Source organism: Astatotilapia calliptera, chromosome 4 (genome assembly GCF_900246225.1).
Source record: "Astatotilapia calliptera chromosome 4, fAstCal1.2, whole genome shotgun sequence".
Lineage (NCBI taxonomy): Eukaryota > Metazoa > Chordata > Actinopteri > Cichliformes > Cichlidae > Astatotilapia > Astatotilapia calliptera.
Genome location: NC_039305.1, coordinates 26787590 through 26858365, shown reverse-complemented (window position 1 = coordinate 26858365; position 70776 = coordinate 26787590). Strand labels below are relative to the sequence as shown.

The 70776-nt window shown below is 41.2% G+C and overlaps 4 protein-coding genes across 10 annotated transcripts; 2 read left to right on the top strand and 2 right to left on the bottom strand.

Annotated features, from left to right (window-relative positions):
- Positions 1–10578: 10578 nt before the first annotated feature.
- wizb (WIZ zinc finger b) lies at positions 10579–44094 on the bottom strand. Of its 5 annotated transcripts, none has more exons than XM_026165847.1 (18): positions 43269–44094; positions 42552–42738; positions 42195–42396; positions 41860–41935; positions 34985–35133; positions 33272–34885; positions 32639–33076; positions 30693–31103; positions 28601–28750; positions 27473–28000; positions 26937–27392; positions 26342–26845; positions 23947–24522; positions 23633–23844; positions 15973–16273; positions 15463–15628; positions 14646–15017; positions 10579–14559 (listed from the first exon to the last, which is right to left on the bottom strand). In XM_026165847.1, the coding sequence occupies exons 2-18, from the start codon at positions 42657–42659 to the stop codon at positions 14550–14552; spliced, it is 6273 nt and encodes a 2090-aa protein (XP_026021632.1). In that variant the 5' UTR covers positions 42660–42738; positions 43269–44094; the 3' UTR covers positions 10579–14549. The 5 variants fall into 5 exon arrangements, with proteins under 5 accessions (XP_026021632.1, XP_026021636.1, XP_026021635.1 ...); XM_026165851.1 differs by having other exon boundaries at positions 15973–16216; XM_026165850.1 differs by having other exon boundaries at positions 42552–42735.
- Positions 44095–47832: 3738 nt separating this feature from the next.
- Positions 47833–60555, bottom strand: LOC113021276 (N-acetylmuramoyl-L-alanine amidase-like). 2 transcript variants are annotated; one of them, XM_026165844.1, is made up of 5 exons: positions 59742–60555; positions 50733–51560; positions 50381–50591; positions 50011–50305; positions 47833–48786 (listed from the first exon to the last, which is right to left on the bottom strand). In XM_026165844.1, exons 1-5 carry the CDS (start codon positions 59839–59841, stop codon positions 48772–48774), a joined length of 1449 nt encoding a protein of 482 aa, XP_026021629.1. In that variant the 5' UTR covers positions 59842–60555; the 3' UTR covers positions 47833–48771. The 2 variants fall into 2 exon arrangements, with proteins under 2 accessions (XP_026021629.1, XP_026021628.1); XM_026165843.1 differs by lacking the exons at positions 47833–48786; positions 59742–60555 and adding an exon at positions 52539–53534 and having other exon boundaries at positions 48797–50305.
- Positions 53656–56061, top strand: LOC113021277 (trafficking protein particle complex subunit 5-like). 2 transcript variants are annotated; one of them, XM_026165845.1, is made up of 3 exons: positions 53656–53732; positions 54494–54766; positions 54840–56061. In XM_026165845.1, exons 2-3 carry the CDS (start codon positions 54497–54499, stop codon positions 55134–55136), a joined length of 567 nt encoding a protein of 188 aa, XP_026021630.1. In that variant the 5' UTR covers positions 53656–53732; positions 54494–54496; the 3' UTR covers positions 55137–56061. The 2 variants fall into 2 exon arrangements, with proteins under 2 accessions (XP_026021630.1, XP_026021631.1); XM_026165846.1 differs by lacking the exon at positions 53656–53732 and adding an exon at positions 53755–54010.
- Positions 58202–70189, top strand: mcoln1b (mucolipin TRP cation channel 1b). Its single transcript, XM_026165842.1, has 13 exons — positions 58202–58878; positions 60562–60809; positions 60977–61138; positions 62782–62938; positions 63353–63434; positions 63543–63639; positions 63749–63848; positions 63945–64051; positions 67359–67508; positions 67645–67746; positions 67860–67982; positions 68504–68710; positions 69044–70189. The coding sequence occupies exons 1-13, from the start codon at positions 58836–58838 to the stop codon at positions 69176–69178; spliced, it is 1713 nt and encodes a 570-aa protein (XP_026021627.1). The 5' UTR covers positions 58202–58835; the 3' UTR covers positions 69179–70189.
- The last annotated feature ends 587 nt before the right edge of the window (positions 70190–70776 follow it).

The window sequence follows — 70776 nt, the reverse complement described above, 5'->3', positions numbered from 1 at the left end:
ACAATTTCCATAAACACACTTATGGACCTTATGGAAAGAAAGGTTTAAGCTGCCATGGGTGCAAAGGGTGGGGCAACATTACATTAAGGCCTATGCATTAAGATTGGCTGTCATTCAGGTTCATATGTGTGTGAAGTCGGGCAGACAAATGCATTTGTCAGTATTGTGCAGCTGCGGTTTTGGACTCTGCATTTTGAAGCATAAACAGTATTTTGGCCGTTGCCTTATTTGCAATGTTGGTCAAGTTACTTGAAAATAGTATTTAGTTAATATCATAGTAATTACTGATTACTTATCCAAGAAAGTAATCATGTTACTTTATTACTTAGTTACTTTCTAAAAACATGATATATAACCTGAATACGTTATAAAGCAATAGACCTTTCAGCCCAATTCTATTTTTTCTGTATAATCATATAAAATTGAATCAAATGAAAAAGTCTCTTTTTAAAACTTGCACATCAAGCAAAAATGAAATTATATACGGCTGCCTTTGACTGGAAGAAATGTGTTTACACTCACTTTTCAAATAGATGCAAGTAAAACACAGCAAAAAATAAATAAAATCAAAGAGTCAGCGGCATTAAGTCCTGTTGCTCTTAAATCTATTTTTACCTGTTCAGCAGGAGTGGAGCAGGCGGAGGTTTGCCCGGTGCAGCAGCAGTCTTGTCAGTGGGGGATTCAGGGTTTCTCTGTGAATTTCCCAGCCCCATGGCAGCGTGCTCGGTGCTTGCTCAGATTTGAAGTTTAATTTTTCGCTGTAGAAAAAAGGTTTTCTTCCCACAGAGTGTACAGCAGACGCTCATGTTTTTGTCACTTTGTACAGAATCAAACTCAAAGTAATGTCGGTACTTCCAAGCTTCAGACGCTGCATGGTCGTACTCGCTACACTCCATATTATCCATTGTTGATCTACACACGTGTGTTGCTGCCACGAACGTCGCACATGCTTACGTCATCAGAGACACTCTCACAAACAAAATCCCGGTTTAGTAACGCAGTAACACAGCGTCACTGACATTTCAAATAGTACTTAAATAAAGAGTTTTAAGTCTTGAATTAAGCCAACAAGTGCTGCGTTTGTGTAGTAAAATATATTCTAATCATTGATATGAAACCATGTGGCATTCCAGGCTGCTTTGCATGGCTCATAATCAAAATCCCTGTGTAAAATATGAAGACAGTTTCTACTTCTGGATCCTCTCTGTTGATCTCTTTGGTGCTAAATAACAAACTAATTAAAAACATGAAAAATCAAAACTGAAACTGTCCCTTACGCTCACAGCAGACCAATCTTTTTTTTCCTGTTTTACGATGCCAACATCATTTTCAGTGCTGTTTAGTTGGCATTTTCATAAACAGCGCATTCTCAGTGACTCGTAGCTCCTTTGTTGTCATGACGTAGGCTTTCCCTGCTTTATTCACAGTTATGCAATGAGATTTATTCAGAGTGTTCTTGAATGCAACAGTTCTTTTAGTACCGATGCATTTCTTCTTTCTCTTCCTTTGTTTACATCTCTTTGTATTGTTAGAGTTTGGTAGATCTTTCCTTTCCCAGATTTCCTTTGTTTCATTCCTTTCTTCTTAATTACTGAGTTTCCTTCGTCATTTCCAAGTCAAACTGGAACTGCTATTTCCTTTGGTAATAATCATTTTGCTTACAAAACTCTGATGAGTTCTGAGTGCTGGTTTCCATGCAAACTGTCTGTTTTAAGAGCTTTTCCGGTCTGACCTCTTCAAGGTAATAGCTTTCTAATCAGGAAGATGAGTGCAATGACTGTTTATCTTCCTCCGAGTCACACTGAACCACTGCTCACAACAGCTGCATCAGTTTCTTCCATCTACCAATAACTTGGTAGGTGCTAAAATTAAAAGAGCCTCTTCACTGGTGGGCCTCATAGCATCAGCTTCTCAGCATAAATCTTGCATTTATTTTTAAAGTTCATGCAATAAGACTTGAAAGCCCCACTTATATGTTGACTTTTGTTTTCCTGTATTCTGCAGCACGTGTAAAGTATTTTTCCCTTTCAGAATGGCTCCACTGTCTGCATATAGCACAGGTTTAATGGATGATTAAGCGCTGCAGCACTAAAGGGCTTTTTGCACTCTCAAAGGGGCAATGGTTCTCTTTCTCAAAATCCAAACTCCAAATTTCCTGTACATTCAGGTCCACAATCCAATCATAAAGAAATTTGCTTGATTTTTAGCTTTTTAGAAGTCAGATATCTAATACTGACTTTGCACATGCAAAGTAAAAAGAATGATAATCCCTGTTTCCTGTCTGATGTGCGATAAAGGAATTAGAACAGAGGCAGCGACTTGTTAAATGTGGCGACTCTTGCCAAGGGCACAAAGCTGGAGTTCATCAAAAGATCATCACTTTGGTTTTACCAACAGAGCATCTTCTGATAAAAACTTCAAGGACCTCTGCTGCTTTCATCTGAACCCCTGTTTTGGTTCGAGTTTCTTTCTTTCTGTTTTTTCCATAACAAAATGACCGCAGTCAACTGCGATGACCTCGCTGAATTAAGGCCGCAGAGATTTCGCTCCAAAAAAGATTTGCGCTGCTGCTCAGGGATCGAGTTGTTTATGCGTTAGCTTGGTGCTATTTCTAAATGTTTACAGTACAGTCAGATACCGAAAGATAAATGCTTTTTTAACAGAAACGGATTTTCACATTCCTTTTTAGACACATCACGGTTGAAATTATGACGTGTGCTCTTAATGAACTGAATCCAAAGGGAGTTATTTACAATATAGAAAAGTCATCTGTAACAATTACCATCTGTGCCTCGGTGACAAAGCGCCAGAGTTTATTTAGTGTTGTGTAACTTTTCTTACATGGCAGTCTTGTTTTTTATTTGGATTCAGACCACAGTGTCTCATGTGCGCAAGGTGTTTGTGTACTGGCCGGCAGTCAGAGAGTAACATTTGCATCTGCACTAGTCATGGTGAAATATTTCTCTTTGTAGATCCAATCCAACACATAATTACTGTCAATTGAGCCTCTTTTTTTTATTCAAACATAAATAAAACTGTTACCAATATTTGTTCTTAAAGAACTTGATCCTTTCTTTTCTCTGATGGAATTTACTCTGGACAGCTCTAGGAAAAGTTGATGCAAACATCAGGCTGTGAAAGCTTTTTATGAAAACATACAGCGCTGGGAAAGAATCGCGAGCCATTTCATTTTGTTTTTGTGCTAGGAAAATGTGAAATAGGATCAGTGATTCTCTGAAATGCGCAAGCATTCATGGAAATACAGCATATAAGCCACAAAAACAATGCTAACAACCTTGAAAGTCAATATTTGGTGTGACCACCTTTATTCTTCATCACAGTCTGAACTGATGCTGATGGAGGTGGGTTGCTAAACAGCTTGCAGGGTCAGCAGTTACTGTATTGATGTGAAAGCAGTCATCAGCTGATGTAGACTAGCACTGAGATCAACTGCTAGAACTTACTTAATTATGTCGATTAAGAGAGAGAAGCTGAAGAGAGAGAAAAAATTCTGGGAACATGCAGGCAGGAAAAGTAATCATAACCAGTAATCACAACTTAATCAGAGTAATTACTTCCATCAGTTAGATAGGTAGAATTCAACAATATATCAAAGCTATCAATTTTTCCTGGCCTTCCAGGAAAAGCAGTTAACTGCAAATGTATTTATAGCGCCCTTTAATCAAAAACTCAAAAGCCAACTGTAATTTAACAGTGGGCGAGTATATTTATTATATGGAGAATAACCCTGCTCTCACGCTGCTTAAAATCAAAACATTCTCCAAATATCAGGCAATACTCCCCCATCTTCCCAACATACGTGGCACAATCCCCCAGGAAGCAGACCATAAAAGGAGTCCAAAGGGGCTGGGACCAGTTTGGCAGTTCCTGAATCCAAACCGCAGACAGGTTAAGTGCAGTTTGGAGGAGAGGTGAGAAACACATAAATTCATCAGTGACCTTTGGATTTTGTTATTAAAACTCTATCAAATTACCTTAGACAGTTTGCAACCGCAACCTGCTGTGTGGCCTCTTGGAGTCGTCTCATCTCACAGTGAATTTCCCATCACTGAAGAGAATAAAAACAATGTGATCCACACACAGATGTTCACAGGAACGTCACAGGACACTTTGGTCCTCTTGGATGGATGTGGGAGCAGCTTTTCCAAATAAAACAGAGGGGGGGGGGGGGAAGCACTTCTGGTCCCAGGATATTTTCATTCACCGGAATCATCTGCCCACGCTGTAAAATCTATACAAACCTGCTTTGACAAAGTGTGTGTGTATAAATGCGGTACACTTGTGTTACATAAGTTTAAAACAATAAATAAATGAATAATAAAAGAGATTTGAGTTTACTGCTTGTCTCTTCATGTAATGCAAGTGAGAGCAAACTCATCAACCTCATCACTGATCAGAATAATTGCTTTTGCTTGAAGACGTGGATCCAGGAGAAGATGTCCTGGGTGTCCGGTCACAAAACGGTTCATTAATGTCTGTCACTCAAGTTCATTTACTTCTTCACTGAGAGAAAAGGGTCACAGTTCATGAATACAGTTACTCTGAGTCCTGTTATTCTGTGATGAAACATTTCTATCTTGATGGAAATGATCTCCTCCAGGATGACCGTGTCTCCATTCAGAGGGTCACTGCGTGTTTTGAGGAGTATGAAAATGATGTGAATCATCTGGTATCTACCCCGGTGAAGACTGAGGAAGAGTTTTGTCACCCATCTATACACAACCTGTTCAAACACCCCCTCCCCAAAAAAACGACAAATCCTTCACAGGATACTTTTTCAGATGCCTGGATCATTAGGAGAGTGCTGCGTATTTGTACTCCTACAACATGTGCTCAGCAGCTAGCTGCTGATTTATTCTGCTGTTGCTTGAGATATTGGGTCATGTGTTTGTTAAAATCCCTGTGAAGACATCCATTGTGTGCTGATCAAGTCAGAAAGTGGAAAAATATAACATGTATGAGATCATTCTGGAGTACTCATCATTAATTAACATCATTGATTTCACTTCAAGACATGAATGTGGCTAACAAACATCGATCCAGGAAGCACAAAACATTTAACATCTATCCTGCAGGGTCATTTGTCTCCTCCTGGAGCTTATTGGCAAACATTCGTAGCCCCTCCTCCTTTTACTCTTACATCTTATCCATACTCTGTTGATGCATTTGGCAACCTTTGTGGACAAAAATGAACACGCATAAAATCTCATAAAATCCTCATACATTTTGTTCGGCTTTTTTTTCATAAACCACTTAATCAACTCAAGCCCTTATCAAAATGATCAAAAATTATATCATTTTCACAATTTTAACTCTTTAAATGCCAGTTTAAACATTGAATTTTGAATTATTAAAAAAAAAAACTACAAAGAACGAATTCTTTCCCATATAATAAATAGTACAGAGATGGAGCATTGGCGGTGATTAGAGTCTTGGACATATCAAAGATTAGCAACCAAACTGATTTGATTGGAATTTTTTTTGTGTAGTATCAGATACTCTCGACACCTTCATGGCCAAAAACACCCCTTTCACTTCCAAGGAACATTTTTTAATCTCTGCCTTTGCAGTATGAAACTATTCTGTATAGTCAGTATTTCATTTTGAAGAAAACTAGTGATATCTGACATTTCTTCTGTTTTCCATCAGATTAAACCTTGTTCACATTGTAGGTCAATAAATGAAATTATTGTATTTTTGCCTGTTATATTATGGAGCCCTGTGACCATCAGAGGCTCCAACAGTGATTGAAAGACACACAAATACGAAGCAATCTGAGCACTCTTAAAAGTATTTTACAAATGCGTACATCCAAACTTGAATAAATACTCACCATTTACGCACAATTTATTATAAGTTCAACTCACAACTCATTTTACCTTTCTGTGCATACAAATGTTTAAAACTCCATGTCACTTCTCTGACTTCTCGCTCGCTCACAAAACCTATACGTGTGGACGAACCGCCTGATACGCACAGATCATGTCGCATGGCTACGTGAGGTTTTGAGACCTGCTTCACACAGAGCCACAAATTTAAGCTGCTTTCAAGTTCCAGAATAAAACTGGCACATCTGGACTTCTTTTTCTAAAAAAGAAAAAGAAAAAAAAACGTCATTTACCAATTACGGACACTATCGGTAACCTATAAAGGTTAATACATGTTTTAAATAATCTGCTCGGCTGCAGATAGAGAGAACAACATGGGTGCACTGTGGCTCATCCTCTGGAGTCAGAATTTGCTAAATAATCTCTGTATTTTTTGAATGTTTGTTTTTGAGGACAGCAGAGGCAGAAGCACCTCTTCAAACTCATCCCTACAAGATGACTTTTTCAACTATCAAAATGTTTACAAACTCACACACTCTCTCTCACTCACACACACACACACACACACATAGAAAAATACAAAAAATACAAGCATTTCATGCATTAGCCTGCAATGTGAGCAAGGTTTCAATCTGTTGGAAAACAGTAGAAATGTCAGATATCACTAGTTTTCTTCGAAATGAAATACTGACTTACAGAATACATAGTTTTAAACTGCAAAGGCAAAGAGATTTAAAAAGTGGTTTCATTGGAAAATAAAGGGACGTGGACTGTGGACTATGAGAGGAAGCAGTACCTGGAGAGATACTGGCATTTAAAGAGTTAAAATTGTGAAAATGATATAATTTTTGATCATTTTGATAAGGGCTTGAGTTGATTAAGTGGTTTATGAAAAAAAAAAGCCAAAAAAAAAATTCTTGTATGAGGATTTTATGACAGATTTTATGCGTGTACATTTTTGAACACAAAGGTTGCCAAATACATCATCAGAGTATGGATAACATTTTGCTAAAAAGGTTCCCTCAAAACGTCATGCCACCAGCTGTAGTACAGCCAAAACGATCACCAAATTTAAAATAAAATGCACAAAAACACCAGAGGAGGGTGTTTTTGTACATTTCTTGTACATTTTTGGTACATTTTCAAGGGCTACGAATGTTTGCCAATAAGCTCCAGGAGGAGACAAATGACCCTGCAGGACAGATGTTAAATGTTTTGTGCTTCCTGGATCAATGTTTGTTAGCCACATTCATGTCTTGAAGTGAAATCAATGATGTTAATTAATGATGAGTACTCCAGAATGATCTCATACATGTTATATTTTTCCACTTTCTGACTTGATCAGCACACAATGGATGTCTTCACAGGGATTTTAACAAACACATGACCCAATATCGCAAGCAACAGCAGGATAAATCAGCAGCTAGCTGCTGAGCACATGTTGTAGGAGTACAAATACGCAGCACTCTCCTAATGATCCAGGCATCTGAAAAAGTATCCTGTGAAGGATTTGTCGTTTTTTTGGGGAGGGGGTGTTTGAACAGGTTGTGTATAGATGGGTGACAAAACTCTTCCTCAGTCTTCACCGGGGTAGATACCAGATGATTCACATCATTTTCATACTCCTCAAAACACGCAGTGACCCTCTGAATGGAGACACGGTCATCCTGGAGGAGATCATTTCCATCAAGATAGAAATGTTTCATCACAGAATAACAGGACTCAGAGTAACTGTATTCATGAACTGTGACCGTTTTCTCTCAGTGAAGAAGTAAATGAACTTGAGTGACAGACATTAATGAACCGTCTTGTGACCGGACACCCAGGACATCTTCTCCTGGATCCACGTCTTCAAGCAACAGTTTTGTCTTAAGCTTGGATTGCATTTTTACTTGTATTTGAAAGGCATTGCTTCTACTGACAAACACAGGAAGAATTGTTACTCAGTTCTCTACTTCCCATCAACTCCAGTATAGATTTTTAGAGTCTCTTTTGAGTCACTCTCACTGTTCTCAATGTCTTGTTTTACCTGCAGCAGGAAGCTATTATTTGTAAAATTGCTCTATTTACTGCTACTTCTTCAGCATCAAACCACAGACTGACTGAGTCAGCCGCTAGAGTTTGGTGTAGCTGAAAGGATAAACTGTTTCTCTCACACTGGTGAAGACCCAAAACAGGGTTTTCAAAAAAAGAGTGAAAGAAATAAATGTTAGCTGCTATGTCAAAAATAAACAAGCATTAACAGGGCTGTATTTAGACTCCTAGATCAACTCACCATGTACATGGAAAACCCGATCTGCAAAGCTCTCTGATGTGGCTATGTATTTGGGAGACGGATGCTTGACGTTCATTTAGAGGCATGTTTATCACTTGGGAAATAAAAGTCCAATATTCTCTCTCCTTTAGCTGCTGAGTGCTCTGCTTTGTTCAACAGCTCGTTGCTACATTGTTTTTGTTGCTACTGGATAAAAGATGCTAACGTGCTATTAAGTGCTCCGCAGAGCTACGGGAACTGTGAAGCTGAGTGCAGGTAAACCTTTTCACACAGCACACAGTCAGAGTGCCACCTCTATCAGTTCTAAGATTGTAAGTATCAGGACATAAAAACAATCTGGTCCTTAGCAGGTCTAAAATGAGTTAGGTGCAACCTCGGTGAACAACAACACGACATATTACACTGTGTCATCGTCAGTGTTGGTTAAGTTATTTGAAAAAAGTAATCAGGAACTAATTACTGATTACTTCCCAAAAAAAATAATCCCGTTACTTTACTGATTACTTATTTTCAAAAGTATTTAGTTACTTAGTTACTTTTTAAAAACACGATTTACAACCTGAATAGGTGATAGCGATAGATCTTTCAGTCCAATTCTTCTTTTTCTGCATAATCCATCATACAAAATGTAATCAAATGGAAAAGTCTCTTTTTAAAACTTGTTTTATTAGTTTTAATCTTTTAACTTTATGCATCAAGCAAAAATTTAATTATATGCAACATTCTCTGACTGGAAGAAATTTGTTTAACATTTAAACCTATTTTCTGCACATTCCAGCACATAAAATAAAATATTTTTTTGTGTTTATACTCAGTCTTTCAAATAAATGCAAGTGAAACACAGCAGAAAATAAATAAAATCAAAGACTCAGCGGTCCTGTTGCTCTATTTTAACCTGTATAGCAGGCGGATGTTTGCCCTGGTGCAGGTGTGCCACATCTCTGGTCATCGTTTATTTAACAAAAACAAAGCCATAATGCAGAAGCAGAGTGTGACAAACTAAATGCACCTTTACTGCTTCCACGGGAATTAAGAGCAGTCAGCAGTCAGAGCTGCCGGTCAAATGCACTTGATCAATTGATCATTAGCAGTTGATCAATTAATCACCTCGGCAGCGACCTTAGAAAAACAATTGTAGCTGCTCGTCAGTCTGGAAAGGGTTCTGAGCCCATTTCCAAATAATTTCAAGTCAATCATTCAATAGTAAGGAAGATAATTTACAAGTGGAAAAGATTTGGGACACTTTCCAATCTTCCCTGAAGAATTCCCTGTGAATTCACCCCGAGGTCATACCATGCAATGCCTAGAGAATCTGCAAATAACCCAAGACCTACATCTCAGACTCTGCAGGCCTTAGTTAGCATGTTAAAAGTTCATGAGAGTAAAAAGAAAAGAAAAACACTGAAAAAGGATGACTTGTCTGGAAGGGATACCAGTAGAAAGTCTCTTCTTCCTAAAAAGAACATGGTTTAGGTTGGCAAAGCAGCATCTGAACAAACACAAAGGGTGTGAAGGGGTGATGAGTCCAGCATGAACTTCTTGCTACACCAAAGTAATCTGGAGTCAAATAACAGCTAAAACAGGGCTGAAACAAAGTCATGGAACAGGAAACTGATCCTGAGCACAGCGGCAAATCTACAATAAAGTGGCTGAAAAAGAAAAGAAGCTTAGTGCTGCAATGGTCCAGTCAAAGTCGACCTGAGCGGGATCTTAAGACAGCTATCAATAAATGAATTCCTGCAAACCCGTAAAGAAAATTCCTTCACTGTGATGTGAGAGACTCATAAAGTCATACAGAAACCAACTACTTCAAGTTCTCACTGCTAAAGCTGATTGTACAGGCAGCTGGATCAGGAGCTTTTTACACGCTGCTTTTGCATTTTGGTTTAGTTTTTTTTTTGAGGAATAACACACGTCGTATGTCATGTGTTGACATTAATCTGAAGAAGTGGATAGTTTTCATTATATTGTGTTATAGCGTTTTTCTTTTTATTAACATCGGTCCCATGTATTAGAGCATGCACAAATGTGTCCGCTTCCCCTTTTCACTTTACTCGATTTCCCTTCTGGAAGCTGTCATGATCAAAACCCCCAGAGCAGCTCAGTGTTCAGTTTTAGTTCTTTTCCAGGGGTAAGAATGAAAATTGAAGGCTGTGTATCGACGCCTGCTGAAGCCGTGGCATTTTGATCCTGATCACCGTTCTCAAGTAACTTTGCTGTTTTATTATTTACACTCTGTGATTTAGACAGAGATCATTTAAACACTGCTAACTAATATTCCCCCCTGCCACCTACAGCTGGGGTGCATCCCAAACCTGCTTGAAATGAATGCAAACTGGAGCTTGTATTCTAGCTCCCCCTAGCGGTTTGATAAAACAATTAACCAAAGGCTTTTGACACAGCCGTCAAACATCACCGCCGTGTGACGCAACAACATAACAATAAAGACAAAGATTCAGTGTCTGAAACTGAAATCACATTTATTGTTTGTTCTGGAGTTGATTTACTTAAAACTTAACCCTTCGTGTACAGTACAGTTCTTTTCTTGACTGCATCTTTTTCTTCTCAGTTAACATCGTCATCTATCTTTTTTTATTAACACTCACACACACACACTCTCACACACACACGCACACATGCGCACACACAAAACAGCCAGTTACACCAGCTGAGGCTTAATCGGGTGATCTTAAAAGGGAACTAATAATGCACCGGTCTCCAATTCACACCTCACGCAGCAGTGCAGCCACAAACCTGCAGGAGGCAACAGTGTCTATTACTCTGTGAATGCAGACAGGAAGAATTATATCTCACCTTGCAAAATGGTCCCCTTTAAGGCCCGCTTATTAGAGTCCTTTTGATACCAGGACGTGACAATCATATTAAAAGGTCTTCCTCGCGTTCAGTCACTCAACCAGCTCCCGACCTACAACGCACTCGCCAGCACCAAAAGTTTCAGCTTGGAGAGACTAACAGATAAAATAAAAAATACTCTAAGATTCACCTTGCAGGACTGCAAATACAGAAATGCACAGAGCAATAAAAAATACATAGCATCAAATGTTGAAATCAAATCACAATAGAGGAATTAAGATCACTTAATTTTTAAACTACCTCGCTAATAGAACTGCAGACGGCTCTACTAGCATCAACAGTTTCTTAAGTACATGTAGTTACTGTATATAGTATGCATCTATACTCCATAAAAGGGTTAAGGGTATCGTTTGGATCAAGCAGTCACGTTTCAAGCATGGGCAACACTGGAACAAACTCTAAAAGGTTGCCCGCCTACATGGACCCTTTGAGTTACTGCTTCGGTTCAAGGTTGATATGAGAGAGACTACAGACCTCCGATCCTCAGGAGGCCGAGGTTGACTGCGTTTCTGCATTTGGACTGAGGGCTGACGGTTCTCCAGAGCCCTGCTTTGTAATCAAGTTTGGCTTGTGTTCACGTTTAATTGGAAAAATCTAACCCCCACGGAAACGAGAAGCCGCTTCAGCAGCCCGAGTCTTTAAAACTGGGGGATCCACCGTTGGTTCAGTCCATTGTTCTGCGTGGGGGGCCCTGGGGGAACCCGGTAGCTGTGCAGAGTTTCCTCCACTATCAGGTCCAATGTAAACAGCTTTTACAGAGGCAAGACAGGGAAGTAAACAGGCTCTTTGGCACATCCTAACAAGACGATGGATGCATGTAAGTCCAGACAGGCTCCCACATTTAGTTCGTTTTGACCTTAATGAGGTGTCTTTGTATCGAGCGCGTTTACGTCTGTCTCTCTCTCTCTCTCTTTTAAAATGGGGAAACAAATGCACATTTGCTCTGTATGTACACCGACATACAAACGAACACGCTGGCATAAAAGCGCACCGCCGGCCTATTTTCAAAAACATTCCTAAGTTATACTCTAGCTTTTAAATGACCTAGCTTACCACATTCAGAAGCAACATAATAAATAAATAATTTGGGTTACATTGAAAAAGGCAGGTAGAAAATGGCAACACTGTGAATGGAGATGTGTAACCTTGAATACTGTGGCCTCACGTCTCCAAGATTAAAAAGCAACTGCAGCCCTATCTGTTGAAAACAGCAGGCTGTGGAGTGGTAACATCGTGAAAGATAAAACTGTTACCTGATTTGTAGTACAGGGCCTGTGTTTGATTTGAGTATGAATGTGTGCGTTTAAGGTTTTGACAGGTGCTTTAAGCTACATTCAAGCGAAACATATATTTTGGGGAGAGTATTACTTCATAGAGTAAGGAGTTTCCCTTTTTGGGTGTGCTTCCACTTTTTGTTCCTTCAGTCAGTCGGAATGTGTCTTTGTCAATCCGCATTAGGGATGCACTGACTCCGGGACCTTACAGGTAACAATTTATCTAATTTTGTTTATGTTTTTGTTGTTCTTGGACAGGGGTTGCAAACCTGTGGTTCTTTTGCTCACTTCCTATGACACATTTTTTAAATTTGACGCATGAACAATACAGGATTCTTAAGACTGACACCGGTACTGATATTTGGTGCTTTAAAAACTCGAATATTTTTGTGCTTTCAGACGCACGAAACATACGCAGATTTGTCTAACATTTGTTATGTGCAATTATTTCTTTGCCCTGCCCGACTCATCGCATCAGCTGGTTGTTGTTTTTGTGGCATTCTATACATTGTAGCCAACAGTGAAGTTGCAGAGTGCCCTCTGGTGGCCAAACTGTGCAACACTCATAACATTCATAACATGAAGGGTGTTTCTCCCACCTCATCGTTAGTTTAATTTTCATTTACTGGTTGTTCTAAAAGACAATATAGATAGGCTCAACTGGCTGATATCAGTGAGCTCAAGTTTAAATTTTGTATTTATTAGCGGATATCAATGTGATTGTTTGTAGATCAGATGGTTGATTGTAGCTGAAGGGGGGAAAAAGGAGCACTGCCTCCTACTAAACTAAATTTTAGTCAACATTAAATTTAAAATGGGGATTTTTACTTGTACTAATTTTAAAGCTGTTTGGTTGATGTTACTTTATTATCAAAAAGGTTTCTAATGCGATTCATTTGCAAAAACGCTAGCAGTGGCCTGTATAGCTTTATGTCTAATTTCAAGTAAACACATGCTAATTGAATTTTTTTCCAGTGCTTAATAATTATTTCATTTTGTTGGCAATCCAAAACGATAGTAATCAATTTTCACTGTAGTTCTAAAATTTTTATAAATGTTGCAACACAAGGAATTACTGTAGTGCAAAGTTAAAGTAAGGATGATCACCGGTACCTCACACGTGATAAAGATTTTAATTATTTACCCTACTAGTAAGGTTGATATGCTAATTTATACTTCACTCGTGTCTTTCATTTTTAATTTAGGTTTCATTAAAATCCTCAAATAGGTTTGAACAAAAATTGCTCAAAGCCGTCTCTCTTGACAGTAATGGCTGCAGACCCCCGTTCTAGGAGAACAAAGAAATATTTATTAATTGACTTTTCAATATTTCCAATATTTGTTACCTTAACTTTACTGTCTGGAATATTTATTCAAACTATGCCTAAAAATTTAGTTTATTGAACATTTTCTGATGGATAAACTGAAAATAAATTGCACTTGGGGGAAAACCCCACAGCTGAGCCAGTCAACCAGAAAAAGTTGCCTCCTAGGTGATGCTGGCAATGTTTTCCATCTTTTACCTGTGGTCAATTCAAACCACAATATTTCAAAGATCAGGCACAGTTTGAATTTTTAATTTAAAAATTTTGTGACTTTAGTCTGGATTTCCCATGCTGTGTCCCTTTAATCACAACAGGCCACCGATTCCTGTAAGTCCCATCTTATTTGCCAATGAGCAGATATCGTTCAACGAGGCCAACATCGACCAATATCAGTGTTAGGCCCATATATCGGTGCATCCCTATATCATATTAATCTATTCAAATTGTATCATTAAGTGCTGAGTGTCCACATTAAAAGTGCCTTTATTAACACTAAGTGTTATCACATGTTTAAAGTCTGAACCGCAAGACTAGCATGATTAGAACTGTCGCTTAATCTCAGTCAGTCAAAGCTACCAACATCCTGGTAGCAATGGTCAAAATCTCACAGGTCTTTTAATGCGCTGTTCATAAGTAGAAGATTGGAGGGAAGGTTGTAGTAGACAAGGTGTTAAAGTTTAATAAAGGGTTATATTAAACCCTAAATCGCCCAGTGAATGAGAGAGGTACAGTAACGATCCACATCTGAACATTCAATATAAACAAGGCAAACACAAACATTAGTCCATCTCTCCTTATAACCTTGGACATTTCCCGTAATCACCCATCCCTGGTGTGCAGATAAGCCAGTGGAGCTTCGTTCTCATGGCAACGGGACTTAGTAACAGTCTAGAAAGCTGCTTCAAAAGGTGCTTGGGGCTCAGAGGGCTCTTTGGGAGGGAGAATGCTCCTCCTAAACACCACTTTGTGAAGGCCAAAGGACAGAAACGGGTGAACAAGTAGAAACTGGAAGAAATAAAATGAGTACAGGTGATGAATGTGAGCTTACGCTGTCTGGGTGGGGAGAGGAATAGGAGTTGGAGTTAGGGTTGGCTGCTCCTCTGAGACTTGAACTATCTCTGTGGCAGTGATGGCAGGAGCGCACTCGTCCACGGGCGAGGGGGAGAGGCTCTTGGGAGTCGTGTTGCTGTTTGAGGTGGAAGTGAGAGCCGGTGCGGTAGAGGTGGTTCTGGAGGTAGAGGTGGAGGCTGGGACAGAGGCCTGGACCAGCACAGGATCGTCAGCTAGGGCAGGTGGTTCGGTGGCTGTTGCTTTGGCAGCAGCGGGCTTGTTGTAGTTCATCTTGAGAATGTGCTGCTGGAGGTGTCTGATCCAGTCCTCCTGCACCGACAGTGGACCGTGGAACTCGACCTCACAGAATCTGATGAACAAAAACACACTTTTTAGGCTGGAAATGATCACTTACGGCGTTACCAATAGCCAGTAAAATGAATGCAACTACTTATGCTCTAACACAAAGAGATAAAACACAATCCGATGCCGCTAAGCCAGATTCTCTGTCTCTCAGGGGCGGCCCATTCTGCCACTTGTGCTGCAGCTATATCAGAACTTAAGCACTCATTCATGTTCCCTGAAAATCCCAAATGGTTCGCTCTTCTCAATATAGTGCATTAGCAACTAAAAGTGGAGTACTGCTCGACAGGGCGTGGGAACAGGGATTGCTGCTTGGGGGATTAACAGACTATTTAAAACATAGGCAGACAGTCCTATTAATGCTACAGTCTCCAAATTTCTAATGCTAAGAGCCCTGAACAGTTTTTCCTGGGTCCTGGAAAGCTATATCCCAAGACACAAGTTTCATATACCGGCACTTCAGGGTGTAGAACTTGCCCACCACTTTGACCAGCGGGTAGGAGGGTGGTTTGGGCACCAGGGCGGGGACGGTGCCTGTGCGCGGGGGCTTAGGAGGGCCGCTATCCCTCTCTGTCCCGTCCGGGCAAGATGGGTGCTTCAACGGCCGACGCTCAAAACCTGAGCAAGAGGAGGAGGTAACAAAGGAGGTTGGTGCAAAGTAGAGCTGCACCAAAATGCTTCAATGTCAGTATAGCTTAGAGGCAATTCAGTCATTTAAAGTCAAAAGGGGTTCAGTTTTCTGCCTAAACCTAAAAGATGTATAACATTGTAATATTTCCTTAACAATATAATGTAAAATGGTTAAACACTGACTGAAAAAAGGGAAAAATTAGGGTAATTTCGCCTGTCAAGGGCTTGTTAATGCCAGTATTAACAACTGATTTTTTGAGAATATATAATACATTGTATATGTATGCACCTATGTGATTGAGAGCCAAGACATATGCTCTATCCTCACGTACCTCTAGGCAGGCGGACATTGAGCTCACTGCGCGCCACCTGTGCTTGAAGCGTGTGGCCGCTGCCGAGCCGCGAGAGACTGGGACTGCTGCGACCAGCCCTGATGGGAGCACCCTGGAAGTTGGTACCAGTTTCTTCCTCTGCAGTCTTGGAAGAGCCCTGGCTGACTTCGTGGCTCAGTGGACGCACCAGGCTGACAGCCAAAGAAGAAGACCACTGAGAGGAGGAGGAGGAAGAGGAAGCCTTCTGCGATGAGATGGGGAGGATATGATCAGAATCCGCAGTGAGCGGTGAGCTGCTCTTCTGGAACATGGAAAGAATGAGTGATCCTATCAGCAGTAAATTACAAAAAGACTGGCGAGTCCTGGTGTACTTGTTACCATGTAAACAGAAACACTGGCACATTAACAAAAGTAAATAAGAACCCAGATAAGACTTTGAATTTCTTCCTATATACCAATAAGGCATATGAACAGAGTAAATATGTAACTTGGAAGCAAGAGTTAGCTTAGTTTCAAGCAAAAAAGTAGACGGTTAGCTAGGCTGGCTCTATCCAAAGGTAACAAAATCTACCACCAGTTCCTCTAAAGCTCATTACTTACTAATTAAAAAGTTATGTGACTTTTTTTGAAGTCATTTTGGGGAGGAGATCTGCCAACAATTTCCTGGCCTGGTGCTGGGACTGACATGCTAATTTAAGCTAGCCAGGAACTAGCATTAGCCTCCTATTTAGTGCAGAGACAGTATTTAAACTACTATATTTTTTGTTGTTTTATCTTCACTTTCTTTAATTTAAGTGGGTTTATATCATCATCATCTGTCTATCTTTTTTCAGTAGATTAAGCTTATATTGCTATAAGGAGAACTGTGCTGTAATTTGCCCCTTTCAAGTACACAGCACCCATATTAGTGGGGTTCATAAGTACCTGGACACAAATTGTTCTCAGCAGCTGTTAATCAGCACAAAGTTAGTTAAAAGATGATCACCTGTGTCTGAGAGGTATGAGGTGACGTTTAGATTGATACTGACTTTGTCTCTTCATAATCTGACAAGTCCTGTGCTCGATTTTGTCCAGTTCTGACACTTTCCACTTTACAGTATTGTAGGGTGGCTCAAACTCTATTTGTACTTTTCTGCATTTATAATTACATCAATTCTAACAAGATTCCCAGAACCACTGGCTGATCCACCTCTCAGTGTCAGGTCTTTGTTGGATTTCTTAAGGACTTCAGCTATAGGTTGTTTTTAAGGCCCACTACATTTGTCCTCCAGTTGTCCAGTTTAATCAATTTAAGAACACACCATTTTAGCCTAATTATTTGGGGGGTTCACCTTGTTGGTACAAAAATACTATTTTATGTCTCTCAAACTGTGTAATCTTTGACATTTTTAATAGATTCAGTTAAATAATGGGGAAATTTTTGTTTTTTGCAACAGGCTAGTTGGCTCTTTGCTAAGTTGTCCGTTATCTGTAGACACAACAAAGAAATGTTCAAAGACCTTCAGAAAGCCTGGAGAACTACTGGACTCCTTGGAAGCAAGATATATAGAAATGAGGGGGTGGCTCAAGACTTTTGTACAGAATGTTTAAGCCCTTAAAATCTGAGCACTACATGTTAAAAGGGTTTTATCTCCCACCTAGTTCTTTCAGCACGTATGCAAAAAATGTGTAATCATGCACATAATTACAATAATTACAGTCTGGACAGTGCATCTAACTACAACCAATCTAGCTGTGTTAATGAATTAGGCAGCTGTAACAGAAAAGATTCTCTCTACTTATTTTAAAATTACCGTATTACACACTATATATCCAGCTGTCCCAGCTGACCTTTCTCTCACACCTGTCATGTATAAAGCACTAATTAGAAGTCTGATTACAATAAAAGCACTTAGAAATTAACAGACCCTCCAATGAGCTTTACAAAACAAATGGATGAAAAAAATGTGATTAATAAGGAAGGCAAAAGATCTGCAGACATATGGGGACCTAATTTGGGCTTCTACTGACACCAATGCATCAAATAACGGGGACCTATAGCTGAGCTGAGCATCAGACTCGTTCTATTAACATGGATAACTGCAGATATTGGCAACACTTAAAACTCACTGATGGAGTTTCAACCATCAGTGAAAACCACAACCCTAGCCATTGTTGTTTTGGAGACCAGCAAAAAGGTTAACACTTTATAACACAACGCATGACTAAGGGTGTAATTCCCCTGCAATAAAATTTTATTTCAGTGTATTTTATTTGAAAGTACAATATAACAATATTTACCAACAAATTCCTTAAAGGCAGGAATGGCAGAATAAGGTGGTAACAAGTCAGGTTTTTACAGGAAGAAATTAAACAATCATACCAGTAAGTACATTTCAGCACTACGTATGCAATTATAGGTAGTACATGAGTAATTTTAAGCATAGCATAACCTAAGGTATTTTACAGAAAAGAAAAGAAATTGTAATGTAATGTAATTACATTTAAGTACTGCATAAGTAATTTAAAGTGGTGTGCAAATTTATTGCAATTTTGGAGAAACAATATTTCCCTATCTTGATGCATGCTCAATCATCCAGGTAAGTAGATCTCCAAAAGTTGACTCTGTTCATCTGGCCGTAGCGTTTTGAGGGAGAAACATTTCATCACTCATCCAAGTGACTTCTTCAGTCTCAACTGACTGCAGGTTTCCCCAATCTTATAAACAGTACATTTGCATAATGACTGAAACCAGCACCACTGAAGGAACAATGGGCTGGCAGGTCAGTTCCTTAATCTTAATTATGCAAATTCTCATGACCATTGAGCAACAACCACTGACCAAAACCCACTGATCAAAGCTGACATGTACCGTAAACCTACACATACGGATCAGTATTTAAGGTTTGACTCTCATCATCCACTGGAGCACAACCTGGGTGTCATCAGGGCGCTACAACACAGAGCGAACACCATCCCCACAGACACAGCGGCCAGGGAGGCAGAAAAACAGCACATCAAGAAGGCCCTGAGTAAATGTGGTTATCCCAGCTGGACTTTTGTCAAAGCTGGGAAGGTGCCAAAAGAAAGCTCCAGCTAATCCAGGAGAGAAGGACAACCGCTGCCCAAGCGAAAACCTGTAGTGATCCCATATGTGTCAGGAGTATCGGAGCAGTTGAGACGCATTTTTTCTAAACACCGGGTCTCTGTGGCTTTTAAACCCCAAAACACGCTGCGCCAAAAATTGGTCCACCCCAAGGATCAGGTCCCCCGACACAAACAGAGTAACATAGTGTACGCTGTTAAGTGCCAGGAGGATTGCCAGGATTTATACATCGGGGAAACCAAACAACCTTTGGCGAAGCAGATGGCACAACACAGAAGAGCTACCTCGTCAGGCCAGGACTCTGCAGTCTATTTACACCTACAGGCCAGTGGACACTCTTTCAATGATGAGGATGTTCACATCTTTTGACAGGGAGGAACGCTGGTTTGAGCGCAGAGTCAAGGAGGCCATTTACGTGAAAAGGGAAAGACCATCTCTGAATTGAGGAGGGGGCCTAAGGGTACATCTTTTGCCATCTTACAATGCTGTGATTGCAGCCATTCCCCAACTCTCTGTGAATGGTACTCATGGTTGTTGATCAATGGTCATGAGAATTTGCATAATTCTGATTAAGGAACTGACCTCCCAGCCCATTGTTCCTTCGGTTGGCTGGTTTCAGTCATTGTGCAAATGTACTGTTTATAAGATTGGGGAAACCTGCAGTCAGCTGAGACTGAAGAAGTCACCTGAATGAGTGACGAAACGTTTCTCCCACAAAACGCTACGTCCAGATGAACAGAATCAACTTTTGGAGGAATATTTCCCAAACTTACATCGTACATAAGCTGTGTATTTCGGGGTGAGGGTCATGTTATGGGTGAATTAAACCACTGTTAAAACATAGCTTTTAAAGAAAAGGAGTGTCTCTTTTCCTGTAAAATACCTGGAAGTTAGGCAATGCCAAGACTCTCCATAATATCACCCGGATGTTAAAAAGCACAGCATTCGATGCAAGATGGCGAAATATTATGTTTTTCTGCAAACCTACCAAGACATTCTGCAGTTATTAAAACTACTTACAGAATTATTTGTCTTCTTTCCTGTAAAATACCTTAAGTTATGAAATACTTTAAATTACTCATGTACTACCTAAAGCTATTTCCGCAGTACTTAAATTTACTTAGAGTATACTAATTTGTTTGTTTCCTGTAAAAACCTGGCTAAAAAAAACTTATTCCAGTGCACTTACCTTTAAATGTTTATAGGTAAATATAATTAAAACAAATAATAATGTGATTCCATTTAATGTGCTAAGTATGTGCTGCAATTGTGTCTATGTGTTTGTGTGGCAGGTACTAGCCATGACCCCAGTGAAGCTAACTAGCTTTTAGCTAAATATACTGAAGAGACACGGCCTCTGGGTCTGAAAAGTCAAGCAAATGAGAAAGTACCTTAAACCTGCATTTTGAATAGGCACTGAAGGAATGTGCGGCTGCATAATGATTGTAAGTCAGAATGTATAAAAGTCTATTGAGAAAATGACCCTTGATCTATAAGCTCATTAAATGCTTTTCTAATGAGTTTACCACCTAAATTGCTAGTTTCAGGTTCTGATTCATATACCTCACTGTTCTTGTTGGGAAGTATGCTCCCATTTACAGTAAAACAGACAATAAAGCTGGATATGTGCACATCCACTCTTCACTTGTGTCATCTAGTCTCAAAGAATACACACTGTTTGCTATAGTGTACAGATACAAAGTTTTTGTAAATAAATACAACCTCAGAAAATACATTTTAATGATGTCAAACTTCCTCTTTTAGAAGAGTAGTCTACCCAACATTTACCTAAGAAAACAGCACATATACTATGAAGAAAATCTAAGAATCATTCCCCCAAATATCAACAAATCTCCAGCTTTAAATGTCACACAGCTGAGACACTGAAACTAAAGAGGCGACTTTTGCGACAGCACAGTTGGCCCAAGCAGACCTTAAAATCCACGATGATGTACTTGAAGAAACACTAAAGGCTTTGATGGGGCTCTTATGGTCCCCTGACTTAAATCATTGGAAACCTGTCATGCTGTGTATGCAACTAAGCCGAAAAGATCTCCAAGGACGAGCGACTGATCTCTCAATCAAGGACAGACAGGTTTAGCTCGCTACAGAAAGTGTTAGAAAGGCCTCTTTATCGCCCAAAGGGCAATACTGCCAACTGACTAGTGGCAAAACGTTTTGCCAAAACAGCTCCAATTAGATCAATTATCCCAAATAGTGCCTGGATCAGCAAACTTACTTATATAAGTTATATTGGCCTTACTGACTGGTCAGAATGTGTTGGTCTACATGTCTATAAAAAAGAGCTATCATCACAAAAGTTGTCTGAATGTGGGTGTTCAAAACGTGTGCTAATGCGGTATTTCTTCATCCAAGGCAGTCCAGGCTCACTGGGTTGATGACACCAATATTGTTTTGCGGTTTTTTCCTGTGATATTGGTTAGAATCATTCCAACATATCATACCAGTAAAGTGTAGAACCAGACAAACACTGAATTTCTGGAGCCAGTGTTAACAGAAGCATCAGGGGCGGTGACCCCCATTACAGCCAGCGGCAATGATCACAAAGAGAGAGACGGAACAAAAGATGAAACAGACAAATAAGACACAGGCCATACCTTTCCAATATGAAGTCTATACCTGCTTACAAATAGCCATATTTACTCCACTTTAAGACTTTAAGGAAAGTCTGAGTGCTGTGGTTCATGCATTTAATGTCTACCTACAGTGGTGTGTGTCTTGAGCCACCGCTCATTTCTTTATGTTTTGTTTTTAAGGAGCCAGACCTTCTTGCAATTTTGTAAAGTGGTCTTGTCGTGGTGTGCAATGAGGCATTTTTTTTAAAAGTAGAGCAGATGAAGAGTATCTCAAAGTCGTGTGAAACAGAAAAATCCAGCAAAGGGATGACACACGACTTGAAAGATGCATCTGGACTTTTAATTGATCCATCTACTGTTCACTGACGGCTCATCAGAAATGCTCTCAGTGGAAGGGTGGCTGTCAAGAAGCCATTCTTAAGGAAGGGAAATGGAAAAAAGCTGATGTTATGCCAAATTACACAAGAATCTGAACAAAAATCAGTCTGATACGACTGATGAATCTTTTTTTTTTTGTTCAAATTAACATTAATATATATGGATGAAGTAGTGGAGGCTTCATTTTGCTATGCCACAGTCATACTAAGTATACCCGGAAAATCCAAAACAGAACACCATCAGTCATGGATTGGCCTCCCCAGAGCCCGGACCTCAACATTACTGAAGGAGTGTGGGATCATTTTGACAGAGAACAGAAGGAAAGGCAGCAACATCCAAAGAAGAGCTTTGAATATCCTTCAAGAAGCCTGGAGAATTATTCCTGAAGACTACTTAACAAGAAAGCTGCCTAAATATTACTTAAATATTTACACTGATGCTTGTTAGAATTGTACAAATTCTGATTTTGCCTCATGAATGTTTGCATGTTTCAATACATCACTGCATCTATTTTCCGTTTTCATTTTTCGTATTCTTTGTGTTGTTAAAGCATTGAACCCATTTATGACTGTAAACTTAATGTAGTATATAAAGACGTGTTTTTACTAGTCACTATTAGCTTCAAGCTAACATTAATGGGGTGTTTTTCCCTGTGGATTTTTATAAGTGGATAAAATCTCCCCCTAATTCAAAGATGTCACGGTATAATAAACTGTTCTTTATGTCAAACATATTAAGCAATAGGAAATAAAAGCGACACGTCCTTTCCACTGAAAAGGTCAAATAGTTGCCCAGGTTTATTAGCTCACTAATAATATTAATGGTATTTATATTATTACACCCTTTTTAACCATGACATCAGTCATTACTTAGGCCAATCAAATCCTACAGCGAGGTTGGTTTGACTACGTCTGTATGAAAAAATAATATGATTACAAGGACATTTAAAAGGTAATTCATTTTGTATGTGTGTCACATCACCACTCAGGGAAAAGGTGTGACAGTGACGCAAATGCACCAGAAACTAATTCAGGCGGGGAGGGAAAAAAAGGGGAAAAAAACATAAATTTTCTTCTATCAACAGCATGCCATAATTTATCTGAAGATGAAACATAAGCTGCCAGGCACCCTGGTTACTATGGCAACTATCAAGTCAATAGCTGAGTTGTTCTGGCATCTGTCCCCACAGTGATTTTTGCTTGGTGTAAAAGACACAGGATCTACAGTAAGGCTCAAAGCTGCGAGACTACACGTCTGAGGCTTTCCGTGACACAAAATGTCTGTCGTGCCACCAGCTGGGGCTCGTTAGATCTCCGAGCATGACGCCTATTCAAAGACACTGAGAGGAAAGTGAGCGTGTCAGGAAAGTAGCACAGTGGGTTATGATCTCTCGCTGCATAGCTGTGACACTTTTGTCTGAGGCGCGGGCTCCTCCGCTTACAACTCCCAGTTTTTTTGTTTTAAAATCAAATGTTCACAGCAGTCACAACGGGCTTTGAAGTATCACAGGCCTAAAATAAGACCAAGCGGCTCAGCTTGCTGCACTGATCTGAGTTATTCAGCTGAAATGCGTTACCAAAGACTGACTGCCACTCCTCACCTTCTTTAGGGTGGTGCGGTTACCCTGCATGTAGCTGCGGTGCATCTCCAACACCTTTTGCGGCCTGCTACGCATCCAAGCGCTAAGCGTCTCGATAGGGGATCCATTTACACACCACTCGGTCACGCCAAACTGCCTCAGGTGGGCTCGCGCGTGGCTGGCTAAAGCCTTACGGTTCTCAAAGAAGAAGCCGCACAGCTCACAACTGGGATCTGAAAAATACAGGGGAGGAGTAAAGAGAAGACCTTTTCTTAGTGGATAATGATCGGTATCAGATGAAGTTCAGGGCAAGTGGAGAAAAAACTGCATCTTACCCTGGTGTGCATGCTTGTCTGGGGAAGGTTTTCTTTTGAAGGAGAAATCATGTGGAAGGGATGAGAAAGTCTTAAGCTGATGTGGAGATGAGTGCGCAGCCTCCACTGACTGGGCCTCCTCAGACAGAGGCCTTTTCCCCAGTGGGGACATCCTGAAAAACTTCCCTGCAGATGGGGTAGCAGATGGGCCCACAGACCCCACACCCTGCTTATGGAGCCTTGACCCTGACTGCTGCAAGCTGAGAGGAGATTTACGGAATTTGGAGGACTGGTAACCCGAAGCGCCCAAACCCTCGGAGCCGCTGGCGCCCCCTGTGCTCTCCCAGGAGGGACTGTTCGCTCCTTGGCTGGACTCTTTCTTCACTCCTTGGTCTGACTGCGAGGAGCCACCCACCCCTCTCTTGTGCATAACCTCCCTCAGGGTGTCGATGGGCGAACCATTGACGGACCACTCTGTGATGCCCATCTGTCGCAGGTGGGAGCGGGCGTGGCTAGAAAGGCCTTTGCGATTCTCAAAATATTCCCCGCAGAACTCACAACGGATATCCCTCGTAGGCTCCACCTCATGGGCCATGGCTAAAGAGATACCAGGTGAAAATGTGCACACGATTATCACATACAGTGGATCACACACGACTACCGAATACAGTTATTTTTACCAGGAATACACTACATTTACATGCATTGTTTGTTTAGCGTTACATGAGATACACGAGAAGACCTGTCCTACTCTAATCTGTAAGACAGGCTGTATGTAAAAGGTGGAAGTAACGGCCAGATGTCTTAAACTTGTAATTTTTCTAATGACCAGTAGGGGGACATTAGGTTATATGGAAGCCTATGGGCATGACCCACGGCTCACTTTAACTATGACCTCAGCAAACACTTTCCTGATGCGTTTATGGGCAAAAGTGACTAGTAGTGCAGTTTTAGTGACTAAAACATGATGTTAATTTTGTAAACCATCGCCTAAAAGGACAATACAGTGGTCCCTCACTATAACGCGGTTCACTTTTTGCGGCCTCGCTGTTTCGCGGATTTACTTTGTGCAATTTTGCATGCTTTTTCTTTTTTTTTTTTTCTACAGCGCATTTTGTTTTGCGTCCTGATTGGCTGTAGACCACTGTCAGTCAATCTCCTCCGTACCGTGTCTCATGTACAGTACCGAATGCGTTCAGTCAAATTTACATCAATCTTCGATCGCTAGCAGTGTGACTCTGAAGTGCTGTACTGTATGTTTGTAAGTTTTCTCCCCAACAAACACAACAATGTCGACGAAACTTTTTGCACCGTCAAAGGCACCTGCGGTAGCATCCGAAAGGCAGAGGAAAATGCTAACCATCGCACAAAAAGTTGGACTTCTGGACATGCTAAAGGAAGGTAGAAGTTACCGTATTTTTTGGACCATAAGGCACATTGCATTATGAGGCGCATTAAGCGAAACCAAACAGTCAGATAAGTCAAACTTTACTCAACTCATTCTTCTTATTTCCTCTACTTCCATACCATTGATTCATAAATGTTGAATTCTCTCGTAGCTGCTCTATTCCCATGTTCTGGACCTGAAAGCAGGGTTTGATCTTTGGTTTCATTCTATAATACTGGACTTATTTTTTTACGAAGGTTTGAACTTCGAGAGTGTTTAAACAAGAGAGAAAAGTGTGGAAATGTTCATGCCTGTCTGAGAAAACTGTCTAAAGTGTGTAGTGAGGGGTTTTACAGCCTTAAAACATCTATAATAATTGTAAAAAATAAAGTTGGCTACTTCGCGGATTTCACTTATCGCGGGTTATTTTTAGAACGTAACTCCTGCGATAAACGAGGGACCACTGCAAATCAAGATTTGCTATAAAATTTGACTGAAAAGTGGTTAGCCCATGAGCAACCAGTGCCATCACACATATTTGCCATCACACAAAGATGCTGAAGTTGAGGCTTCAAAAAAGGACATTGCCAAATAATGGGTCGTAGCACAGTAGCTAAGACCATCTTTTATATACAGTCTATGCTTTGTAAAACTTACCACATATTCTCAAAAAGGGGGAAAACAGCCTGCATGCCTTAGTCCAAAAGTTAATCATAATTTCCCTGCTTTTAAAATGTTTGTTTTTTTAAAAATAATTTGATCAAAGAACTAAAATCAGAAAAAACAGTTTGTGGTTTTATGCTATTATTTACAGAGATGTTGCTTGGCTTGCACCAAGTAGCCGCTGATTGTCTTAAAAAATGCTCCTGTCTAAACTGAGGTTAATTCAGTCGGTGAAGCAAACAATAATAAATGATTAATGAATACAAACTAGACATGCCAGTACGTTTGAAAGTGATTTCCCTTATCTATAAATTATTCCTTAACAATTGTTAAATAAGCACTGAAGACAAAACAGGATTCAAATACCTAAGTTGAGAGGAAACGCACTGTCAGAGCTCCTCCAGCTAGAGTTGAGAGACTCAGCTGAAAACCCTCCAGATCTCCCCACAGCTCCAGGCGTGGTGACCTCTACCTGCACCGGCTCCGGCTTCAGCTTGAGAATCAGCCCGCTAGAAGGCGTTGATGGAGCCGAGCTCGACTTGGACATGGCGGGCTGAGGACTGGAGGGGCGGGCGAAGGCGAACGGCAGGCGACTGAGGAGAGTAGCTGAAGGAGAAGAGGACACCGAAAGGGGGGAACGAGGCGGTCCTGGAGAAGATGGCGGTGGGGTTTTGAGAGGTTTTAGCGGGAGGGCGCAAGGCAGGCCCCGTCTCGTGATGATCTCCCTCAGGGTGTCGATCGGAGAGCCGTTGACGGACCACTCGGTAATGCCCATCTGACGCAGGTGAGAGCGAGCGTGGCTAGACAGCCCTTTGCGATTCTCAAAATATTCCCCACAGAATTCACAGCCTATCTCCTTTGGAGGTTCACCTTAGGGACGAGAAGGTTTGACCTTGCGTTAAACAGAGAAAGCATTATGCTTCTATAAATTGTCTAATTTCATGGATACTACAACACTCACTGTGTGGAAGGGCCATGAGTTCCCCACTACTGAGGCGGAAGACCTGCATGGAAGAGGACTTGAGACGCTTGGCAGGTGGGCCAAGTATAGATGAGGCAGAGGAAGAGGTAGCTTTGGATGTTGATCCACTCCCGGTCGTAGTCACCTTGTATAGGAGTGATGAAGAGGAAGAGGAGGAGAGTGTCAGCAAGGATGGCTTTGAGGAGGAGAGCGTAGTGGGGGCGAGGCTCCGTGGCTCTGTGTGGTTGTCGAGCTGCAATGCACTGGCTTTGTGCTTAAAGTCATCCGTGTCGATGAGCCGGTTCAGGAGGCTGATGGGAGACCCCTTGGATTCCGAGTACTCCACCCCAAAGTGCCGCAGGTGAGCTCGAGCATGGCTGGATAAGCCTTTCCGGGTTTCAAACCAGGCGCCGCACAGCTGACAAACAATGTCTTTGTTGGGGTCAACCTCCAGTGCTATGAACAGAAGAAAGAAATGACTAAACATGAAGCAATGAAAAGATAAAACAATCATCAGCTAGGACAGCGACACTTACTGAGGTTAAGAGGAGCATCATTCTCCTCTGGCGCCCAGAGGGGTTTGGCTGTTGTTGAGCCGGAGAGGTTAGAGGTCAAGTTTTTCATGCCCCCTGCCTTGTGCTCAGGAGAGCGCAAGGGGGAAGACACAGGTAGTAGAGAGGAAATGGGGGCTTTCTTCACTACCGAGGAAGGGGAGCCAGAGTGAGCCGGAGCTGGAGAGGCGCCCGGAGAAGGTGTGGAGGAGGACGAGAGCGGCACTGCTTTCGCTGCTTTGGCCAAGAGGGACAGAGGGATGGGTTTCTCGTCTAAGTCCATGTCCTCATCTTTTGGGGCAACGGACGGGGAGGGGCTCTCAGCTATGAGTGGCTCCTGAAGAGACGAGCTTATTTTGCGCTCCTTGGCAATCCGGCGGAGGAGCTCAATGGAGGTCCCGCTGCCGTCTGAAACGGTGATGCCCAGCTGGCGCAAGTGAGAGCGGGCGTGGATGGAGAGGCCGCGCTTGGTCTCAAACTGAGCTTCACACACCTCACACTTCAAGTTGTTGTCTGCACAAGTGTGAAAGACGGCATAAGACTGGGTAATAAGCTGTGTCTTACAAATGTTATAAATGTTTCAAACCGCTACAGATGACATCTGTTTTTAGGCAGCTTGAGCACTTACATGGTGTTTTTCTACTCTGCATACAAAGCATCTATGCTACGAGCCTTATTCACACACACATTCATCATAATCTAACATTCACACTCTGATGAACCAGGTCCTAGGGTTCAGTATCTTCCCCAAGGATACTTTGGTATGCAGACTGGAGCAGTCAGGGATTGAACCACCAACCTTCAGATTAGCAGACAGCCTGCTCTACTTCCTGAGCGACAGCCACCCCAGTTTTAAAACCAGCAGCAGGTGGCTCGGGTTATTCTAGAGACCACAGATATCCCAGAATACACTTACACAGTACTAGGGGTGCTCTAATTACCCCCTAAAAGATTTGTCTTCCTCTCAGGATTTCCCTTGTGATAACCCCCTCTCTTGTAGCATCTCTGTTACCACTACAGTTTTCCCACTGACAGCTATGATGAGGCTTGGCTGTAGCAAATCCAATCCCCTGTAAACACTCTGAGGTCAGCATTCCCACATTCCTGCCTCACCCGCGGTGTCTGCATCCTCCCCAGGAGAGAGGCTGTCCGTGTTCACGCCGCGCGGACCCGTTTTCCCGGGGCTTGAGCTCAAACCGTCCAGGGCTGAAAGCTGCTGCAGCTCCTCCTCATCTTCTTCCTCTGCTCCCTCCTCGTCATCGCCTAAAAACACAACCGTATCCGTGTTAAGTGCAGAAAATCCACAGTAATTAGGCTAAGTGATGAATGTCATGACAAATCACATTAAATAGCAGTCTGAGGGATGCATCTCAAAGCTAATTATACATTGGGGGAAATAAATAAATAAACTTCATCAAACGCATATGCACGCATTAAATGCATGTATATGTGGATAAAAGAAGAAAAGAATCAGGCTGTGAGCTGAAAAATCAGCTCAGTCCTGTGAGCTCAATGCCCTGTTATTTTCTCCCTCCTTGTTACAGCAGCGCGTTGTAATGCATTCTGTGGGGGAAATATGCATAAAAACAATTCAAGTAATGAATCCCTGTCAAAAAAAAAAAAAAAGCCAAAGAACAAAACAAAAAAAGTAATAACTGCACTACAGTATGAAACAAACGCGGCAGTCTTGGTTCCCCGCAGTCAGACATTCCTGGGACAAAAGTGCCATTTTCTGCGACAAATCGGTAAATCAAAAGAGACGTGGAGACAGACAATGCTTTTTGTCTGGTGGGCGGCTCTGCGCTTGTCAGTTCATCTCTTGACTGTAAAAGAGCAGCGATGTGACACCCCGGAACGCAGCGTTATAACACCGTTTATTATGCTAAAGACAACGCCAAATAATCACAGGGCTAATTTCTAAGATCGGAGGCAAAGTGGCAAACGCTAACTTTGTGCCCGTTCGGGCGGAGAGAGAGTGAGCAACCCGACACTTCCAAGTAAAAGTGATACTTCCATTATACTTGGTTGATCCGGATAAGTTGCAATAAGATTACCAGTTACTAACTGCTGCTACTTTGGGTCAACAAAGTTACCACGTTTCCCGACTATTCTCGCGGTCAGTTTATTGTAGGGGGAGAAAAAAAGAGACATGCACAAAAGCATGCACTTGAAGGCACAGCGTGTCCTCTATCAAAAATCAAAGCAAAGTAAAATGGCGAGGATTGGGCAACTGTAGGTAATTTTAGAGATCCTGCAGCATTGGAAATACTGGACGTCATTCGATACGTGTATAATAGAGGGGGGAAAGCACACAGACATACACACTCACATAAATATGTATTGAAAAGAAAAAACAAACTGCAACAATAGTATCACAACAGCCAAAATGCACACAATCTATCCCCGCGTGCAAAATCAGGAAACCCGAAACAATAACAATGACCCGCTTTATGAGCTTCTGACATGCGTGTCACAGGCTACCTGCACGCGACACTCATTTTTTTTACCCGGTCTCCAACGTGATAAAGAGTTTTTCTTTCTTTCTCTCTTTCTTTCTTTTTAATGGCTGTTATCTGGCTACATTGTGACAGAAGATGCGGCGCCAGACGTGCAGTGCGAAGAAGCCGCCGCGCGATCCGAGGGCACGCGGTGCACGGGAATTACGGCGCGCGGTACTCACCGGTCCGCAACCGCAGTGCATCGGACTCCCGGCAGCTGAAGCCAGACAGTTTTTCCGCTATTGTTTGGGTCTGCGGGGAGGTGGAAGCAGCCATTTTGCCCCCATATGCACCGCTAAGCTAAGGCGTGACCAATCGAGTGGAGGCGGAGGTTGGGATAAATGCACCGAGTGCCACATCAACCATGGGCATCAGGGATTCTCTCACTCTTTCCAGCTCTCTCCCTCACACACACACACACACACACACACTCGCGCAAAGACTGATTTTTCTCAGCAGCCACCTGACTCCAGTACTTCCCACCGAGGACAGGCAGTAACTTCAAAACACATTTCTAACTGCTTTATCATTATCTCCTTCTATCTTGGTTTTATGAGGCAACAGAGAGCCAAGCTCAAACTTCAAACGTGGACAAGGCAGTGACCCATCAGAGCCATCAGCAGCCAGCAGATTAATCACACAACCAATAAGTAAGGTCTGTTTATCACATTGCCATTTTTAAAGATGGACCAATAATAGAAACTCACCTTTACACTCTTCTGCTCCGTCCCGCTTCTTCCAGGATTGGGGAGATGCTGAAGGCAGCACATCAGAAACAGCAGCACTCAGGGTCCTTTCGCTTGTCTCCTCCTCCAGCTTTACTTTAACAATTCCCTCCCCTTCATCCTCTAGGTCTCTCTCGTCTTCATCATCGTCCTCGTCTTCCTCCACTGGAGAGCCAGAACTCCGAGGGGGAGCCGTGGGGATTACGAGGTCAGGCCTGCTGGAGAACAGCTCCCTCAAGATGTGGATCGGGGAGATGGTAACATCCCAGTTAGTGATGCCGAAGTCACGGAGGTGGGCCCGAGCGTGGCTTGACAGGCCAGCCCGGGTATCGAAGCCAGCACTACAGAACTCGCAGTGCATCACGCTGAAAGTGTCCGGGTCAAAGTTGGCAACTACAGGGGAAAGAAGCAATGCAAATGATTGAATGTAAAGTAAGGCATGTCATGCTAATGGTTCCCGACCTTTTGTTTGTTTGTTTTATTGTGACCCCCACAAATTGTTGGAACAACTTTTCCTTTTAAAAACCCACACACCACAATGCTGGTGTGTTGGTCTGTTGGTCATTTGCTGAGTTACCACTTTGGTCAAGCCAACCACAAAAATAACTGCCATGAAACTTTGAATAATCATGGCTCTCAAGAGATGAATTCTATTCATTAGTGTACTGAACTTTCCTTTAGCACCCCTATCTGGGTGGTCTCAAGTGAAATCTCTCATGCCTCCACCAACTGTTGGGTTATTGTTGGACTTATCTGTAGGAACAGATATCTGGATATGAATATGCAGATCAAAGATTAAACTTTCTGGCGTCTGCTTTCTGCTTGTTAATAAGCAGAATATGAAGGTAAAGAGCCTCTATAAAAAGTGAAAGTCGGATTGCATTTATTAAAATGTAATTCTGATCTACTAACCTGGTATACACCTGCGAGATCTTTGAAGTCTGCGGACCAAATGTTCCTAGTCGTCCCGAGGTCCAGATTAAAACACAGAGAAGACCAGGCATTTGTGGTGACTGTGCCTAAATTGTGGAACACTTTGCCTCTGCATATCAGGACCTCCACAACACTGGATACTTTTAAAACCCATCTAAAGACTCATTTTTAAATCAGTATGAGCCTGTTACTATTGTTTTTATTTATCATCATTCTATAATTCTATTCCCTTCTACCTTTATCCTATTTTATGTCTTTTGCCTTGACTATTTTTATTGTACAATACTTTGGTCAACAGATGTTGTTTTAAAAGTGCTTTATAAATAAACTTGAATTTGAACTTGAACTAATCCAAAAACCGTAAACAAAGAAAACACGGGAAGAGACATGCAGGTTAACTTTCGGAGGTTTAAGTCATCATTGGTGATGATGACCCTAACACTAGCCAATTATTGAATTGTTCTTCCGAGTCTTGGCAATCCCAGAACAAAGAAAACTAACACACAAAAAATGTTCATACAGGGTTAGAGTTGGGTTAGGGTTATGAAAACTTGGGCCTCTAAGTTTTAACTTCTCTCAGTTTTGAGGTGAACAGTTGAAGCAAGGTTACGAGTGGCTGACATGTAAATTTATCAGATTAGCTACATGAACATCTGCGAACATCAGCTACAAAAATAGCCATAAATATGTGGACATGGTTTAAGCCAGAGAACTAGCCGGTAGGTTATAAACCACTTACCAGTTATATTATAGAAATTCAATATACATTTCTCAAAGTGTTCATCACATCAACAAAAAATTAAACACGGAGACAAATATGAAAAAAATGTAAAACCTTGTATAATGTAAAAAAAGGGTATTAAAGTGAGATATGATAGCCTACATCAGAGTCTTCATTGTAAAGATGTTTTACTCCAAACACAATAAAAAGACAGGGTTCCAAATCTGCAAAGACATCTACATAGTCTAAGAAACACATGCGACAGGGTGCTGACCTTTTTTTTTCTTCTTCTGATAAGAAAACTTCTTCTCAATCGCGTTGACTTCCTCCGGGGATATGAAGTGACGCACGTTGTAGCTGACGCCCACACGGTTCAGGTGGCCTCTCACGTGATTGGCAAGCCCAATTCCATTATGAAATCGATCGGGGCAGTAGGGGCATTTCCTCTCCACGCTCTTCAGCGCCTCTGTGTCCTCATCAATCTCGTCTTTGTCTTCATCCAGGACGCCCTCTGACAGGAAACGTCGCACGCGTTCCTCGTCAATGTCTTCGTCGTCGTCGCTGTCAATTTCTACAGGAGCGGCAGCGACCCTGGTGCTCCTCCTCAGAAAGAAAACCTTCCCGTCTTTTTCCGCTTCCTTCTTGTCATCGTCCTTTTCGCTCTTCTTGGTGGGGAGCGGTAATGGAGCACTCTGCAGCGATGAGCCATCATCTATCAAGGAAAGAAAATGAACTTTTGATTAAAATTATCACGAAATCTAACTCAAACAGCAGGCAGTGCATGCGCATCCAGAAATCTGAATAAAAAAAAAATAATAATAATAATTAGCTAATTTTTTGTCATTTCTATCAATCAAGGGTAAACTATTACTCTGAAATTAACAATTGAGTTCTTATTTAGTCTCACCCATGTTGGATTGTGCTCTAGTCTGAGGCCTGACTGCCACTGATGAGCTTTCCTCTTCCCGACACAGCTCTGTCTTAAACTCTGACTTCTGATCTTGGTCCTGCTCTTCCTCTTCACTCTCAGGCAGCTTTTCACCATCCCCAGTGGTGTCAAGCTTGGCCAGATCAGTCCAAGGTTTGCCTCTTGTGCTGAATCTCCTGTTACAGACCACCTGTCTCACAGGCCGAGCTGTAGTGCCGTCTGGTGTTCTGCTGTCATCAGAAGCAGTAACTGCTCGCTGGCTTTTGCCTTGAGTTGCGTCATGCTGAGATCCGGATTCAGAGACGAACTCAGGGTCTAGGTTGGGTTTAAAAATTCTTGCTTCCATACTAGCCTTTAAACGCTGTCCAGACTCGTCGATCTCTCCTGGATGAACGAGTGCCTGGTGTTCCCTCAGTATGGATTCACTTGAGGTCAGGAAGCCACAGTGACCACAGGTCAGGGAAGTAGATGCCAAACTCAGTGGTGAGCCAGAGGAAGAAGAATCTGACTGGAGAGTGGGCTTTTTCCTGGTGTGGGTCTTGGAGTGATTAGCTAGTGCTTGGGATGTTCTTGTGCTGAAGTTACACTTGGTACAGATAAAGCGGCGACGGTAGGCAGAGAGAGCTCGGGTCTGAGTTGGAGTTCGAACTGAATTTGGCAGGGGTGTATTTAGGTCAAGGACTCCTGGGTCTATATCCAGTGTTGACACTGGCGATAGAGGTGGAGACTTGACCGTGTCTGGGTCTACCACCTTGCTTAGTATTGAGCCTGGGCCAGTATTTTCTATAACTGTCGGGTCTATGCTTCTATTTTTCAACACCTTGCTGTCCAGTGTCTGAAATTCTTTTGCTTTCCCATTTTCATTCAGTTTCTCAATTTCTTCCAGGATCTTCAGTCGTGACTCTTCGTGCCTTCTATGGTGGTCAGCAAGTGCAAGTCGATTTGGCAGGTTCCATCCACACTCAGTGCACCGAAAGCGGCTGCCCTTTCCTAACCGCCTGACACCCCCTGCGCCACTCTGATTGTGCTCAATCATGTGTTCTTGCAGGTGGACCTGCTTTTTAAAATAAATGCTACACTCGACACACGTGAAAATCTCTTTATCTGTCTCCGCTCCACTTTCTTCTCCTTCTTTGTCTCTTCTCCCACCTCTGTCTCTGAACTTTATGGGTTCCACCCCTCCCTCTCCAAAGCTGACCTCCTCAAAGTCATAAACCCCTCCACCTCGATTTAGCTGTACTGTTTCAGATTTTTGAGGACTAGGTCTTGCCAATTTGGCAGTCTCAGGCAACGTACGCTTTAAGGTGCCAAGTCCTGAGAAGGGCCTGAGCAAGACCCTCTTTTTTCTGCACCGCTGAATGAATGTGCAATGAGCCCAGGGGGCAGGAGGGGGACTCTCTTGGTCTGAGTCTCCGGGGAAGGTGTACACATCTCTCTCAGGCTCCTTGGTTTCCTTTCCCTTGGGCTTTTTTTCTCCCTCCCCGTTGTCCAGCACCACCTCCTCCTCCTCCATTTGGCAACCTTCCTTTGGTTTTACTTTAGACAGGAATGGCTCAGCTCCCTCAGATACATTCCAGAATTTGCTGTCTGCTACTGCAAAGAAAGCAGGAGAATTCTCAGTGAAAGAAAAGATTTTAAAAACAAAGCTATCGAGTGTGCAGGCAGACTAAGTTTATTCAGTATGGTACTTACATTCTGTTTGGCCAGGCTGGGATGTATTTGGCTCCTCTGTCTTTGTGCTCTCATTGTTATCACTGTGCCCCTCAGCGGGTGTAGACATGCCAGTCTTACTATGGAAGTGTTGCATTTTATCAGGTACTTGGTCATCTTCACTATCAAGTCTGGATGCCATCAGAAAAAGAATTTATTACATTATATTCGTAATAAATTTAAGAAAAGTATCTGCCTGTATTCAGGAAAAAATCAGAAATCATGTTTGGCCTCATATTTCTTATTCTCAGGCCCATTGCCACCACTGAGGTCGAGTCCCCCATCTTTTCAGGGAATTTCGTGGGTTTTAGCTAACTAAGGGATGTGTAATTATAAACATGGAAATGCTGGGAATGTTAGGCCCATAAAAATTTGGTAAGAGACAAGTTTTTTCTAATTTTGGTTCTGCACACTACCACAATGATTTTAAATGAAATAACTCAGATGCAGCTGAAGTACAGACTTTCAGCTTTAATTTAGTGGGTTAAAAGAAAAGACTGCATAAAAATGTGAGGAACTACAAGCATTTTTAACACAACCCCTTCATTTCAGGGGATCGAAAGTAATTGGACAAAAATAAATATTATTATTATCATAGTTATTTCATTATAATTAAATAACTGAAGATAAAATGTTCATTTCTAATACCTGGTTGAAAACCCTTTGCTGGCAATAACAGTCTGAAGTCTTAAACTCTTGGACATCACCAGATGCTGGGTTTCTTCCTTTTAATGAGGGAACCCTTTTTTTTGCCAGGCCTTTACTTTCAGTTACTGTTTGTTTGTTTGTTTGTTTGTTTGTTTGTTTGTTTGTTTGTTTGTTTGTTTGTTTGTTTGTTTGTTTGTTTGTTTGTGGGCCTTTCTCTGCAAAGTCTTCAACAAGTGAAATGCATGCTCAATTGGGTTAAGATCAGGTGACTTGCTTGGCCATTCAAGAATAATCCACTTCTTTGGTTTAATAAACTCCTGGGGTGCTTTGGCTGTATGTTTTGGGTCATTGTCCATCTCTATTACGAAAGCCAGCGCAACTGTATTTAGCTAGATTTGAGCAGACTGTACATCTCTGAACACTTCAGAGTTCATTCAGCTGCTTCTGCCCTGTGTCACATTATCGATAAACACTAGTGTCTCAGTGCCACTGGCAGCCATGCACGCCCAAACCATCACACTGCCTCCCCTGTGCTTTACAGATGATGCGTTGTCCTTTGGTTCATGAGCTGCTCCACGCCTTTTCTTGACATCATTCTTGTAGAGGTTGGTCTTGGTTTCATCTGCCAAAGAATGTTTTTCCAGAACTGTGCTGGCTTTTTTTTAGATGTTTTTTTTTTTTTTTTTAGCAAAGTCCAATCTAGCCTTTCTGTTCTTGAGGTCTTGCACCTTGCAGTAAACCCTCTGTATTTACTTTCATGCAGTCTTATCTTTATGGTAGACTTGGATATCGATACGCCTAACTCCTGGAGAGTGTTGTTCACTCGGTTGGCAATCATCCACCACTGTTATTGTCCATGGATGTCCAGGTCGTTTTGCATTGCTGAGTTCACCAGTGCTTTCTTTCTTTCTCAGGATGGACCAAACTGTAGATTTTGCCACTCCTAATATTATAGCAATTTCTTGGATGGGTTTTTTTCTGTTTTCCCAGCTTAACGATGGCGTGTTTCACCTACATGGGCAACTCCTTTGACCAAATGTTGTCTGTTCATGGAAATATCTTCCAAAATGCAACCAACACACCTCAAATGAACTCCAGGCCTTTTATCGGCTTAATTTATAATGATATAAAGAAAGAATTGCCCACATCTGTCCGTGAAATAACCTTTGAGTCAATCGTCCCATTACTTTTGGTCCCCTTTAAAAAGAGGGTGACCTGCATTAAGGAGCTGAAACTCTTCATTGAATTTGACACACAAATGAAAGCTGAGAGTCAACACATTATGTCCATTATATAACTATAACTGGAATACGTTTTAGTAAAGACAGTAGTGTGTTCAGCACTTTAGGAAATACACTAATATGCTATCTTTCAAAGAATCAGGTAAGATGATTCTTTGATAGATTCCTGTGAGCTAAATGTAAAAGTTGAACATGCAAGTTCATAACATACAGTTAGGTCTAATTAGATTTAATTTTGCCTCTTTACATCACCACAGTGGATTTTAAATCAAACAATCAAAAAGTTACTAAAGTGCAAACTTCCAACTTTAACTTGAGAGGTTTAAAAAAAATTGCATTGACTGCTTAGGATTTACAGTCAGGTGCAAAAGTAATTGGACCATACATGGCCAGGTGAGGCCTGTTCCTTTGTTATTCCTTGACAAAACAAGTAGATCTATCTAGAGCCAATTCCAAGTATTCAACTTGCATTTAGTATCCGTTCACTAGAACTCTGAAAATGAAGCCCAAATAGATGTTGCAAGTGAGGCGGGCCATCGTTTGGCTGAAAGATCAAAATAAACATATTAGAAAGTTAGAAGAAAGGAGTGGGCAAGTAAACAGTTTGGTACATGCTTAAAATGAATGATTTCACTGGCCAACTTCACATCGCCAAAAGGCTTGAAAGGCCACAGAAGAAAGCTAAATTGGATGATTGCAGAATTCCTTTCCAAGTTAAGAACACTCAAAGAGATAGACGTATCATTGTCAAAGTCTACAATCAAGAGACGCCTTCATGAACGGAAACACAGAGGGTTTACAAGGTTAAAATGAAAAATAAAAAAGATTAGAAATATAGATTAGAAAAAATAAATATGTTTAGTGTACAGGCCTATACTCAGATTCAAATACATCCTGCAAAACTAATGGAACTGCACTTTACTGTGTTAATGGATAATTACTCAGGGTAATTGAAACTCAGAGTTTCTCAAGACAAAGGAATAAGGATATTCTTAAATATCCAGTTACTTAATCTCAATGCAGGAGAACAGTTTTCAGTTATTTAATACAAAGCTGAATGCAGACACCCACAAACAAGTATTACCTAAAGGAGCCTGCAGTAAAGGCCTAGCAAGCATTTCAAGGAAACACATGTTGATATGTCTATGTGGTCCAGTCACCTACTGCAAAGGATCTCATCTAGTATTTGTTGAGAATCTAGAGAATCTGCAAATATAAAGACTCTTAAGTCTTTATATTTGCAGCGAGTAAAATAAGTATTGAACACGTCACCAATTTTTTAAGTAAATATATTTCTAAAGGTGCTATTGACATGAAATTTTCCACACATGCAAAGAAATCAGACTATAGATGTCTAGAAACGATGTGATACAAAAGCCTTTGTTGGTGATGACAGTGTGAAAACTCCTCCTGTGTGGAGAAACTATGCTCAAGTGTGATTTTGGCCCATTCTTCCACACAGTGTTCACATCCTGAAACTTCTGTGGGTCCATTCTTTGAACCCTGAGCTTTAGTTCTTTCCACACATCTTTAATTGGATTCAGGTCATACGATTGGCTGGGTGATTCTAGCAGCTTTATTTTCTTTCTCTGAAAGCAACTCGGAGTATCCTATGCTGTGTGTTTTGCATCATTGTCCTGTTGAAACATCCACCCTCATTTCATCATCATCATCATCCTGGTATAGGTGGCAGCAGATTTTTTTTTTTTATCAAGAATGTCCCTGGACATGTTTCCATTCATCTTTCCTTCAATTATATGAAGCATGCCAGTGCTGTATGCTAAAAACAGCCCCACACTGATGTTCCCACCTCCAAGCTTTACTCTTGGTATGCAGTGCCTTTTGGCCTCCAAACAGCTCAACTTTGAGCTCATCTAACCAGTCTACATTCTCCCAGTTTTTCACAGGCTTGTCTAAAGCGGGTCTAAAGTTCAGCAAACTTTAGACCCGCTTCATTATTCTACTGTATATAGTATATTATTTTATTCTATTCTGTACAGCTGTGTACTGTATTTATTCTTATTGTATTCTAATTTTTGCGTCATAACTTTTGCACTGTCCACTTCCTGCTGTGACAAAACAAATTTCCCACGTGTGGGACTAATAAAGGTTATCTTATCTTATCTTATCTTATTATGAGTTTTCTTCAGCAATGGAGTCTTGCATATGGCGTGCATGACTTTTCATTTTCACTGGAACCTTCACTAGTTTAGAAATTCTTCTGTAACCAATGCTATCAATATGTTCTGCAACAATAAGGTTGCAAAGGTCTTGAGAGAGCTCAGTGGTTTTACTCATCATAATATGTTTCTAATGTGACACCTTGATAATGAGACATCTTTTATAGGCCATCATTTGAGTCTGAACCAGCTGATATTCATTTGCACTAAGTGGCAGGACTGCTTTCTGATTACTGATAGATTTCAGCTGCTATGACTTCCCATGCCCTTTTGAACCTCCCTTTCTTCAATATTTTTCCCTATGTCATTTCTCATTATTAAACATCACTTAATTTATGGACATCTATGGTTTGATTTCTTTGCATGTGTGGACTGAATGAGTTGTTACTGACATCTGATGAGAATTTCATGTGAACAGCACATTTAGAAATATCTTTACTTAGAAAATTGGTAACGTGTCTAATATTTATTTAAGTGTAAGTATGTCCAACTGCTTCTGTGGCTCTGAAAATGGGAAAAAACATGTTTAAAAAATAACAGTAATTCCTAGAAAGTCCATTCAAAATTTTTGTTAAACAACTTGAATTAAAGCTCTGCACTTAAAGATTATGGACCCAACTATATATAAGTAACTAACTTGTCTTATAAGGGGTACATAGAAGGAAAGGCCCATTTTAACATAAGACTGTTGTAGGCCTTCAGTTTCCATCATTGTTTCTTTTTTTCTCAAAGGTGGAAACCGAGACCTATGTTTTTCAAATGCTTTATGGTGCCTGTTTGAGAAGGTATACTAACTTTTACAGTATATATTTTCTTGCTACGTCAAGTACTAAACTCTAAACTATATTGCTGTAATTTAAGAATGTTGACAAGTTTGAGCACTTGTCTTATTAGGAAATGTTGATTGTTAGGAAAGCTGTAAGTGCTTTACCCAGCAATAATAACTCACTTAGGTAATAGGTAACAGAAGCCTTTTGACAGCTAACTAGATACAGGGAGCTAAAATTTATTATTTTTAGCTAGCTAAAGGCATTTGTTGACAATTCAGGGATGAGCTGGGTTTTCAAAATATGAACACTGCTCTATGTAAAAGCTGCAAACTAGCCTGCAAATAAATCTTCCAGTGAAATTAAAAGCAAACCATCGTCTTGTTTATTATCCAAGCTGACTCTCAGGGCTGTAGTTAGCAGTGTTGTCAACTCCTCAGTAAGGAAAATCGCCATTGGCTGTCCTAAAAGTCGCTAGAAGTCGCTAAATGACTTCATCGCCTAATTTGCACAATAGGTCATGCATATGTCATTGTAACCTACGTTGTTGGAGAGAGAAATATCATCGTGGAAGAGACATAAAGTGAGTAAAAAAATGCCCTAAATGCATTTAGAATTTATTTGGAATTACAAATTAAATTTCTTTTAGCAATTATTGTTTTTTAATGTCACAATTCCAATCCTGATCCTTTATCCGGGCTTGGACTGGCAAAATTGACCCGAAATTGGCACTCTGGTGGAGTTACTTTCTGTGTGTGTGTGTGTTTATAAGTAGTTTTAAACTTTATGATCCACAAAACAGCATAACAGTAAAATAAGAACCGACTGCGTTACAGTCAGTGTGGGAGCAGCGGCTTCACTCATGCGCGATTCATTTGCAGTTTGGACGCATAGATGTGAACATCTTCTGCCCTGATAGCAGCTGGGGGAGGACTATCCTCCGCCTGTGAGCCCTTTGGCACGGGCGAGGTGCCCACGGCAGCACCCGCTGCTTGTTGAGAGTAAGAGCGATACGCGTTTTCAAGTCAAAAAATCGTCATAAATAAGTCTCCAGAAAAAGTCGCCAGATTTGTCGCTAGTCGCTTTTTAGAAAAAAAGTTGCTAAGGGGGTCTGAAAACTCGCTAAAAATAGCGACAAAGTTGCTAAGTTGGCAACACTGGTAGTTAGCTTATAGCATCTGTTCAAATTCAAATAAATTCAGTTCAGTTTTGTTTATATAGCTCCAAATCGCAACAACAGTTACTGCAAGGCACTTATTATTGTAAAGTTAAAACCCTATAATAATACAGAAAACACCAACAAACAGATAACCGCCATTGAGCAAACACTTGTGAAGGACAAACTTTGGAAGGAAAAACTCCCTTTTAACCGGAAGAAATGTCCTGCAGAGGCTCAGGGAGGTGCAGCCATCTGAATAACTCATATTGCACTCAGTACGTTCCCACAAATAATGCAATAAAACACAAAAGCACCTTTATCTTTATACAGACTAAAGTTAGCCATAAACTGAGCTTGGCTTTTAAACGTTTGTGCTTTTATGCTAAGCTAACAGCTGCTCTCGATAACTTTGAGCCACCTCTCAGCTAAAGAGTGTTGCTAATGTTGAACCAGTGTTTTTTTCAAATGTTCCCACTCACTCAGTAAGCAATGAGTTAATGTAAGTAACTGGTATCCAGGCCCACTTTGCCTTATGACCTCAGTATTGCTAAAGTCTTTGCTGCATACCCTTATAGAAAAGAAAAAACCATGAGTGATATATTATAGTTCTTTAAAGGATAACTACTTATTCATGAAAGTTGCCCCTTTTCTCTGTAAATTCTTAAGATATTTATTAAAAGCTAAATATGACTCATGTAAACATTGTGCTGTAAATAAAAAATGTTAAAGGAGCACCTTTCATGACTAAATATATATCTCTTGAAATTAATGGGACTTTTTAGAATATTATATTTCTTTTCTACGTGGGTATTCATTAAAGTCAAATTTCATCACCCTTCGTCCTACACCACCTCCTCCTCACCTTAGTCCAGAAGAAGGAGATCCTGGACTGTGAGCAGCCAGACCGTGAGGGTTAGAAAAGTTCTGTAGCTCCTCCTCTGACGCACGACAGCGCACAAAACAAACAACCACAGAAACATCACTTCACAGCTTCACAGGTAAAATCCACAGTTAAAGAAAGTGCTGGGCAGATTACAGAGAGAGCAAACTGAAAGACTTCTGACTACAGCACACTGGAAAAACATTTAAAACAATAAGGGGACAACAATGATAGGCACATAGGCTCAGTACTAGTTTAGCTTTCCAGCAGAATGCATTGCTACCGTTGTCTTTACATGCGTGCAACAGGTGTGTTACCATCTAGTGTTTCCTTCTCAGAGTCAGAGTCCCAGCTTAAGGAGGAAGGAAAGGCTGAGGATTTGAATCTCCTCTGTGCGGTCCTCCCTTGGTTTGCACTGGACTGGGGGCCCTCACTCTGCTTGGAGCGCTCCTCCCCAGTGAGGCCCCACAAGCATTTGGCAGATATCAGGCCATCTCTCAGATTTGGAGAACATGAAGACTAGAAAGTAGTAACAATAAACAAAGAATTTATTGTTGATGGGGGTGAAAATGGCAGCACTTATGACCACATAAATATATAAATTTTTCAATATATATATATATATATATATATATATATATATATATATATACATATATACATTGATGCCTTACCTCTAAGGTGCTGTTGAGGAAAGTTGGGGTGACGGGGTTTTGTGCTGAGTCGATGGGTGCGGGCCCATAGCTGGTCCCTGGGGTTAGGGGTTCCCCTTCTGGCTCCATGGTCCCCCCCCCCCCCCAGAGAACAGTATGGAGTCCCACTAGTAAACAGCCTGCCTACATCGTGCAGCCTCCTCTCCTTCTGGAAAACATTCACACATGAACTCGCACTGAAGTTTTTCCGTGATGGAAAACTTTCCTGGAGCTAATTGCACGGAGAATGATTTTTAAACCAGCATAAAACACACCATGTATCAGCCTCATTTAATGACTTAATCTGGAGAATCTGTCGTGGTTCAGCTGTCTTGTGTATTTTCTCTTTAAAAAAAATTTGGCAGCTGCAGCTTTCGGACTGTCTGACCTATTTTCACAATATGTCTGGTTTTAAAGAATGAAACGGAGCGCTCGAATGGTTACATAAATAAGTGGCCTTTATATTCAGGCCCTTGTCCTCACTGCTGCCCCTCTAGAAAAAAAAAGACAGGAAAATGCCCGGGCACATCAAGGTGTCCCACGGGTTGGCCTCTGTCGCTTCAGAGGACGTGGCTCTTATCGATCCGGTCGCTGTCAGGTGATTTGGAACAGCAACGCATCCGTGCACGTTGCCTTTGAAACCCAGACGCCCATAAACTGCAGGTTTTTTTAGGGTTTTTTTTTAGTGCAAATACTCACTGAAATCGGCCTGGTTTGCGGATCGCAGGGAAAGGCTGCCTCTTTAAGCACCGTTCGTCATACTTTGAGGACGGAGCTGAAGCTTTACGCACCGCGACGATGCTGGCAAGAAGCTTTGACTGCTCCCATGGAGGAACTTGCTCTTTTTAATCGGCGCTCGGGTGTTTTGCAGGGATCCCTTGGAGATGCCAGGCAGAGGACTCCATGTTATTTGGCTTGCAGGCACGCCACGGCTGCGTACGTAAACGTCAGCGGGGAGGGTGACGAGAAGAGTTTCGAGTAACCCACCGGAGGCAAGTTTACTATGTCAAACTTTTACGAGTGCTTCGATCGCAGGCTCATTTCTCTAATTCTGTGCGTATTTATGTGGCGGACACTTTATTCACAGCGATCAAATCATGGTGACTCTGTTTTTTTTCTCGGAGGGAAATGCACGCGTGAGCAGCGTAAGCACGCCACAGTAATAATATTTCTTTAAATGCGTTTTATTTTGTGTAAATAGGTATACTATAAATAAAGGTTATGCGGTATCTGCGTACATTTGTCAACACCTATGTGGCTCGCCATAGTAACGCTGTTGTGAATGACATATTTGCGTATCATAATATGTAATAACACTGTGATAGTAACACCTGAACAATGTTTGTCGGTTACTTTGTGTATCAAAATCCCCCAAATGCTAAACAAAATCAATATATGCCTTTCCGATTGTTATATGTCGTCAACCTGCGCCCCCTGTTGGTCACACCTATCTGTAAATATCCATATCTCGTTGCATGTACCAGAGGTGGGACCAAGTCATTGTTTTGCAAGTCTCAAGTCAAGTCTCAAGTAATGTCAGGCAAGTCAGAGTCGAGTCTCAAGTCACTGGTGTAAAAGTCCGAGTCAAGTCACAAGTCTGAAACTTTGAATTTCAAGTCCTTTCGAGTCTTTAAAAAAAAAACAAAACGAAAAAATAATGTTGCAGTTATATGCTAAATGTAAATATTAGACCATGTAATTTTAAAATCTGTGTTTTTCTCAACACATGACAAAATAGTGAACGTAGAAAATATACACAAATTGTGAAATTGCACCTCTTTAAAATGCAGCTCAATTAAACCTAGCTCCAAGAATAATTTTCACCGACAGTTCTGAGATAAGCTGCATGTTATTCTTGGATGCGGTTGTAGGACCAGCTTTAAAATCGCATGACAAAAATATCATACACATTAAAAAAAACTGTATCACCAACGTAGCCTGGACAACATTTGCTAGTTAGATGAAGTCAGCTATCTCATCTTAGCATATTTATAATTATATGGTTCTTGGAGTGAGCGCATACGATCATGAAGTTTAGTAACTTCAGGTCACTGCAACAAGCCCAGGTACAGTTTACCGACGGATGGGTAGTAGTAGTAGTGGGTAGTAGTGGAAATAATTTCTGGTACCCATCACAGAAATGTAGCAGTGACAATAATACTGTATGCTGTAATTGTACTGGGCAATTAGTGATACAAAACAACTGTTTTATCCTGTGAATAAAAGTATATGTTTTTGTCAATGTACCATAATAACAGAAGCGAAACGCAATATTGTGTCAGGACAATTCACTATTTATGCACAATAAACACAATAAATAAAGGAGCATAGCGCGACAATTTCTGTTCAGCGCCAGACTTGCTTGTAACCTATATCACCAATTATGTTAAGAAAAATGACGCATTAACTACTAAAAAACACTGACCTTCGTGTAAATGCTTGGAGCAGACTAACCTGTGAGCTGGAGTGTTCTGGGACGTTATATTTGATCATTGAATGGCTGCAATCCAGGCCATCCGTCGCGTCTTTGTTACTTCGGAGACATGGCTTGAACAATTTCTCTTCAACGACGTAATCCGATAACAACCGATCTCTTTACTCGTCGGCTTCCCGTGGCTGTCATGCGACCGGCTATTGCAGTTAATAATACAACAGCTTCTTGACATTTTTGTGTTTCTTTTTATCGCTGTATAACTGATTTTAATTGAAAGCCTGCGTGCGCTAGTACCGCTTGCCATGAGTTCCCAGAATCCTTTGCGGTTCTACCCGTGAATGACGTCACATTTTCAATCTCTATATAATATGCATGTTAAATTTTATATTTGGGGTAAAATATCAAGTCTTTTCAAGTAAACCGGTTCAAGTCCAATTCAAGTCCCAAGTCATTGGTGTAAAAGTCCAAGTCAAGTCACAAGTCTTAGAACATTTTTTCAAGTCAAGTCTAAAGTCATAAAATTAATGACTCGAGTCTGACTCGAGTCCAAGTCATGTGACTCGAGTCCACACCTCTGGCATATACATGTAAAAAATTGTAAGGCAGGATTTATGTCAGGATAGGGGGCAAACAGAAGGGGGAAAGTGATGATTATGAGTTACTAAATAGTGGAAAAGGGGCATTAAATAAGCTAATGCTTCTTCCTGCTCCTTTTTGAACATGTTATTTATTATGATTATGATCATTATGTTTTGTTTTGTTTCTCTTTGTTCTTGTATTGTTTGAACATTTTCAAAATAAGGCTACAATATGTAACTTTTCAGAAACTGTGGGTCAGTTTCTCCAAATTCTCTGCACGAAATGAACGAAGGTCACCGCTTTGATAAGTTACTTTGCATCCCATGCAAAAACACGTTCCATCAAATTGTTTCCTTCCACAAAACCAATACACACAGCTATGAAAAACTGACATCTTGCTGATGGATTTAAAACACTACCGTCAGAAGTGGTCAGTATAGGCTTCTTGAGGCCATGTCACACACACACACACACACACACACACACACACACACACACACACACACACACACACACACACACACACACACACACACACACACACACAGAGAGAGAGAGAGAGAGAGAAAGCTCTTCAGCTGAACTGACAAAAAAATAAAAAAGCAAATTGCCTGCCACTGTCTGTGTTCCTGCTGCTCCATCTTCTTGCCTAACACCTGGATGAGTCACTTAAGATCCCTTTTGTATTCTGACACATACTGAAATGTTCTTCCGATTGACTTTGCATAAATGCAGAATGAGTAATTGGAAATCTGCATTTTGAAGCCCAGTGTTCCTAGGTGAACAGAGTGTGCTAAATGATGCAATTTGAGTTTGCAAAACTGTGATTTAGAAAGATATTTGAGTAAGACCAACAGAAAAGGGCAATTTGGAATCGTCGATACGTGAGCTCAGTGTTTTCAGCACTGTGTGCATAATTTCATTTGTTAAAATAAGCAAAACTGCTGTAGTTAAACATCAAAGCAAAGGCATACTTTCAAAAAATACATTTTTCTGATTAATTAATATGTACATCACTTAAATGATGCAGCTGGTGAAGGTGTTTTTTAAGTACCTTGTACACTTATAAGCAATTTGGGAATTTCCTCAGTGATATATAACACTGTAATAACCACTGCTAATACATTTTTAGTTAATTACACTTTACTGTACAGAACGGTGTCACTGCTTATTTTGTCATTTTGTAATGAATAATTATATTCTGGTCTGCCAGTCGTTAGTTATGCTATTATTAGTAGTATCTTTGTTACAGGTTTATATATGAGTTATAAACTGTGTTGCGTGTTGCATCATAGATGATATGAGACAATGACATCTGTACACATAACACTTTATACACTGTGTTCTGTGTTTGGTTAATGATTACAAATGTTATTATCTGTTTTGTATATTACTGATCAGTGAGACTGACCTTACTGTAAATTCATTGTGTTTTGATTCAGTGGACAAATTCCAACCTGAACACAACTGCTTTTGTGACTAAACAGGACACAAACTGCAGTCCCCAGTGTTGTAATGTATGGCGGTCCCAGTACCCCTGCCTACTTATACATAGCATATGACAATAATTTCCTGCAAAACAACTGTTACCAGTAAGTAAGCCCTAATATTTATGTTGTTGTTAATGTCAGTTTACCCTTTAGTAATAACGGTTATTATAATGTATTGCCAAAGAAATGATGTAAGTAGTACCTTAAAGTTTCAAATAATTGAAATTTAGTATAGTCAGTGTATCATCTGAAAATGTATAATGAAACAACTGAAAAGTGAAGTACTAAGGTAAAGTACTGTGAAAGTATATAAGCTGAGTAAAGTATTCAGATTTTTTTTTTATGAAAGTAAAGTTTTGTTTCTTTAATTCAGCTTCTATAACACATAGTATATTATTATTGCCAAAATAAAACCCACAAGTATACAGTCATGTGACACACTCCATCTCATGGAAATCAATGCTTCGCTGTATAGTTGAAAAAGCAAAGTCTTGATCGTTTTAGAAACAGAAACAGGATAGATAAAAGTGACAGTCAAAAGAAAGAAACATCAGACAACCTGAAGTATTTCCATGATTCCAGTAAGTATATTTTTTAAAATACCATCATCAGTCAGCTCCACATTCAGGTATTCCAGCCCAGGGTCCTGTTATTGCAAACTTCTTATATAAACTGTTGACATCGCCGGTCTGCCGTCCTTTTTGCTGTTGAAGTGTTTGCTGTTGCCACATCAAGCTCTGAAGAGACCTTCAGCAAAGCATTTGACTTTAATGTGAGTTTAATGAGGCATTTTATTCAGATATCACCACATTATTTCAAATTACTAATTTCACTGTTAAAAAAGAAAAAAAAATGGCTTGCCTGGGAAAAAAGAAACAAAAAGGAGTCTTCACAACAACCCCAAAATGTCATCAGAGGACTTCCTCTTGTAAGTGTTGATGTCAAAGTCCATGTTTCTAAAATTCTGTCTGCATGGAAAGCATGCAAAGACGGAGAGAATGGCTTTGTATGCCAAAACTAGCCTGAGGGAAAGGCTCAGATTTCTAGCCAGAGCAAGTTGGTAGAGGCTTTGCATGCTCTCATGTAACATACAGGCAAAGAGGAGAGCAGCTTCTGGTCATTGATTCAATTATGTGAAAAGTCTGAAAGTTAAACCAGAAATGGAAGTTTAAGCAGAAGAGGGATCTTTAGGACACTGGTGAATCCACCGTGGAATGGCTCAAAAAGAAGAAATGGAGGGTTGTGAAATAACCCAAGATCTGAATCCCACTGAAATCTTGTGGGGGATTCGGAATGGGCAGCACATGCAAGAAAAGCCTCAAACATGTTGCAACAGAAGGAATTTCACATGGAGAAGCGGTCAGAAATTTCAAGCAATGTCAGCAGCCAGAGAACACTTATGCAAATCAGCTGTAATACATGACTTCTGCTGATGTCGCGTAGAAGAATATCAAAAACTAACTGAAGAAAAATCTTTCTTAACAACAGTCTCTGTTTCAGGAAGAATTTTTTTTAAAAGCCAGCAGTTTGCATTGGATGTACTTCATCATCATATTAATCGCTCTTCTGATGGAATCCCAAAAAAAGGTACTTACTTAATGCAACGCATGCCACAGAGTGAAAAAGAAATGACAACAAAGCAGCCCATAAAAATAAGTCTAATATTTGTTGTGTGATGTTCTGGTCTATCCCAGCCTCTTTATTTCTGGACATCCTAAGAAAAAGAACAAAAGAAAAGAAAGTAAGTCATATAAGAAGGCCGAAAAGAGTGGAGCATTTGCAGAAATAAAAGTAGGGCTGCAACAGGTCTTTAAAGACTCTGTATTTCACCACATTCATGCTTTCATCAATTATGACCTGTTCCTACAGCCTCGAATCACCCACATAGCATGATGCTGCCACCCTATGCTCTGCCATAAAGGCTCGATGAATAAAATGAAACAGTCGACCTTCACTCAGGTTGCACCGTCTTCACAAAGAAGTTCTGAAGGTTCCTTCTCTTTGAGTAACCAGGTGGGAGGGGGTTTCTCACCTCCCTGACTAGGAGCTACATCAGGAAAAGTTGCAGATCCAAAAACCTGCGCAATTATTTTAATGCTGCTATTTAAAATCCTTAACTTGAGCTTCACAGCATCACAGTTTTATTACCTACATGCTGCAGAGAGTGTCCTTCCATCTAGACAGAAATTGCATGGTGAGGGTCACCTTCTTTGATTTCTCAAGTGCATTTAACATGATTCAGCCACTGCTACTGACTGCAGTTTGTGAGATTAGATACGGCTCTGCCTGATTTGGCGATGTGCAGTGCGGGAGCTCCTCTGGGGACTACACTTTCTCCGTTCCTGTTCACCTTGTACACCTCAGACGCTTTCCATAACTCTGGGTCATGCCACCTACAGAAAGACTCTGACAGTTCTGCAGTGGTTGGATGTGTCATTGATGGGAAGGCGGAGGAGTAGGAAGCACTAGTGGATTATTTTTGTGGAACGTTCTGGGAGAACTCGTCTACTTCTGAAGGTGAATAAGGCCAGAGAGATTTGATCGACTTCAGATTAAAGAAAAAGTGCTGCACAGTGATGAGTCACGTTAATGACCCACAATGGCAACAATTTGGAGTATCACATCAGGAATAGTTTTAATATACATGTGGGGAAATAGGCATTTTAACTTATAATGCTCTAAATGCTTACTAAGGCATTATCAGAGGACAATCACTGAGTTAAACAAGCTGCATAGCAACCCATCTAATGTCTGATAACACATTTCATTAGCTGATATATATACAACAACCCCTTAGTAACCCTAGAAGAAAGACTAGATTACCATCAAAGTTTTTTTAGTAGTGATGTAAGGATCTGTCTAAACATTTTCAATTAGTTGGCACATTGTGGTGAAAAACGCCACACACACACACACACACTTCAAAATTCCTACATACCCCAAAATGTTTCCAGGTCTTGATCTCACTGTACAGAGCATCTCCTGGGCAAGCGGTGTTCACCATCTGTCTGTGGCCCCTCAGGGTAAAAGTGGGTATGAGTCGCCCGCCAATGATAGCACAGCTTGCCAGCTGGTCTCTCACCAGCTCCATGGCGTGCTGAGAGGGCAGAATGCTGCTGTAGTCTCCAATGAAGGAAACGCCGTAGCCGACAGAGTTGTAGCCGAGGGTGTGGGCTCCTTGCCAGTACCATCCTCGGCCCTCGTAGATGTTCCCGTCGGAGCCCGCAACGAAGCTTTTGGAGAGGACAGAGACTCTTAGACGGTGTGAGCTGGTTGCGAAGATGTCACGTGTGAAAACGTCTACGTACCTGTATCCGATGTCATCCCAGCCTCTGTCCTCCTGATGAAAACGCTGCATGGAGCGCATGTCTGCAGAGCACTGCTCAAAGGTCAGACAGGGCTGGCTGGGCGTGCTAGTGTGGTGGATGAACATGAAGGAGAGAGGCAGCGAGAGGTTGGTGGGTGTTCCTATGTACGGCTTTGCACCCCACATACACCGAGGAACGATGGGTGGGCAATCTGAAACAGATCAGAGTTTGTTACATGTGACGTTATGCTCGTATTTTGATGGATCTTCTTAACTTTCTTATGTAATGGTCACAGACCACACTGCTGTTCTAAAACCTTTCACTTGGTCTGTGTTTTAAGTTTTATGCTCACCCATGTACATATGGACAAACTCCTTCATCCCCTCCTTCACCTCTCTCATCAGCACCTTCTTCTCCTTCCTCTCCATATCTGACTGTCCTGTCAGACTCTGCTGCAGCTGTACAGATTTCACCACCTGTCTGGCCAGCAGCAGCGGGACAACCAACTGTCTGAAGTTCTCCCTGCGGCGTCGGCTGATGAGGCGTGGGGCGGTGTCCAGTCCTTTACCCTCCAGCTGGTGGCAGTAGTACTCTGTCAGCAGACTGCTGAGCTTGAGAGGACGTCTGGATTTGTCAGAAACCTCCAACCCCAGCACGACGCCATCCATGCCTCCGTTGACTTGAGCGGTGGTGAGCAGGGAGGGGCTGTCCGAGAGGGTGAACAGTTGAGGAGAGCTTAGGTTGTCCCAGCAGCCGTCGGGTCCCAGACGCCGCGTCACAGTTGGACTCTGCCTGAGGGAAAGGCCCAGATCTCTGGCCAGAGCAAGTAGGTAGAGACCTCGAACGCGTCCTCGAGTCTTGGCGAGTAAACCGGCCTCGATGCCCAGGAGGAGCGGTCTGAGGGCAACAGTGGTACCATCAGGACTTAGGACCACCCCTTCCTCTTTGGCGTCTTCTGTCACCCTGTGATGCACAGCTTTTCTAATGTAATCTGAAAGGTTAGCAGCCAGTTCAGGCACTCCAGAGAGATCACTGAAAAGGAAGTACTGAATAAACGGGTCATTGACCTCAGCTGCCCGCCGCAGCCTCTTCAACACAGCTAGCGGCTCTGACCCAGGGTCCTCATCTTCCACCTGCTTTACTGCACTGATGAAGTCTTCCATCCGATATGAAAATGAAGCTGAAGAGAAGAAAAGAAAAATTGTCATTCAAACTAAAGCCCATCATTTCTCCCCCATACAAACCTTCCTTTGTTTCTAAGTTTAAACACAAACTGATTTAACCAAAGGAGACGTGGCGAGGAGAACAGCGGCACTAAAAGACTTTGACTGAAGAAAGGCAAATATTGCCTGCAGTGTTTTTATTATGCTCAACAAGTGGGAAGTAAAGTGGCCAGCCAACTGTTCCAGCAGTTGTCTCGATGATTAAATGAAACCAACAGTTGGAGGAAAAAGCCACAGAAATCTTTTTTCAGCATAATCAGAAGTGACTTTAGGCCAAGCTACAGCTGACATTTCTCCCCCTATCAGGCTGAGAACGATTTTGCCCATTTCTTGGTCTCAGATGTGAAAAAGAAGAGTCAGAAAAAAAGTCTTACACAAAGCCATTTCCAAAAATACTTTTTTTTGTCTTTTCTTTTCTTTTTTTGATTGGTTGGTTGGTTGGTTGGTTGGTTTTTAGGGCAGATTTTTCTTACTTCAGCAAGAACATGTCAAACCACATCCTGCATGTGTTACAGCAGCACGGTTCGGTAGGAAAAACCGTCCCGGTGCGACTAAACTGGCCTGCATGCGCCCCAGACCTGTCACCCTCCAAAAAACAAATGAATCACGGTAAAAACAGCAAACATGACAAAGGAGGCCCCAGCCTGTTGGGCAGCTGAAATCTTTATTTTGGCAAGAATGAAAAAAGATTTTGTTATCAAAATGATAAAAGCTGATCGCCTCCTTGGAAATGTATGTTTTCTATTTGCATAAGATTAGAATCGAGTCCTTAAACTGAAAGAAGTTTGGACCGGTAGACACGCAAGTAGAGCGAGGAATTAGTCAACAAGGGAAAGAAAGAAAGAAAGAAAATGAAAGCAAATACAGTTTCTTGATCTGAATACATGCATACAATCGAGCTCATAAAACAGGTGAAAACAGTGAAGCAACCCTACCCTCCACACACGTGCTGACCAACAGCACCAGAAAGACCAGGCTCAGCTTCCAGCAGACTCTGTCCATCTTGAGATGTGAACACCTTCAGCTCCGCACTTCCAATGTGTCTGCCTTAATGGCTCTCTCTTATTTATCACATGTAGTAAAGGGAGTGGTTATGTAACAGTTGTACACGCACACACACAAATACACAGAGTAGATAGGCCTCAGTTTAATCTGTTGGTGTGGCCGTCTGAGCAATGTGGGAAACTGGCACCTGTAATATAAGCAGCACGAAGTGGTTTGTCCTCAGCGGTCAAGGTCTTTCCGTGTACCTCACAGTGATCCACTTGGACATTTTCGAGAATTTCTCAAGTTCTGTAATAAATCTCAGTCATCTCGTTTTGCGTGCCGCAGCTTCTGGAAATAACAGCAGACTGCAGAAGAGTGTTCACTACAGTACAAATCACTGGGAGTCCACTGTGAGGCAATACACATGTTCATGTTAGTGTGGAGAAAACACACAGCGCTGGGCTGCAAAACTGTGGAAGTCCCCCCCAAAAATATGAATCACGTGTGTTCTCAGCAGCAGCCGCAGAAATGTACAACAAAGATCTTCATGTTCACTGAGGTTTATATGGTGACACGATCATTGCTGGAAATCATGTCACAGTACATGTGCACGCACTGCAGAAAGTCAAGAGAAAAAGTTTCAGACTGGTTTTTGCAACTGTGCCATGATTACAAGAACAGGAAGTGGAGGTCCAAGTGTAAAGTCCAGTGCAGAAAGTCTGGGATGCAGATAATAAAGGTCAGTGATGTAAATAAAAAAGATCTTCTAAAAGCAGAAACGAGAAGGACATGGTGGAGTCAGTAAGACCAGAGTAATTATTTAAAATTAACTGTGCTAATAGTAATATTATTATTATTAATAATGATAATAATAATAGCTGTGAAAAATTAGGTTATGTTTTCGGGGGGAAAGGGAGACGTCAATATGGTTATGGTCGTTAATGCCAGATGAAGATGGCTTGTTTAAAAAAAATATAGGTAAAAAGTAAGGAAAGCAGGGTGCAGTGTGTTGTTGCACTAAAGAGTCCGGCCACTAGATGGCGGTATGCAATTTAACTGTTGGTAATGTTGAGCTGTCAAAGCAGGAAGAAGACGGAGAGGAGGAAGAAAAACTGACCATCAGCTGATTTAGCTCTGACAAGGTGCGTTTATGTTACACAGACGTCCCTGAAAATGAGTAAACCTGCTACAGAATATTATACTCTCTGTGTAAAAGCGTAGCTTTTCATTCCTGCTGTTTTATGTGTAAGATAATCTTTATCGGTAGTGCCGGCTAACAGTTGTAGCGCGATGGCTAACAGCCAGTATTGATCAGCTGTCGTGTCTGTAGAAACTCAGCAGGTCCATTGTGTTTGCAAAAAGCTTGTAACGTGTGTCTGTGTGGTGAAGTCATACCTGGAATTACATTTTTTAATGAGAGGTCTGTGAGTCTGCGGTCACACATTTATTCCCATGTTATTAGTGCCTCCTTTTTGTAAATGTTTAGCATATCAGTATATAAAAGCTAAATTAGCACCCCTGCGGTTCACTAATGTATATTGCCTTTATTGAACATCGCAAATTGTATTCGCATGAAAGGCTAGTCTCTAATATTTGACACAATAAACTTGTTTCACTACTTGAGGGAAAGCACACCAGGCTATGAAAGAGGAGATACTGGAAGCTGGTGATGTGCAACCAAAAAGTAATCAAATGACAGAAGAGCGATAGCACACTACGCTCAAATATAAATGCTAGCAACTTGTGCAAGCGATGTCTGATGGTCTACATAGATTCAACACAAAAGTATAAAGCCTTTGCCAGTTCTCCACTAGCTGTCATGAAAGTGCGCTCCATAATCTTGCCAAAACAAAACGTCTGCATCAGAACATGTAAACCACTGACTGCCATTACTCCCCAACAGAAAATGGACACCCGTTTCACTCGAGGGAAATCCAACATCCTTGAGCGCCCTCTGACCCGACCCAAGACTGAAGTCAGTCTGAGCGCCTTTGCGCTCCTGTTCTCCGAGATGGTACAGTACTGTCAGAGCCGCGTGTACTCCGTGTCGGAGCTGCAGACACGCCTGGCAGATATGGGCCAGAGCGTGGGAGCCAGCATGCTGGATGTGTTGGTGCTGAGGGAGAAGAACGGGAAGAGGGAGACCAAAGTGTTGAACATGCTCCTCTTTGTCAAGGTGAGCAAATGTAATCACACGCATGAGTAACCCTTTTTTATTTTCAAACTCTTAACAGTCATCTTGCTTTTAGGTTAATGTGTGGAAGTCCTTGTTTGGAAAGGAAGCTGACAAGCTGGAGCAGGCCAACGATGATGACAAGACGTACTACATCATAGAGAAAGAGCCGCTTATTAATGCGTACATCTCCGTGCCCAAGGAGAACAGCAGCTTGAACTGCGCCGCCTTCACCGCGGGCATCGTGGAGGCCATCCTCACACACAGTGGCTTTCCCGCAAAGGTCACTGCCCACTGGCACAAAGGCACCACGCTGATGATAAAGTTTAACGAGTCAGTTATAGCCAGGGACAAGGCTTTGGATGGCAGATAAGAAAGATCGGAGGGGGGGAGTTGTTATGTAAATCTGTACAGGATGAGGAGAAATCACGGCGGCCCAGGCTGGTGTTTGTATCTGAAGTGTCTCCTTGTGGTAACTGATGAGACAGGGTGACAATATAAATGGATCACTGTGCTGTACTGAGCCTCATGAGCAGAAAATATGCACCTACATGGTTTCGTGGATCATCTCCTTCCTGTTTTGCCTCCTGATGTGGTTTTATTTTGTAGTTTTTCTTTTGTCACATATTTGCAACAGACAAAAGTTTAAAGCGTAAACATACTGCATAAACTTTCATGCCACAATGGTCACAGGAATGTAAAAAAATTCAACAAAACATTGGGGCTCTATTTGACAGCCCTTTTTACACCATTTTTAAAAAATATTTGATTATTATTGTTTTAGTCTACAAGCTGGCTACAGGAGGCCAACAAAGTAGAGTACCCCTGGTTATGATAATATTAAATCATAACCAACAATGAATCACCACATGACTTGTTTTTAGGGACAAAATATTTTAAGGAGACAGGTTCAAGGTTTTCCCTGCAAACCTGAGCTGGATAAGTGGGATCAAGTGGATGTATGAGTCCATGGTTTGTTTTCTATTTCATTCCAGCTCAGCCTCAGCTTTTGTTTTGTTTTGTTTTTAATAATTCATAATCTGGGGCTAGTAATTCTGTGCTAACAACGCAACCACCAGGCTACATCTTACAAATCTATACATTTCTTGGGCCCAGAAATTTTGCGGTGCTAAGCTGAATTGTTTTTCTTTAAACAGCATCTGTGGAAAAGAGGAAGTAGTTTAGTGTTATTTAAAATACATTTTTGTATTTAGTGTCTTGTCATCGAGTCATTATGTAACACAAAGATGTTTACATGTTACAAATAAAAACTGGAAGGTTGTGGTTGTTTTTGATGACATGGCTGCTTTTAAGCAAACAAAAGCTGCTTAGCTTATACTAACACAGACATATTTAAAACATGCGCTGAATATTATAATTTATATTATGTCCAGAGGACCTATTTGTTACACTGAGGGAAATAAATATGGTCATTTCCAGGTCTGACTGTAATGTCTATAGCAATAACTAACATTGGGTTTATTTCATTTTTTTAAATAACAAATCGCAGCACTAGTGAATGTTAGTGTGTGAAGAAAGCTCCCCATTTACATGAACTAATTCAAATCTTCACGATAGATATGATTCAACCCACTGCAGCGCAGAACCTTTAATATCTACAGTGTGTTCTAATTTCTAGTAAAATATTGTGTTCAATGGTATTAAACGCTGCACTGAGGTCTATCAGGACTATGATGGGCTCTGAAACCCGAATGAATCTCTTAAAATAAACCATTCCTCTGCAGATGGTGAGTTAGCTGAATGACCATTTTACAACTCTGTAGTTTCAGCCTGGGAGCACATCTATGTTCCTAGAGCCCACCAGTAAGCAGGCTTAGGCGTGACTCCTACAACCACACAGCCCTGATGTATCTGACAGAAGCCATAATTAACCTGAAATGGACAGAGACTCATGGGAAATTGTGTTCCAAATAAGCCATGCGGCATTAAATGCTACTGAGGAAAGCTCCGAGTATAGGTTTACAACTCATGCATTTGTGTCCCTTAATAAAAATATGAGAAGTATAAGTAAGAAGAGGAAATTGTGGTTGTTTGATTTAGTTTGGTTCTGGTGTTACCCAATATAACAAAGACATTTTGAATGCGGAAATCAGAAGTTGTGGTTGTGTGACTAGAGCTAGCATCCCTTTTGTTTCAGCCTGTATGCTAAAATAAGCTAACAGTCTGCTGACTGCTTCATATACAGACATGAGTGATATCTCTATACAGTGGCTTGCAAAAGTATTCGGCCCCCTTGAACTTTTCCACATTTTGTCACATCACAGCCACAAACATGAGTCAATTTTATTGGGATTCCACGTGAAAGACCAACATAAAGTGGTGTACACGTGAGAAGTGGAACAAAAATCATACATGATTCCGAACATTTTTTTTTACAAATAAATAACTGAAAAGTGGGGTGTGTGTAATTATTCAGCCCCCTGAGTCAATACTTTGTAGAACCACCTTTTGCTGCAATTACAGCTGCTAGCCTTTTAGGGTATGTCTCTACCAGCTTTGCACATCTACAGACTGAAATCTTTGCCCATTCTTCTTTGCAAAACAGCTCCAGCTCAGTCAGATTAGATGGACAGCGTTTGTGAACAGCAGTTTTCAGATCTTGCCACAGATTCTCGATTGCATTTAGATCTGGACTTTGACTGGGCCATTCTAACACATGGATATGTTTTGTTTTAAACCATTCCATTGTTGCCCTGGCTTTATGTTTAGGGTCGTCGTGCTGCTGGAAGGTGAACCTCCGCCCCAGTCTCAAGTCTTTTGCAGACTCCAAGAGGTTTTCTTCCAAGATTGCCCTGTATTTGGCTCCATCCATCTTCCCATCAACTCTGACCAGCTTCCCTGTCCCTGCTGAAGAGAAGCACCCCCAGAGCATGATGCTGCCACCACCATTTTTGACAGTGGGGATGGTGTGTTCAGAGTGATGTGCAGTGCTAGTTTTCCGCCACACATAGCGTTTTGCATTTTGGCCAAAAAGTTCCATTTTGGTCTCATCTGACCAGAGCACCTTCTTCCACATGTTTGCTGTGTCCCCCACATGGCTTGTGGCAAACTGCAAACGGGACGTCTTATGGTTTTCTGTTAACAATGGCTTTCTTCTTGCCACTCTTCCATAAAGGCCAACTTTGTGCAGTGCACGACTAATAGTTGTCCTATGGACAGATTCCCCCACCTGAGCTGTAGATCTCTGCAGCTCGTCCAGAGTCACCATGGGCCTCTTGGCTGCATTTCTGATCAGCGCTCTCCTTGTTCGGCCTGTGAGTTTAGGTGGACGGCCTTGTCTTGGTAGGTTTTCAGTTGTGCCATACTCCTTCCATTTCTGAATGATCGCTTGAACAGTGCTCCGTGGGATGATCAAGGCTTGGGAAATCTTTTTGTAGCCTAAGCCTGCTTTGAATTTCTCAATAACGTTATCCCTGACCTGTCTGGTGTGTTCTTTGGGCTTCATGGTGTTGTTGCTCCCAATATGCTCTTAGATAACCTCTGAGGCCTTCTTATTCTTCTTCTTTCAGGTTTAATGGCAGCTTGCATCCAAAAATGTTGCATTACTGCCATATCCTGGCTTTTAATCTTGCTTCACTCCTGAATCCTCAGATCCTCTTTATGAGACCAGTATTTCTCAAAAAGCGAAAAAACCCTTTCCCTTCACCATGACTTAACTTATTAACTACTTGCGCAAACGTAAGTTCTCTTCAATAAACAATAATTATTTTATCCTAAGTCTTAATTAATAAAACTGTCATAAAACATTAAAAAAAAAAAGAGTAATAACCGGAACATTAGCTCAACATTTGCCCTGAATTTTTTGGCGTTTGCGTCTTTAGTCTTCCCAGCAGCAATAGCTTACAGGCTAGGCATTAGTCACATGATGGAGTCACGTGGTCATAAGGAAGCGGCGATGTGTTTACCTATGTTTCATCCGCAGACTGCGACAGCAATCGTCTTTTATTTTACGATGTAAACAAATAATATGACCCCGCGTCTGCTCTCTACTCGCTTTTTATGAGTGTGATGTACCCTTCCGCTGCTCCTGTGCGAACGTGAACGCATCACCATGGCATCTTCTAGTTACACCTGCATCCAAGACAGCGCCACAGGTTTGGCAACATTCAGTCCTCTCTTTTATTATCTCTCTTCACCTGTATCACTCTTTATACCACGGATTGGTACGCATTTATTTGCTAGCATCATATTACGTTATTTTATTTTTCATGTATTTGTTTATTTATTTATTTTTAAAGAGGCGGGTCCATCTGTGAAAATTTGCTAAGGTGTGATATCGAACAATGAAAGAAACACGTCCGCTCCGTGTATTTATTCACAGGTGACTCGAGGCTCAAAGGATCATTCCGCCGATTTTGGACATTTAAAGTTTTATTTTTTATTTTTTTTATTGTTTTGAAAATAAACGCTTTAAAGGTTTCCGCCTTGACATCTACAACCGGTGGTTCTTAAAATCATCACAGTTAGCGAGCCCAAGATGACGTCATCGAATAGCATGGACAGTTCAGCCATGTTTGTTTTGATGATAATCACATAAAAATCTTTCTACAGTCAAGCAATTTATAAAATTCTATTAAGAGACCCAGCAGGATAATTCGAATTTTTTTTTAATTTTTTATCTTATTTCGACTTTGGGGGAATTGCCATTCAGATACAGTATAAATACTGCCTGTCTGTCAGTCTAGTTGAGAACATGCAGTTGCAATCAGGAGAAGACTGCTGACTTGACAGGCTTCCCTCTATGCCAGCAGGATGAGCCACAGACAGCTATTTTTGCTGTTCACAGAATGCATGTTGATAAAAGTTGAGGAAGGAAAATAAAATGTCCACAAGCAACAGGGGTGACTGCAACCTTGAGAAAAGTCAATTCAAGGACTTGGCAGAGAACAGAGCTGCGAGTGTCACGTTCCTGATGTCAGACCGCTCCTGAACCAGAGATAATGTCAGAAGAGCTTACCTGGGGCACAGAACCCAAGGTGTTTGAAGTCTAGTGTGACATTTCCACAGTCTGTGGTGACTTGGGGTGCCATGTCATCTGCTGGAGTGGAGCACTTCATGCTTCTGACTGCCAAGCTTTATGGAGATGCCAATTTCCTTTTCTAGCAGGGTGCCAGTGGGTCCAAAACTACTACCAAATGGCATTTAGACACGTGCTTAATTAGCAAACCAATTCACCTGATCTGAAGGCCGCACAGAATCTGTGAGGTACTGTTTAGACGGAGATGAGAAACACTTGACCCCAAACACAGACGAGCTGAAGGCAACTATCAAAGCAACCTGAGCTGCAGTGACACGTCAGCAGTGTCAAAAGCTGATCGCCTCCATGCCACAGTAATTCATTATGAAGAACCAAAGAAGGATTCATTGTATAAATAAACATGCTTTTCAGAACCTGGGCTTTTATCTGTTGTAAACTCTTTTTTATTTAATGATTTTATGTAATATAATCATTAAGATACTGGATTTTTGTTTTTCAGGAGCTACAAGTGGTAATCTTGGATCATGCTTGGATCATTTTTGAGCATTTACACATTTAAACATGAAAGTTATCCGCCAGCGTTAGCTTGGTTATACTAAGCTGTGAAATTGCACCACATACAGGCAGGGAGACCAGCTAACACTGCTAAGTAACAGAATTAAAGACACTCTCCAACCACTTTTCCAGGATAAAAGGGGTTAATTCAAATTGTCACTTGTTAGTAACCCAGCAATGTATAATGTCTTGAGTACCTCTTTAATGCTGAGCTTCTTTCCAAAATGAATGATTTTATTAACAGAGAAGGACAAGCTGCTCTCCTCCGTATCAGGCTATGGCTCCCAGGATCTTCTTGGAAGTGGCAGCTCCCGCCCTCCTACCCTGGTGGGCTCCAAGCTCCTCCAGCAGGAGGAAGAAGGAGAGGAGGAGGCCCTGAGGAGGAAACTCAAGTATTTCTTCATGAGCCCTTGTGACAAGTATCATGCAAAGGGGCGCAAGCCTTTCAAACTTGGCCTGCAGCTGCTGAAAATCATCATTGTGACTGTGCAGGTGGATACAGCCCTTTGATTTAACATGAATACTCTGTAGGCTCAGAATGCAAATACCCGATCATGTCCTGTGTTTTATTCTAACTGTGCAGCGACTGCTTCTCTGCATTTGCCCGAGTGTTTCAGCTCATTTGTCTTGTGCCTGTGCTCTCTGGCTCTGTCTATTAGTTGGTGATGTTTGGACTGAGTAACCAGATGGTTGTGACGTTTCAAGAGGAAAACACAGCGGCATTCAAGCACCTTTTCCTGAAGGGCTACAAGGACAAGAATCCCCACGCTGTCCACACACAGATGGAGATGTACAGCCACATCAACTTTACCATAGAGCAGGTAGCCTGCTAATAACCATTTTAAGAGACATTTTGAGATCTCTTGATTTATTATTATGACCAGAATTTTGTTTAATATGATTTTTTTAATGATTTTTTTAAGCCATGCATACATTAGATATGCTTGATATTAATAAGTGTTTTTTCATGGTATTATTACTTACAATGGACCCTAATATACTGTTGTAACACTGACTGCAGATTTCCACTCCACACAAAAACCCAACAAAACAAAGGTCAATCAGAGGCTTGAGGGGAAAACAGGACTACTGCAAAGCTAGCTGAGCTATTATCTTTAGCAGTTGTATTGTTTACAATGTTTACTAGCTTAGCTTAGAATTGAGTGTGTGAATAAGCGCAGAAACACAGACTGCAAATGACGTCTGTTTGTCTGCATTTGCAGACAATGAAGAAGTGGATGTAGTAGTTAGATGGAAAAAGTTGCTGCTGTAGGTTATGCACAGTAACAGATGTGGGTGGGGGGAAGTCAGTCCAATAGAGTATCCCAATATTTTTGACATTGATCACTACAGGAACACCAAATATTGAGATTTTATTAAATACATTAAAATAGTCTACGAGCGAGAAGGCTCATCTCATGCGCCACCATCCTGAGATGTTGTTAGCCAAGCAAACTTACATTAAATGGGCTCAACTGAAAAACCATCCAACACTGAACACACTCAGCTTGTTAAAGCTACCTCCTAATTAAGAGCAAGCTAATGGCTCAGTCACATGACCACAAATAGGAAAGCAACCTCCTTGCATCCATAAAAAAAGCAGCGGCTGCCTGGTGATTGTATAGATTTTTTTCACATTCTGCAACTGATTGCACAGGTCGCCCAACAGGAGGCAACCTTTCTGCAAACAGTTTCAGTCTTACTTGGACTGACTGCAGTCACTCTCAGAGAGATCATTGGAAGTTTGCAAATAACTGCTGTCTAATTTATAAAAGCAGAAATGTTGCCAACATGTTGCCATCAGTCTGAATGACTCTTTGTCAATGAAAACAACTCAAGTGGGCTTGACTCAACTGGTTGGCAGCTGGTTGTATTGTGGTTATATTCCTGTAGAACAGGAACATTACTGAGCGCAGTTAAATATACATTCCTGTTAAATGTGAATTTCTGTTTATGTAGACAGCAACAGATGCGATTTCAGAGAATTTATCACAGTTATTTGGTGTATTACCAGAAACACTTTGCATGCAATTGCAGATTGAATCTTATGGCAACATTAATGCAGGTTTTAGTGACAGTGCTTGTAATCTCAAATTAAAGTAAAATAACTTCATTGTATTCTGTAAAAAAAGATATTGACAAAGTTCAACTTGGTGATAAATCGTAACATATCTTATTCCATACCAAGCACATAACACAAAGTTAATAAATGTGATAAAAATGCAATAATATTTTATCGGAATTATATCAAATCTTGGGGTGTCTGGTGATTTCCACCTCTAGTAATTGAGACATATTTCTGGAAAGAGATGCCGCTATCGTGTTGCCATCCTGACTGAACAGCGTTCTTTTTAGTGAGAGCTTCATTGTTACTTTCTGAACGTGAAAAGTTTAACATCGCATAAAGGAGACAGATGTTTTCTCGAGCTTAATTCCACCTCTCGGCTTCTCTTTCCCTCTTCAGTACTTGGCTCTACCTCAGATCTCACTGGGACGGTACGCTTATGTGCCGGGTGTCGGCGTTAACGGAAGCGCGCTCTCCCTCTGTCAGAGGTACTTTAGGAGGGGCACCATCGACCCCGTCAATGACACGTTTGACATCGACCCACATGTTGTCACAGGTAGGATAATCCTTCTTTTGATTTTGTTTTTCTTTATGTTTTAAAGTCTACTTGTTTGTTACACGTCTGTCTGCACATTCTTCAAGTGCCAGTATTTCCCTTAAGGAACCAATAGTGTCAATGAGTCACTGTGTTATTGCTCCAGTGCCCTGCAACTGTGCCCTACTTTTAAAGACTTGAGTCCTGTAATGAAAAACACAGACCTTTTTTTTTTCCACTTTAGTAGCAAAAATACTGTGTCCGGTCCTGGGAAAGGGGTTATTTGCGCACATCTGCTGATTTGGCAGATGGCTATGGCTAATGCATGATAAATGTAGTGGTAAAAATAAACCGTAGTGTGGCATTCATGTGATATGGAAAAAATCATGTATGACTTAGTTCCTCTTTTGCTATTTCTGATTTTCCTTTTTCCAGATTGTATTGGACTGGACCCACTGACGTACAGCGCTGCTCCAGGAAACAGTGACTACAAGAATTTCACTCTCCTGTTTTACAAGTTAGAGACTCTGTTATGTTTGTGTGTTTTGGTATTAAAGAGGTATTGCTTTTCTTTGCAATGTGAATTCTGCACATTGAATCCTCAGCATGTCTCTTTCCTCCCCAGGCTGATCAATGTCACCATTGACTTCCAGCTGAAGGCCATCAACATTCAGACCATTATAAATAATGAAATCCCGGACTGCTACACCTTTGCTATCACAGTGAGCCCCTCTATGATCTCAAATTCAGTCAACATCCCACAGAATAGAAAAACTAAAAATGTTGTTTTTTACATGCTAATTGTTACGTGGTTCATGCTTTTGTCGTCAGATTGTGATGGATAACAGGGCGCACAGCGGTAAAGTTACGATCAGTCTTCAGAACCGTGCCTCCATTAAGGAGTGTAAAGACCCTAATGTGACTGGACGTGGTGAGTGACTGGTGGTTAGGGGTGATATTTATTTACCTGCCGCTTCATTTATTTTAATTGCCTTTGATCCCTTTTATTTCTGTCCTCTTTTTTCAGCCGAGAATTATGCGCAGGAGTTCTTTGATGTGCTGGTGGCCATCGTCTGCGTGCTGTCCTTGCTGCTGTGTGGACGCTCCATCCTCAGAGGCATCCTCCTGCAGCATGTAAGAAAACTGGCCAATAATTTCTGTATTTTTTTGTTTTTGTGATGTTAGCCTATGAAATATATATTTTGAAATGGATATTGCACATAGCACGACTGACATTGCCTTTTTGAAGCCTTGGGTTTGGCATTTTGGCTGTCTCAATGTTTGCCTCTTTTGGGCGTGAGAACATATAATCTTACTTGGACAGGAGAACAGAGTGATAGGTTATCAGTCAACATTAGCTAGCTTGGATACCAAGATGCATCCATAGACTGCATGGGCCCTTTGCACACACACAAATACCTGTTAAATAGTGTTCAATGACCTACAAAAGTGGAGCTCAGATAAGGACAGGCTGTTTGTGTATGTAACCGCACAGTAATGCACGACCACCATGAACACAAAAAAGGAAGTGAAGCCTGGTCAAAAGAACCTTCCTGCCAGACTGTCTAGCTTTTTTAATAATGCATACATTAAGTCTTAATACAATTTACAGTACTGAGTCTTGTCTCTTACAGCAAAAGTCTATTTTTATTTATATTTTGCTTTCAAGGAGACAGACTAGTAGTTTTGAACGATAGTTCTCAAGGATTTCTTTCTTCTTTGGACATTCGCTGATTTTTCACTTCTTTTTAGTTCCGTCCTTGTACCTGACCATTTTAAGAGTTTTTTTTTTTTCTTTGTTAAGAAATACTGACCTATGAGAAAGTCACCTAACTCAAGGGATGAGCAGGTGTTGTCTCTGCACACCAAAAAACTGTTTGTTCCAATTTCTTTAGCTGAGTCTATGAAAAATATCACAGTTTTGTGATGAACACAAAACCATATTTTTATATCAACAAGGTGATTCCCGGAGATCTATTAGTGGAAAACGTTCCCTATCTTGGCATGCTGTGCAGTCACTTAAAACACTGAGGAAACTGGACAAGTGGAAGACAAAAAGGGAAGTATCAGGCCTAAAAACCTGTCTACAGCAGCTCAACAGTATCTGAAAATCGTGTCTTAACCTCCTAAGACCTGAACTCTTTCATGGCATGTATTTTCAGTTTCTCTTTGCTATTTGGGCTGATTGGAACCTGATGAATGTAAAAACAAAGAATTACCGGGGGGGGGGGGTTGTTTTTGTTTTTTACCTGATTTTTGTTTCTGAGAAAAATGAGATTCACATAAGAGGACATTTGCTTTAGATTTTGATAGAACAGTGGCAGTGTCTTTTATCCTGTCTTCCTTCTCTCACCCCAACCGGTCGCAGCAGATGGCCGCCCCTCCCTGAGCCTGGTTCTGCCGGAGGTTTCTTCCTGTTAAAAGGGAGTTTTTCCTTCCCACTGTTGCCAAAGTGCTTGCTCATAGGGGGTCATATGATTGTTGGGTTTTTCTCTGTATCTATGAAGCGCCTTGAGGCGACTTTTGTTGTGATTTGACGCTATATAAATAAAATTGAATTGAATTGAATTGAATAGTGTACTCGTAAGTGGATATCAGGCCGTTGTAGAGCAAAATTTAATACTTTGGTCTAGACAACCCAAAATGTGATATCCGCATATGTGGACGCCAGGTCCTAGGAGGTTACGAAGTATGAAAAAATTCCAGCACAGACCTTCCACAGTACCTGAGAGATGCATCAGGTCTTTTATCCAAATTTGAAAATTTTGGTTCAAATGCTCATCAGTATGTACAAAGGAGGTCAGGAGAGAGGTACAACAATGAGTCTCTACAACTGTAAAGCATGGTGGAGGCTCTGCCCTGGTTTGGGCTGCATGTCAGCCAGTGATGTTGGATATCTCGTCAAAAACCGATGAAATTACGAACATAGAAAAGTGACATCATCATCATATTTTGATCCGCCATTGTTAAAGCATCTGATTGGCAACAGCTTCATTGTTCAGTATGACAAAGATCCCAAACACGCTGCTAGTGTAGCATACCTGGTCATACATGGTCATACCATTGGCTTATCTACTCTATTTCCATGTATGTTTGCACATGTTTCAATAAAGTTTTGCACCTATTTTACTCACAAAATATAAACCAAAAAAAAGAGGGGTGACTCAAGACTTTAGCACAGTAATGGAAATGGGTGAGATATTTCCAAATTTAGGAGGAAAATATGCTACAGAGACCAAAAGGAGGCTGTAAAAAGTTTCACTTCTCCTCTGATGTCTTTCAAAATGGGACCCCAAGTGGACTGACTGCTTGAAGTTGCAACTTTTGTTGAGGTACTAATTAAGAGTCTGCATTGCACTCGTACACTTTATGGATAACTTAGCACTTCTCCCTCTCAGGCCCCTCTGGCCTGGTGTTGGCCAGAGGGGCCGATGGCGCGATATGGCAGCCTCGCTTCTGTCAGTCTGCCCCAGGGCAGCTGTGGCTACAACTGTAGCTGCCTCCACCAGTGTGTGAATGTGAGAGTGAATGAATAGTGGTATTGTAAAGCGCTTTGGGTGCCTTGAAAAGCGCTATATAAATCCAATCCATTATTATTATTATTATTATCCAAATACAATCGCATTGGTTACATTAAAGCCTCAAATCGGAGTCTAAAACCAGTGGGTGAAACACATCTTTCACAGTGTCTGTGGAAGTGAACCCCTTTTACAGTCAGCCTTAAGTGTCATTTGGGGAACTGTAGTTTCTTATGGTGTCATATTAACAACCAAATGAGGACACATAAAAAATATTGCCAAGAGCAGATGTCCCTAATATGGCCATCTCAGGTACACAGCACTACCTGTGAGCACATAAGCCCCGCCCACCTGCTGTTAAGATCTTCTGTTTTTCACAGGCAGCCAATGAGAAGAAAGTTGGCTTGAAGGTGGAAGCAAAAAAGTTTCAGTGGATGAACTGAAGTGCTGCAAAGAGACCCAGGATGAGATGAATTGTTCTGAACAGCAAATCGTGCAAAATGAAAACCTCAGAAAAAAAAATATCGAGCCGCAAATGAGCTTTCAAATCTTTATCATTACATTTCTCAAGGGTGCAGTGTATCAAGTTAGTCATCATGCGTGAAATGTGATTACAGAAGTTCCGATTTTTGCTTGCCACCGTGAAAGATGAGGCTGGTCTGCACTGCTCGCTCTGCTGGATTGTCATTTTTCTAAGCGCTTGCCTGGAGGCCGTGGCGCTAATGAGATCACAGCAAAACTTACATCCTGCAATACAAACACTGTTGCCCCCTGATGCCATATATTCAACACATATAATTTCATAATGATAACAGTCACGCAGGCAAAGAGAAGTAGTTAAATGCCTTTCACGGTCTCCCAGTTTTCCGGTTGTGTGTATCACATTTAAAGCCCCATTGATCATCTCCCATCTCCTTACCCAGGAGTACGTGCAGTTTTTCAATCACAAACTGGGCCGCAGCGTGAGCTGGGGAGACAGGATGGAGTTCATCAACGGCTGGTACATTCTGCTCATCGTCAGTGACACGTTTACCATCATCGGCAGCTTCATCAAAATTGGGATAGAGTCCAAGGTAACAAGATGTGAGAGGGTGTGCAGCTTTGTGCACACTGTAAAAGAAGCTTCTTTTTTTTATTCACCTACTGAGATGTAAAATTCCCAGTTTTCAGTAAGTTATGATAAGTAATGATGTCTTCCTTGTGATGCAGAATCTGTCATCATATGATGTTTGTGGGATCTTGCTGGGAACATCCACTCTGCTGGTGTGGGTGGGAGTCATCCGCTACCTCAGCTTCTTTCAGAAATACAATGTATGTCAAGCACACACACACAAATATGGAAAATATTATTTAACACAATTTTTTTTTATATAATATTTTAAAATGTATTTACAGTTAGTTAATTTGGTCTCTTTCTCCCACAGATCCTGATTGTGACTCTAAGAGCTGCTTTTCCCAATGTCATCCGCTTCTGCTGCTGTGCGGCCGCCATTTATTTGGGATATTGCTTCTGTGGCTGGATAGTGCTGGGGCCCTACCATGCAAAGGTAATGCACGGACACACAGCTGTGTCTCTAAGGAGGAGTGAGCAGGCGTGAGTCACTCAGAGCAGAATTGCATGTCAGAGCATCCTAATTATGATAAACTGCCTCCCAGCATGTCATTTTTTAGCTATGTATAATTAATGGGAGGAGAAAATTGATAGTTATTAAATATGAATCAGGCAGCATTTTGTTAGGATATTGCTTTTTGCATGCAAGCAAAATAATGTAATCAATTCTGGTGGAAATATATGGAGGGCCAGCTTTCCTGAAATTAAAAACAAAATGAATAAAATGAAATAATTAAATGACTCAATAAAAAAATAAATATGCTAATATGTGCATCAAAAATACCGTACATTACCTAATTCAATGAATGTGAAATTAATTGATATTTGCCTTTCACACAGAAACATTCTCTAGAAGTCAATTTTGTAGTCCGTGCCAAAAAGATAAATAAAAACACTGAAAGACTGCAAAACTTTCTTCTTTAAATGATTGTGCTAACTTGGACTCCATGTATCCAGTTTCGCTCCCTGTCCATGGTGTCAGAGTGCCTGTTTTCTCTGATCAATGGAGACGACATGTTTGTAACATTCGCTGAGATGGAGCACAGCAGCACGCTGGTGTGGACCTTCAGCCAGATCTACCTTTACACCTTCATCTCCCTCTTCATCTACATGGTGCTGTCACTCTTCATCGCACTCATCACCGGAGCTTATGACACCATCATGGTACAGTTGCTGCTTTGTTTCTTTATTATACTGTTGGGTGGTGGTTTGAGTGCTTTTTCTAATCATATGAATTGGGTTACAGAAATGCTAAAATCTAAAAACAAAATTTTTTCCCATCAACGTCTCCTCTACTTTGCCAATTTCCCAGTGCCAATCTGCTAAATCAAGATAATGATCATACTTATTGGTTAATACTGGTAAATGTGATCCGACATTAATGCAGGATACTTGTGCAGTTATGTATTGATTTATTTTTACCGATAAATACGGGGACTTTATTTAGTAAGTGACAATAGCAGTTTGAAAATTTGCAGCTTTTTTGTCTTCTTGCAGGCCCAAACACAGGAGCAGGCACACATCACAGATCTACATGCATTCATTGCACAGTGCACGGACACGCCCAGTTCTGGCAAGTTCCGTGCACCCGAAGCCTCATCATGCTCCTTCCTCTGCTGCTGTGAGTGGTGAGGACAGTGACCTAGTAGAAGCACAGAGGGAGTAAGCAGTGTGTACATTGAAGGACATGGGAGTCTTTCTTTCCCTCCATCTTTAAAGCACCATATTTCCACTCCAGTAGCTGACTGCTATTCCACTCCTTTTTCCAGACACCCAGCAAAGAGGGACGATTAATGTCTTGAAGCAGAACTGAGTGACCTTGGACTACTTTGTCCCCTGCTGACCCTGTTTGAATTTTGCATTTTAATTTGTGCTGGAACGGTAGATTGCACTGAACACTTAAAGGCCCAATTACCTGCTTCAGCTTTTGTACTGTACTGTATGAATAATTTATTGTCTTTCTGACTTGTCAGGTTGGTCAGGCTTTGATGGCTAGAAGCATAATGTCGGTAAACAAAGGCTGGACACCGGGTCTGTCGGGTCAAATTAGGATGCATTTTCGCTTGAATGACCAACCATTTACAGGGTTTTCATGATCATTTTATTGTTCGCATGGCTACTTAGGCAAAAGGATTTTCATACGTCTTGATTATGTAAATATATGTATGTCTTGTGGAATTTAGGCATAAGGGTGAAGTCAGGCAAACTGGAAAAAAAAAAGATTGATCATTAACTGCAGTACATGTGCTTTGGCTAACAGTCAAGGCCATTCTTTCACTCCAGTTCAGTTTGCTTGCTCCTCATCTCCATTGTTCACGTCCTCCTGTGACTGGAAGGAGATGATAGCCGTGTGAGGAAGGACAAGCCCTACGGCCAACCGGCTAGTCATCAATATGTATGAGCCGTTTTCGCTATAAGGTGGCAGGTGTAGGTCTGTGCTAATGCACTGCAAGGCAGGGTGTGCTTTGCTAGAACATGTGAGGTTAATGTGCTGCCTTACAAACACACAGTAACTACTGAAGATGATAAATAATTTTATGCCTTTTTATGTTAATTGGTAGTAGACCTTTTTCACAGCAGCCTTTTAGCAATGAAATATGTAAATGTAGGCGTTGTCTAATGACATCAGTGATTTTTTTTTCCCCCTTAATACCTGCATTTATGTTTATATTTAATGTCAGAATGGCTGCACTAAAAAAATCTTTAAATTTGTTGTAGCTGTTAGACTAAGAAAAAAATGAAGGATAAAAATGAAGGAGACTATTCAGTACCCAAATGAATTTTTGATTCCCCTTCCCTCTCTTGTTCTTTTCAGCCAGTGACTTTTAATGGTTTAAAAATACATTCAAATGTTTCATTTAAATGTAGCTTAACCATGTGATCTCACAGGAATTGCTCTGGTTCTGTTTACTGCTACTCTGCTAAGCTAGGCTAATTTTGTTTTAGCAGCATTTGTTTAGCGGGTAATGTTTTCTCACCCCTCCCCATTACAGTATTGACTTATTTTTGTATAGTTCAGTTACTAAGATGCCTGAATATCAAAACTGAATTTTCATTTTCTTGTAAATGAGAAGAAGTTGGCTAAATTTGCTTTAACTAAGGCAGTTTTGGCTAGTAGCTTTTATAGCTACGTTACAGTCACAAGACTTTGGTTTTAACTGTTCTTGTTCATTTTTACTCTTTCCCCCCTCATTTCTTTCCTAATTACACAGCTGTACAGTATAACAATA

What these genes read in the sequence shown, in the direction of transcription:
- LOC113021277 (XM_026165845.1), top strand. Translation starts at nt 54,497, where the DNA reads ATGGACACCCGTTTCACTCGAGGGAAATCCAACATCCTTGAGCGCCCT. An exon ending in ACATGCTCCTCTTTGTCAAG is followed by an intron (nt 54,767 to 54,839) that starts GTGAGCAAATGT and finishes TCTTGCTTTTAG; the next exon opens with GTTAATGTGTGGAAGTCCTT.
- LOC113021276 (XM_026165843.1), bottom strand. Translation starts at nt 52,605, where the DNA reads ATGGACAGAGTCTGCTGGAAGCTGAGCCTGGTCTTTCTGGTGCTGTTG. An exon ending in GGTCAGCACGTGTGTGGAGG is followed by an intron (nt 51,561 to 52,538) that starts GTAGGGTTGCTT and finishes TCTTCTCTTCAG; the next exon opens with CTTCATTTTCATATCGGATG. An exon ending in GTTTGTCCATATGTACATGG is followed by an intron (nt 50,592 to 50,732) that starts GTGAGCATAAAA and finishes GATCTGTTTCAG; the next exon opens with ATTGCCCACCCATCGTTCCT.
- wizb (XM_026165849.1), bottom strand. Translation starts at nt 42,659, where the DNA reads ATGGAGCCAGAAGGGGAACCCCTAACCCCAGGGACCAGCTATGGGCCC. An exon ending in TGAGAAGGAAACACTAGATG is followed by an intron (nt 41,936 to 42,194) that starts GTAACACACCTG and finishes GTCGTGCGTCAG; the next exon opens with AGGAGGAGCTACAGAACTTT. An exon ending in TTCTACACCCTGAAGTGCCG is followed by an intron (nt 15,018 to 15,462) that starts GTATATGAAACT and finishes TTTGTTCATCAG; the next exon opens with ATTCTGTGAGGTCGAGTTCC.
- mcoln1b (XM_026165842.1), top strand. Translation starts at nt 58,836, where the DNA reads ATGGCATCTTCTAGTTACACCTGCATCCAAGACAGCGCCACAG. An exon ending in CGACCCACATGTTGTCACAG is followed by an intron (nt 62,939 to 63,352) that starts GTAGGATAATCC and finishes TCCTTTTTCCAG; the next exon opens with ATTGTATTGGACTGGACCCA. An exon ending in GAGGCATCCTCCTGCAGCAT is followed by an intron (nt 64,052 to 67,358) that starts GTAAGAAAACTG and finishes CTCCTTACCCAG; the next exon opens with GAGTACGTGCAGTTTTTCAA.